Here is a 72,089-nt window from a genome sequence, read left to right as displayed (position 1 = left end):
ATGCTTCCTCAGCCGCTTCGCCCTTCTTCCTAGCCGGCGCGAGCGCTTTTTTAGTCTTGCCAGTTAGGGCAAATATATTCACATAGCGCCCTTTCCGACTCCTATCCTTCACTCGCGGGCGCAGTCCCCGAAGAACAGCCGTGTTAGCACAACGGACCTCGTCCGATTGCGCCGATTCCACCGAAATGCTGTACGTGGACGATCGCCTGCGCCTCTTCCGGCCCCTATCTCTTAAGAGTGCCTTTTGTGATCCGTAGACGAGCTACTATCGCTGAGCCTGTCCGCAGCATTCTCCTGCTGCCTATGGCGCCTGTCATGTCTGCACGCCCTAGCATTGGCCAGAGGAGTCCCGTCACCTGCTTATTCCCTTTGCCTGACTTTGACCAATGCCGCGTTGCTGGGGGTCCCCGCGTGCGAACCCTGCGCCTGAATGGCCCCCAATTAGTGCCTCCGCCCCACCCCTTAAGAGTCTCCTGCCGGCCTGCACTGGAAGTGCAGCCCCTGGAGAAGCCCTAATCCGCTGACCCCCGGCTCCCCGGGGGCCAGGCCCGCTACCTACAGCTGTTGCTACCTCCAGCGCTGTCCCCCTTGGTGCAGGTGGTGCACGGCGCTGCCCTCCGGCTCCCCGGAGGCCAGGGCCGCGCTCATTATTTGGGGAGACCTGAATCACCCCACTGGCCGCCTCCCCCCGTTGACGCGCTGCGCGGCGCCGCCCCCGGCTTCCCGGACGCCAGCGCCGCGCTCAGTGGTTGGGGAGACTTGAATACCCCCAGCGGCCACCCCCCCCTGCTGACGTGCCGTGCAGCGCCGCCCCCCAGCTTCCCGGAGGCCAGCGCCGCCGCGCTCCACAGCCGCCGCACGCGCCAAACTGCCAGCGCGGCGGGACACAGCGGGGGTCAATGCGGCCGGAAGGGGGGCCCCAGCCGGCGAGCCGGAGCTGCCATGGATCGCCTCCTGGGGACGGCCCCTGCCCCTAACGGCCGTCGCTGCCACCGTCTCCGGAAGTCCAGTTGCGGGAGCCCGCATCCGCGAGCGCCCACCGCAGGCCGCATGTCCACCCCGCCGGGCGCCGGAGCACCAGTCCGGAGCCCACGAGGTAGCGAGCAGGGAGGGCGACTACCCTGCGCGGCCTACCTGCACGGGTCCCCGCACTCTCCATTAAGTCAGGCAAAGGGAATAAGCAGGTGAAAAAAGGGGGAAGAACAGAGAGGAATAAGAAGTAGGAAAAGAGAAGGAGGAGAAAATAGAAGGAGGATTACAAGAAAGAATAAAAGGATAAAGCAGAAAAGATAATGTGAGAAAAACAAGTAGATTAAATAAGGACAGTAATATAAACTGTACTTCTCTGGGTAACGTCCACGTCCAGCAACGAAGAGGTTAAGTTGCCAGAAGATTCCTTACTTATCTCCCTAAACTACCTCCCACATCTACCTAAACCAATCACGGGCCTATCAACCCATTTTTAACCCCTCCCAGCAGTGCCGTAACTAGACATTTTAGCGCTGTGTGCAAGATAGGGCATCGGCGCCCCCCCCCCCTCTATGTAAAAAAGGGGCAGTGTGCGCTGTAGGTGCATGCCAAAAATATAGGGGCGTGGCTTCATGGGGAAGGGGTGTGGCAACAAAATAATACCAATTCACATTACATATTATAGTAGTCTCCATTATTCAAATTACGCCGCACAGTAGCGCCACTACACCAGGTACAGCCCCTCTTACACATTACGGCGGACAGATTCCCCTTTTTACACATTACAGCAGATAGTCCCCCTTTTTACACATTACGGCAGACAGCGTCTCCTTTTTACACATTACGGCAGACAGCGTCCCCCTTTTTACTCATTACGGCAGACAGCGTCCCCCTTTTTACACATTACAGCAGGCAGCGTCCCCCTTTTTACACATTAAGGCAGACAGCGTCCCCCTTTTTACACATTATGGCAGACAGCATCCCCTTTTTACACATTACAGCAGACAGGGTCCCCTTTTTACTCATTACGGCAGACAGCATCCCCCTTTTTACACATTACAGCAGGCAGCGTCCCCCTTTTTACACATTACGGCAGACAACGTCCTCTTTTTACACATTACGTGGGACTGCGTCCCCTTTTTTTACACATTATAGCAGACAGAGTCCCCCTTTTACACATTAGGTAGACAGACCGATAGATAGAATAGATGATACTTACCATCTCTCAGGCAGACAGGCTCCTCGGTGCTGGCAGCTCCGGGTGGCAGGGGAGAAGGAGGGGGAGGAGGGAGCCGCAGCAGCGCACTGTAATTACCAGTGGCGCCGCATGCAGCTGTACCTCTCCTTCAGCATTGGCTGTCCGCCGCTGCTGTGAATGCCGGGATGAGGGAAGCGCATCCCAGCATTCACAGCAGTGCCGGGCCACCCAATGAGGAAGGACTGCTGCAGCGGCGCTGCTACCAATTACATAGCGCTGCTGCGGCTCCCTCCTCCCCATCCCTTCTGCTCCCTCTCCTCTGGCACAGGCGGATTGTAATGAGTCAAATTGACTCATTACAAGCCGCTGACTGTTGCTCCCTCAGTGCGACTGCGCTGTGTGCCAGGCACACCTGGCACACACGTAGTTACGGCACTGCCTCCCAGCAAAAAAGCTAACCCTTCGTGTGCCTGCCAGAGCATGAGATCACTGGGCCAGGAGGTTTATGACACTCCTGTCATATATGAATGCCCTCCGTGTTCTTTCTGCAACATGCCAACCCTGCCTGGTGACTTTTGCCTCACATGTACCTGTGCTGCATGCCATGTTTCTCTCACATGACCCTTGCTGCGTGACAGTTTTTTTCCTTACATGCCCATACCTCCTAACTTTTGAATCCTATAAGGAGGGACACACGCGCGGCTTCGCCACGTGCTCCCGAAGAAGGGGCGTGGCCTAATAAAAGGGGGCGTGGCTTCACGGGAGGACCCGCGATCGCGAGCCACGTCCCCATTTCCGTCACTGAGGGGGCATGCCCAGCACTCTGTGAGCCGCTGGCATGCCCCCTCTCCCTCTGGCTGCAGTGAATAGACGCTGTGCGCATGTGCACAGCGTCTATTCACCGCTGCTCCCAACTGCCCCCCCACCCCCACCGCAGGACACTGCGGCCCACGGGTGGGACAACGGGACAGTCCCCAAAAAACGGGACTGTCCCGCGAAAATCGGGACAGTTGGGAGGTACGCATGCCCCTTTGGTTTGGCTGTCAACTTTTTTTCTCAATAACCCCTTTGCCACCTAATTCTTTCCTTACATCCTGCTGCCATCTTTTCTCTTGTATGCTAATCTCAAACAAGGTTTCCCGCACATGCTCCATTAACTCTTGGGGCATGATTTTAATATGGTGTGAAACAACAGACAATGGCATACCCTCCAAGGTTTTCACATAAAAATCGGTACAAATTAGGAAAGGGGGTGTAGCCATGGGGTCACGCCCCTTTCCCTATACTTTCAATGGAAGTTTGGAGAGCCAAAAATCGGTACAGACCATAAAAAAAAGGTACTGTACCTGCCAAAAAGGTGCAGCTGGAGGGTATGCAATGGGGGTGATTCAGATCTGATAGCTGGGCTGCTAATTTTGCTGTCCTGCGTTCAGATAGTCGCCGCTTCCAGGGGGAGTGTAAATTCGTCAAGCAAGTGTGCAATCCTATGTGTATGCCGAGCTGCGAAAATCTACTTTGTGCAGTCTGTGCGCAGCCCAGGACTTACTCCTACAGTGCGATGAGAACAGGCTGATTGGGGCCGAAATTGACGTCACACACCCTCCCTGAAAACGCTTGGGAACGCCTGTGTTTTCCCTGACACTCCCAGTAAACGGTCAGTTGCCACCCACGAACGGCCTCTTCCTGTCAGTCAGCTTGCGAATGACCGTGCGATCAGATTTCTCGCACCATTCCGTCGCTGACCGGCGATGCCCGTTGTTGTCTTATGCACGCGCGTTGCGGTGTATACACATGCGCAGTTAGGACCTGATCGCTCGCTGTGTGAAAACGCACAGCAGCCATCAGATCTGAATTACTCCCAACGGTAGCACCGGGGGTGGCCTTGGAATATGTTGTAAACCACACTAACGTAATGAAAATACATTTAGATTCTAAACATGCTGTACAGTATTAACATGCAAGAATGTCACTCGGAACACTTGTAAGCAAAAATTAATAGAAAGTTACTGGCATTTACACTTTTTATATGAAAATTATAATTTAATATGCAAAATAATCTTTAAAAATGAATTAAGTCTTGTGAGAGTGGCCTGCTAATCTACATTAATTTCTTCACATTGATATTAGCAGAACTGACAATAAGGAAAACTGTTCCTTAAATGAACTGATTTTACCCATGTCACATGACACAGTAGTCACGTTACTCAAAAACCTCCCTGCTTTCCCAATGAGAATATTGGGACAACATAAGCCATGCCCCTGTTCCAGCCTGTTCATACCCAATTCTAGCAAAGTGCTGTCCTATTACAGATAGAACACACCCCTTCTGGCTGCCTGCCATGCAGGGAGCAGGGCGGGCCCGGAGATGAAGGGGCGTGGCCTAATAATAGAGGCTTAGCCACACACCTTCTGACATTTTTTTTTTTAAAGGAGCAGATCAAGGGTGGAGCTATCATTGCAATTGCTGGTACCAGCCCACAGCAGAATATGCTGTACTGGGGAGAAAGGCTGCTGTCACTGACATGTAAGAAGGGAGGGTAGACCCAGGTCCCCAGCGGGCCCCTCAAACAAGCCTATGCCCATGTAATTAGTACCTGCTCCCACTTCCCTCACAGCGGCCCTGTTTATAAGTTAAGGCACTATATTTGTGGAGTTTGTATGTTCTCTTGATGCTTGCATGGGTTTCTTCCAGGTGCTCCAAAAATGTACTGGTAGGTTCTTCATTGGCGTATCTATAAAGGGTGAAGTGTGTGTGGGGCACACGGGCCGGAGTCCAGGGGGGCCCACCCCGCACACACTGCACCCATTTATTTAATACTTACCTCTCTGAGGTACCCCGTCGTAGCCATCCCTTCTCTGCAGCGCAATAGAGTCTGAACGCTAGGGGTTACAAACTCTATCGCGCCTGCTAAAAACTGCGGAAACGTGGCACGACGGCCATTTTTCCGGAGTTTCACACATGCGCATTAGGAAAATCTTCAGGAAAATGGCCACTGCGCCGTGTTCCTGGAGGTCTGCGCATGCGCAATAGAGTCTCCTCAGACTCTATTGCCGCTGCGGAGAAGGATGTCACCGCCGGGGTACTCCAGAGAGGTAATTATTAAAACCTTGTGCCTCGGTCAGAGAGGAGGGGGCTTCTGATGCAGAAGAATGCACACGGGCCTCCTCCTCTCTTAAAACGACCCTGGGTAAGCTAATTGGCTACTAGCAAAAAAAAAAAAAAAAAAACTCTGTGCCCATGTGATAAGAATCATAAATTGTTTGCTCCATTGGGGCAGGGACTGTGGAGTTCAGGGAGAAGGTTTCCTTTGGTGCCCCCCTCTTAACATTCAAAATGGGAACAGTGCATGCTGAAAGGGCATGGCAAAATATAGGGGTGTGGCTTCATGGGGAATGGGCGTGGCCACAGATTAGTACCAGTTCACATTACACTGCACAGTAGAACCCCTTATACATGTTACAGCACAGTACAGCCGCTTATACATGTGACAGCCCCCAGCAGACAGGGGTACAGTGAGCAGTAACAGTATTATCCCAAGCACCTCGCTGATACAGGGCAGAGTTCAATGACAGGACAACAGGGAACACTCACATACCCCTTCCCTTACATAGGAGCCAGCTCTGTAGCTGCTGCATCACCTGAATCATTGTAGAAAGTGGTATCTCGCTCAGCACAGCAGCAGGTGCACAGACCGCACTGTAAAGGGAACACCCCGGTGACAGGGAACAGAGCTGCAGGGGCTTAGCATTCACCACACGGCGAGGACCCATCCCACCCCAGCCTCCTCCTCAGCTGTGAGTGTGACACCACCAGGCTTTTCTTCCCCTCCCCATGGTAGCTTCTTTTATTCTCATCCATCTTTTCCGCTCCCACCCTCAGAGCAGGTGCTAGATGTGTCGGTGTAGATCGATCATGCCCCGGAGCTCTGGGACGAAGGAAAGTAGGAGAGAGTCCTGCAGGTCGGCCGGGTGAGTGCACCCTGGATGGCAGCGAGACAGTCAGCGTCACAGCAATCAGGGACTGAAGGCAGGCTGCAGCGCAAGAGTGTATGAGAGTGCTGGATGCTCCGTACTCTCCCGTGGTTGCTCCCAGATACCATGCGCCACACTTGCGCAGCGAAGTAACACCCACCACCACCGGCATTCTGGGACACTGGGGGAGAGAACAGCAGCACAGCACTTGATGAATATACAATATTGTGCTGGTGGCAGTCAAGAACGGGCGGGGTGACTGTTGGCACATTCTCAGGCTGCAGCGCCCTGGCAGTGGCTCAGCTTATCCGCCGCTATCCGGCAGAGTGCAGGGTAAAATGTGTGTGATATATAAATAACTACATTTGTTAAGGGTTTATTGTGGTGCTTTGTTGGATCTTCAGTTTCCTAGATCTCAGGGCCCATTTATCAATGAGTTTTAGCTATTTAAAACTCGTACTCATGTCCATTACTAAGGGACTTAAAGCAAATGCTGTAACAAAATAAATAAATTATATATATATATATATATATATATATATATATATATATATATAACTATGATCTGGTGTATACTCTCTGTAGGGTATTGATATGTACACTTGTTAAAAGATAAAGCGTCACTCTGGGATTTTAGAAAGCTGTAAAAATGTATGCGCAAAATGTCACATACAGAACCGGCGCTTCGGGGCTCGTAGCCCCTTTGTCATATATACACAGTAAATACTTACCTTTCCCTACAAGTAATTACAACCAGATACATGTAGGAGGTATCCGGACTCTGGGTTGACACCACTTAGGGTGACACCCATTGGTCGACAGTGAATAGGTCGACACTAGAAATAGGTCGACATGAACAAGGTCCACATGCAAAAAGATCGACATGAGTTTTTCAAATTTTTTTCTTTTTTTGAACTATTTCGACGATTGGGAGCGGTAACCTATGCCGGACGCAGCGGTAGCAGAGCGAGGCACCTTGCATGTGAGGGGACACGGTGCACTAATTGGGGTTCCCGGTCACTTTACGTAGAAAACGACAACAAAAAAACATGAAAAACTTATGTCAACCGTTTTTCGTGTCGACCTTGTTCATGTAGACCTAATGGCCATGTCAACCTATTTCTAGTGTCGACCTAGCCACTGTCAACCAATATGTGTTGACCTAATGGGTGTCGACCAAGTCACTGTCGACCATGAGTCCCATACCCGGTGTAGGAAAGGCTGGGCTGTAATGGAAGACGTGACCCTGAATCTGTAATGTCTTTTCATATTAAAACAGTTTGTATTTAAGTTTCGTTAATCCTCATTTAGATACTACTGCAAATCTAGTCCAACCTCTACACTTTCTCTTCACTGCTACTGCACAAGGTAATCCTGTACTGCAATGATACCGACCTGGCAGCGAGGGGATCCTTCTCCTGTGCGAGACTCAGCCGCTCTCCCACCTGCACGGAATAAGAGGAATCTGATTTCTACTCCATCATCGTCTCCTCATATTTTCATTTATCCATAATATTCCAGCTGACAAGCCGCATCTTGTTTAACGTGATCAATTCTATTTCTGGCTGAATGTGTAAATTGTGTTCCAGCGATAAACTTATTAAAGCCCTGACCTTCAATCACTCTATGTATAAAAACATGTAGCAACAAATGAAAGAAAAAACCCTACAATTTATACAACTATAGATTATATTCTTTGCAAGTAATAAACGTATTAGTGATGCCTAATGGTGCCGCTTGAGGAATTGCTGCAGGTACAATGGAAGGTGTGATACTGTAGATACAGGACATGTGATAAACACACAATAGAACACATTGTAAACAAATAAGGATGAAGTACAGTAGGATGAAGTGGGTTTACAAAGATATACATCGCATTATAGTAACTCAATGACACATTACTGTCACTGATAGAAATGTTGATTGTATCATAAACCTCCCTAGACATGAGAGTTAGAGACAGTCCTCATTTGTAACTTGTATCCCATATACATTAAGGGGTAGATTCAATGAACTGCCAGGTTCTCCTGGTTTTAGAGGCACCCTCTGCACTGTCTCTATTACCAAAGCACCTTAGCTGTCCGGAAACTAGGACCCAGCGGCTCTCCACGGAGGTGCGACCTCCAACATGCAGCTTCTGCATATACACCATCCACTACGCCGTGCTTCTTGCTCTCCGGCGTCCTTAATATAGTGACATGACCCAGAGTGTCCCCATGTGTGGGTGCCCTGCTAAGAAACCAAACTCCCCTGTGCCTTCACTGCAGCATATAATATAAACCCTGCTAGCACCACTGTGCTCAAGCCAGAACACAGTGTGCACATTCACTGGTGCACCACAATGCCTAGCACACCCTGGCCGCAACTGGGACAACTCTGCACCCTGCACCTGCAGCATTACTGTTAACCTTCTACCTGTTTTTACCTGGTTAATAAACCAATTTCTGTTGGCAGAGTGTTCTGGGCTATCTGATGCCGTGACGTCAGTCCACACACTTTGTGACTTAAACAGTAATGCAGGTTTATTTAGTGTACGCGGTGACTCAGATGTAACATTGATAGCGGTAGTCAAGAGCCTATATATCACACAAGGTAACAGCATTAGGTAGTGGTACTTATCAGGAGATGTCTGTGGTGGTAAAGCATGGAGGACTGCACAGCCATTCAGTCTGACTCCCTCTGTAAAGAAGATGCTGCTGCATGAACTGGAACAATGTGAATCTCTGTAGCTGTGATCTGCTCCCAGTCTCAGCTCTGCACACTTGTTCACCAGGACTCTGTCCCTCAGTCTCTCTGTGTGTTATGCTAGCCATACATCAGGAAGATATCGTTCCAACCAGCCAACTAGTTGGCTGGTTGGAACGATAATCTGGCAGTGTGTGGGAGCAAACGATGATCAGCCGTTTGCTCCCACACCCTAGAAAACGGCCAGAAACGGTCTGTCCAACTAGTTGGGAAAATCAAACTTGCTTGATTTTCCCAACTAATCGTTCAGGTGTAGGGAGAACTGAACGATAAGTAGGCGGACACTGGCCAGCAGTGTCCACCTACTTCTGTCACCATCACTGCCTGCTGGGCAGCACTGTGGACCATGAGCCGGGCGGAGGTTCAGGGGCAGCTGCGGCAGTACATCGCTGCTGCCGGGCTAACCCTGTCACAACGGGACCCTCAGCAGCGGCGGCGGAGCGGGAGGAGGACCAGGGGCAGCTACGGCAGTACATCGCTGCTGCCGGGCTGCCCCTGTCACAACGGGACCCTCAGCAGCGGCGGCGGAGCGGGAGGAGGACCAGGGGCAGCTACGGCAGTACATCGCTGCTGCCGGGCTGCCCCTGTCACAACGGGACCCTCAGCAGCGGCGGCGGAGCGGGAGGAGGACCAGGGGCAGCTACGGCAGTACATCGCTGCTGCCGGGCTGACCCTGTCACAACGGGACCCTCAGCAGCGGCGGCGGAGCGGGAGGAGGACCAGGGGCAGCTACGGCAGTACTTCGCTGCTGCCGGGCTGCCCCTGTCACAACGGGACCCTCAGCAGCGGCGGCGGAGCGGGAGGAGGACCAGGGGCAGCTACAGCAGTACATCACTGCTGCCGGGCTGCCCCTGTCACAACAGACCACAGGCAGTGGTAGCGGAGAACACCCAGCAGTGGCACCCTTCCCGCGATACCCCATGATCGTGGCGCCCCCCGCACCCCACCCATGATTGCTGCACCCCCGCACGCCACCCCCGATCACTGGCACCCCCACCTGCGGTTGCGGCACCCCCGCACCCCACCCGTGATCGCGGCACCCCCCGCACCCCACCCGCGATCGCGTCACCCCCCGCAGTTTACCCGCAGTCGCGGCACCCCCCGCAGCTTAACCGCGATCGCGGCACCCCCCGCAGCTTACCCGCGATCGCGGCACCCCCCGCAGCTTACCCGCAGTCGCGGCACCCCCCGCAGCTTAACCGCAATCGCGGCACCCCCCGCAGCTTACCCGCGATCGCGACCCCCCCCACAGTTTAACCGCAATCGCGGCACCCCCCGCAGCTTACCCGCAATCGCGTCACCCCCCGCAGCTTACCCGCAGTCGCGGCACCCCCCGCAGCTTAACCGCAATCGCGGCACCCCCCGCAGCTTACCCGCAATCGCGTCACCCCCCGCAGCTTAACTGCAGTCGCGGCACCCCCCGCATATCACCCGCAATCGCGGCACCCCCCGCAGCTTACCCGCGATCGCGGCACCCCCCGCATATCACCCGCAATCGTGGCACCCCCCGCATATCACCCGCAATCGCGTCACCCCCCGCAGCTTACCCGCGATCGCGGCACCCCCCGCATATCACCCGCAATCGTGGCACCCCCGGACCTCTGCTCCCCTCCTGCAGTCACTGCCCCCCAAGATCGCAGCACCCCTTCCCGCTCACCACCACCAGGGCCAGCTCCAGCCCGCACCGGTAATTCAGCCCCCCCCCGCCCGCCCCCCAGGGTGTCTCTGCATTCGTGGAAAGGGATCCCATGTGTAAACATGGGACCCCTTTCAGTCCGTTTGGTCCGGGTGTTCGGTTTGTTGTTTTGCCAAGTACGTGGATTATAATCTGGACCCTGGATCAGGTGAGTATAATTATCTTTTATTTTCAGGTACCCGTGGATTCTACTTGGAGAAGAGGACCGACTGCTTCGTGTCAACATAGGTAAGTATGTGTGTGTCGACATGTGTGAAATAAATTTTTACTGTCACGGTGTGTGTCTCCTGTTTTTATTTGGGTATTTTTTTTCCATTAGAACTACAGGTACCAGCGGGCCCGTTTTTCTCCCGCATGCTGGTACTTGTGGTTCTCCAAGTACCAGCTTGCGGGGGAGGCTTGCTGGGACTTGTAGTATTACTGGAAAAAACAATATTCTTTCAATTTTCTCAAGGCTATCAGCCCCCCATCCGCAGCCTTTGGATGGGGGGGGACAGCCTCGGGCTTCACCCCTGGCCCTTGGGTGGCTGGGGGGGGGGACCCCTTGATTGAAGGGGTCCCCACTCCCCCAGGGTACCCCGGCCAGGGGTGACTAGTTGGATATTTAATGCCACGGCCGCAGGGCACTGTATAAAAGTGACCCCCGGCTGTGGCATTATCTGTCCAGCTAGTGGAGCCCGATGCTGGTGTAAAAAATACGGGGGACCCCTACTCTTTTTGTCCCCCGTATTTTTTGCACCAGCACCAGGCGCAGAGCCCGGTGCTGGTTTTAAAAATACGGGGGATCCCCTGTCCGTTTTTCCCACGTATTTTTAGAACCAGGACCAGCTCGAAGAGCCCGAGGCTGGTAATGCTTTGGAGGGGGGACCCCACGCAATTTTTTTCCGGGTTTTTCCCATTCCATTTAAAAAAATAATAATAATAATAATAATCTTTTTCAAAATATACAAATAATACTTGTGCCTCCAAAAAAGACAAACCAAGTACCTAATCCCTTCTAATATAAATAGATATGCTATTACCCCCCAAAAAAACACCAAAAAAACATGTTTTTTTTTTAATTTTTATTAGATTCCGCCAGCAAAGTGTGGCGGATTGAAAATGACCGAAACTGAAACGTTAAGCTGTCAGAACAGGGTCACGTATGTTCTTGATTTTTGAAAAGTCCTAGAGTGCCGCCTATCATTTGTGATATGTTTGCTCTTTGAAGCTCAGGAGGGCACCAGGCAAGCTGTACATTTTACTACATTGGGAGTGCCGAATATCTACATCTGGTATATATATATATATATATATAATTTGCCTTGGCAGCCCAACCATGCTGGTATCCATAGTTCAGTATAAAAATAAGTAAATCTAATAAATGTATGGTGGTGAAAGAAAAGCCCAGTTTCACTGAAAAAAAGACAATTCTGCATGTTTTGAAATGAAAAAAACAAAACAAAACTGAAGAACTGTAGGAAGGCACTGTCCGCCTACTTCGGTGACATCACAAGTTGGACAGAAGTTGGAAGGTTGGTTGGTCTGATGAAAAGTTGGTTAGATGTGTGGAGCACTGGTAAAAAGTTGGTGAGATGTATGGGGCACTGTTTTAGTTGAACAGACAAGTTGGATGGTTGGAAGTTTGGAGTGTTGGAGAAAAGTTGGTCTGATGTATGGCTAGCTTTTCACTCTCCTCACTCTCTCAGAGATGGAGGAACAGGAACTGCAACATATAACTCCACCTCCGAGTGACTCCTGGCACTAGAGCTCTAATACTTGGGGATGCACCTATAGACTGGTACACAGACGGAGACAGGTACAGAGCATACCTAACACTCCCCCTTGCTCAAGACTGTCTTCGGTCACAAGTTTAAAGAACATGACATTTTCTCAAACAAATCAATAACGTCACTCCTGTAACCAAAAACGTAACGTGAAGCAAAACAGTAAGAATAAATCAACATTAACCATAATCTAGCCCACATCCCATCAGGAATGCAAGTAGCAAGTGTGATGACAGTCCTTTTGTCAACATGTCGGCAATATTTTCTTCACTTGCAACATATTTCACATTGACGGACTTGTTTTCCACCAACTTATGAATGAAGTGATGTCTTACAGCAATGTGCTTAGACTGTCCATGATGCTTTGTGCTACAAGAAAGATCAATTGCTCCCTTGTGATCACACTTTATCTTGATGATATCACTGTGTCAAAGAAGACTTAATTTGCATAAGGAGGCTGATTCAGACCTCAGCGGTGCTGTACATTTTCGCACAGCAGCGATCAGGTCTGAACTGTGCCAGTGCATGCCAGACAGCCGACGGCTGTCGTAGCCCTGCAATTAACTCTGCCTGATTGACAGGCAGAGGTGGTCGTTGGCCGGGAGGGGGCGGTCTGGTGGCATTTGGCCGCCACTTAGGGGGCGCAGTCCGGGCAACGCAGGCATGCCCAGACCGTTGGGGGGGCAGGCCACAGCAACTGCGTGACATCACACACAGCCCCTGTGAACCAGGAAGCAACGAGTAGCTCCCTGACAGCGTGCTGGAGCTGCGATGGCTGGGAGCTACTACTGAAGTACAAAAGCATCACCGCGGTGCAATGCTTTTATACTTGTGCGACGAGGCAGGCACTGACATGCTGGGCAGGCTAGCTCTGTGCTGGGCGCCCCCCCGCATGTCAGTGTGACTGATCGTAGATGTGCTAAATTTAGCACATCTACGATCAGGTCTGAATTAGCCCCAAAGTCTCTCTTATCCAAAGCACTACTTTTGAAGTTTCTGTGAGCGCCATGTACTCTGCCTCTGTTGTAGAAAGAGCAACTGTGGGTTGTTTCCTACTTGCCCAGCTTACGGCTGCCCCTGCCAGTGCAAACAGATATCCAGTATAAGAACGTCTATCATCCTCATCTGATCCCCACTCGGCCTCTCAGAATACTTTTAAGCTGTTATCTGATGATCTTGTAAATTTCAGCTTTAGTGAACTTGTACCTTTGAGGTACTGTACCTTAGTATTCTCTTTACTGCAATCAAGTGTTGTCTCCCAGGATTATTTGCGAACTGGCTTGCCTGACTCACTGCATGTGTGATGTCAGGTCGTGTCCCAATGCTTGCATACATCAAACTAGCAATGGCATTTTGATAAGGGATTTCTTGCATTTCCTCTATCTCCCTTTTGCTGCTTGGCGACATGGCCTTGACCATCTTTGTACTTTTATCAATGGGAGTACTTACTGGTTTTGCATCTGTCATTCCGTACTTGGAAATTATTGCCTCAATGTATGTTTGTTGGTCAACTGTAATAGTTCCCGCTTTCAGGTTTTGTACAATTTTCATACCTCATAGATGATTTGCAGGGCCTAGATCTTTCAACTTGAATCTTTAAGATGGTGCTTGACATCAGTGATGTGATCTTCTTGACCTGCCAAAAGTAAATCATCCACATAGCTATGATAAACAACTTTTCTTTGATGTTTTTGTGGTATAGGCAGTGATCAGTCTCTGACCTAACAAAGTTAATTTCTAGTAACGCTGCATCCAACTTTACATACCAGCAATGGCCACTTAGCTTAGCGACTTCTTTAAGAGATGAACTGCAATATAATAATGTTCAGGTGGTTCCATATAAATTTACTCAATTATTTCTCCATTAAGGAATGCTGAATCAAAGTCTAGCTCTGGCAATTCTGTATTAATTGCTGACTTCCACTCTGTCCAATCACTGCTTGACTTTGCTTCTTGTATGTTTTGAGGTTCACAGTAAGCTATGTTTGCATACTCCTCACTGTATTTCTTGGCTGGAATACCATTGATGCTCCTCATGGAACTTCTGTTCTCTGACTTGTTGTCTGCTTTGACACTCTCAGATTCAGACACGCTTTCTGCTGCCTGTACATCCAATAATACATTTTGTTGTTGCTCCACTGCTCCATTTAGTGGTGCTGTCTCATAGAATACCACATATCTGGCTTTAAGAAGACATTTACTTGTAACATCCCAAAGTCTGTATCCTTTGCTTTCTTCGCAGTATCCGAGCATTATACATTCTATGGATTTTGGATCTTGCTTTCTCCTTTCTCCTTTGGTATATGTGCAAATGCTTTGCTCCCGAAGACACGAACATGACAGACACTTGGCTTTTTCCTGGACCACGCCTCCAGTGGCGTTTTACCTTTGATGGCCACTGTAGGTGCACGATTCTATAGGTATACTGCAGTAGATAATGCTTCTGCCCAAAACTTATTTTCCAGGCCAGCATCACTTAACATAGTCCGTGCTCTCTCAACAATTGTGTGGTTTGTCCGCTCACTCACGCCATTCTTGTTAGGCGCCGAGGGTCCGCTCGTCAGTGCGGCCGGCGCCTAGCAACGGGGACGCCACTGTCGGATCGTGTTCCCCGTTGCTGGGTCTAACTTTATATCATCACTGGTTTCCTGGCTGTGTAGCATGCAGCTGCACGGCATGTTGTAATTATCACTCATCTGTTTTCCTGGCCATGCAGCTTGTCAGCTGCATGGCATTTAATCCAATCAGCCTCCAAACAGCTGATTGGAAGACTCTCTGTTAAAAGCACTCCCAGGACTCCTCACAGACGCCGGTGATAGCTTCCTGTTTGCCTGATTCTGCTGCAGAGAGAGTTCCCAGTCCCGGTCTGTTCGTTTGTTCCTGTTCTCAGTGATCCAGTACTCGGAAGTTACCATCTGTTCCTGGAGTCTGACCGAGCACCTTTAACATCTGGTGGTGTTCGTGAGTCGCGGCGCAGCCGTGTGTTGCGGCTTGTCCGCTACTATTTATTATTGTGTTTATTTTGAGTTCTGGAGCTTTGCGGAGGATTCCGCTTCCACAAGATCCACTCTGGTGTCCAGCGGTGCCGGATAGGAGTGTCGGATCTGTGGATCCTTGGTTGTCCTTTTCCCTGGCGGCTAGTCCGCACATACCTTTTGATTTAGTTAAGTTAGCTTGTAACCCCTGGCTTGGTTGCTTAGTCAGAGGGCCCCTTGTTATCTCCCTGTCTCGGACTTCCCCTTGTCTCCCATTAAGACCTGCGGGGGCATCGGGGTTGGGCAGACATAATCCGCCCTTCGAACGCGGCTGCCATGGGCTCAAGCAACCATAGTCTCGCAGGGGATTTCTGATAACACGGGCGAGACAACGGAGTTAGGGCGCCAGGGGTTACTAGGCTCTCCAGCTCCCACAACCTGTATTTCATTCCTGTACTCAGATCTCTGCCATAAGATCTTCTCCAGTCTGGAGTACAGGAATCGTAACATTATCACCGGCCAGACAAAAGAAAAAATTTCAACAGGAGTTAATTTTTTCACTTATCCAGTAGGGAGAATTTTGTCGGCCTCATGAATCCCACCGGTGTTGGGCCAAATCCTGGCCAGTTTTTGGTTAGTCAGATTCAGGAACTTACCCAGATGGTTCAGGATCTGTCCCTCCGGGTGAGCTCACAGGAAGATCTGTTACGGACTTCCCCGAGGGTCATCCCTGAACCAAAAATGCATCTGCCTGACCGTTTTTCTGGGGATAGAAAACAGTTTTTTAATTTTAAAGAGTCTTGTAAACTGTATTTTCGTTTAAGACCAGTTTCCTCAGGTACGGAGGCTCAGCGGGTTGGAATTATAATTTCTCTGCTTCAGGGGGATCCTCAGACCTGGGCTTTTGGTTTAAAGACAGACGATCCGGCCTTATCGTCTGTAGACGCTTTTTTGAAATCTTTAGGGCTATTGTATGACGACCCTGATAGAGAGGCATCCGCAGAAAGTCAGTTGCGTGTTCTAAGACAGGGTAGGAATCCTGCAGAGAATTATTGTACGGAGTTTCGCCGTTGGTCGAACGACTGTGGCTGGAATGATCCTGCCCTGCGCAGTCAGTTTCGCCTCGGCTTATCTGAATCTATAAAAGACAGCCTCCTTCAGTATCCCGCTCCTGAGAACCTTGATAAACTCATGGAGCTCTCTATTAAAATAGATCGTCGGCTCAGAGAGCGGAGGACTGAGAAAGGGGCATCTGTAGTTTCTTTTCCCTGTGTTTCTTCCGTTCCGATAGACATGGAGGAGCCTATGCAGATTGGTCTCTCCAAATTGTCTCCGGAAGAAAGAACCAGGAGGCAAAATTCTGGTCTGTGTTTGTACTGCGGAGGTAAGGGACATTTTGCCCGTAGTTGCCCAAACAAGTCGGGAAACTTCCTGACCAAGTGAATAGTGAGGGGGTTCACTTTGGTCTACAGCTCATCTCCTCAAATAATTCACTATTGGTTCCTGCTAAAGTTTCTTATGACAGCCTCTGTTCCTCGGTCTCTGCTTTTGTGGACAGTGGAGCTGCAGGAAACTTTATGGACTTAACATGGGCCAAGGCCTTAGGTATTCCTCAGTTAACCTTAAGTAGGTGTATCACCATGCATGGTTTAGATGGGAGTCCCTTATCCAATGGGGTTATTTCTCTATGTACACCTCCTGTTTTGCTCTCGGTGGGAGCTCTACATTCTGAAAAGATTGAGTTTTTTCTTACCCATTGTCCAGCAGTTCCTGTGGTTCTGGGTCACCCTTGGCTGGCCTTTCATAATCCCATCATAGATTGGCAGTCTGGGGAGATTCTACAATGGAGTACCATCTGTGATAAAGAATGTATTACACTTCCTATCCGAGTAGCTGCTGCCAGGCCCGCACATATTCCTGGAGAGTACCAAGATTTTTTGGATGTGTTTTCCAAGGGCAATGCGGATATTTTGCCTCCCCATAGGCCTTATGATTGTACCATTGAGTTAATTCCTGGTGCCACGTTGCCTAAAGGAAGGTTATATGCATTGTCTGGTCCTGAAACTGTGGCCATGAATGAGTATGTGAAAGAAAGTCTTGAGAAAGGGTTTATCAGGCCATCTAAATCCCCATTAAGTGCAGGTTTTTTCTTCGTAGAGAAGAAGGATGGTTCCCTCAGACCCTGCATTGACTTTCGAGCCCTGAATAAAATCTCAGTAAAGAATACTTACCCTCTGCCTCTGATCTCTGTCCTCTTTGATCAGCTACGTTCGGCTGTTATTTTTTCCAAGATTGACCTGAGAGGAGCATATAATCTCATTAGAATCAGATCGGGGGATGAGTGGAAAACGGCATTCAGTACTCAATCAGGTCACTATGAGTATCTGGTCATGCCTTTCGGCCTATCTAACGCTCCGGCAGTCTTTCAGGATCTCATTAATGATGTGCTCCGTGAGTTTCTGGGAAGATTCGTTGTGGTCTATTTAGACGACATTTTGATTTATTCTGACTCTATAGAACAACATGTTACCCAGGTGCGTCAGGTACTTAAGAAATTACGTGAAAATCACTTGTATGCCAAACCGGAGAAGTGTGAATTTCACGTCACGGAGGTATCCTTTTTAGGGTACATTATTTCCCCTCGGGGATACCGAATGGAACCTAAGAAGCTCCAAGCCATCCTGAGTTGGGCGCAACCCACCAACTTAAAAGCAATTCAGCGCTTTTTAGGGTTTGCGAACTACTACAGAAGGTTTATTCACTCTTTCTCTGACATAGTTGCTCCCATTGTGGCACTCACTAAGAAGGGAGCAGATCCTACCAATTGGTCATGTGAAGCTAAAGTATCTTTTCAGGCCTTGAAACAAGCCTTTGTCTCAGCCCCTGTCCTTAGACATCCCAACCCAGAATTGCCTTTCATCGTTGAGGTAGATGCCTCGGAGGTTGGTGTAGGGGCTATCCTTTCTCAGAAGGATCCAGATTCCCTTGAGTTACATCCTTGTGCCTTTATGTCCAGGAAATTCTCATCTGCTGAATCCAACTACGATGTTGGTAATCGGGAGTTGCTGGCTATTAAATGGGCTTTTGAGGAGTGGAGACATTGGCTTGAAGGAGCGACCCATACCATTTCTGTTTTGACAGATCACAAAAATCTTCAATACATTGAATCAGCTAAGCGACTGAATGCCCGACAGGCTCGTTGGGCTTTATTTTTCACTCGTTTCAAATTCATTATCACCTTCAGACCTGGTTCCAAGAATACCAAGGCAGATGCCCTCTCACGCAGTTTTCTTCCCGCTCAAGACAACAGTCCTGTTACTCTCATACTTCCGCCTTCAGTCATTCAGGCAGGTCTCACACAGGATGTTTTTTCTCAATTGAAGCTGCTTCAACATCAAGCTCCGGGAAATACTCCTGCTGGTCGTCTTTTTGTTCCTGAGTTTTTGAGAGCAACTGTTTTGGAGGAATTTCATGATAGCAAAGTTGCAGGGCATCTGGGAGTCGCTAAAACTTTTGAATTGGTATCCCGCTCAGTGTGGTGGCCTGGTCTTTCTAAAGACATTAAAGAGTTTGTTTTTTCGTGTCAGGTCTGTGCACAGCATAAAGTTCCCCGTTCTTTGCCTATTGGTCAACTTATGCCATTGAATGTTCCTCTTAGACCATGGTCGCATATCTCCATGGATTTTGTGGTGGATCTCCCTCTGTCAGCTGGATGCACAGTCATATGGGTGGTAGTGGACCGTTTTAGTAAGATGGCTCATTTTATTGGTCTTCCCCGATTGCCATCTGCCCAGGGATTGGCAGTCTTGTTCCTCCGTCATGTTTTCAGACTCCATGGGTTACCCACTGATATTGTTTCTGACAGGGGTCCACAATTCATTGCACAGTTTTGGAAGTCTTTTTGTGCTTCGTTAAAAATGAAATTATCATTAACCTCCGGTTATCATCCACAATCAAATGGACAGACTGAGCGAGTGAACCAATCCTTAAAACAATATTTGCGTTTGTACTCGGACAAACTCCAAAATGACTGGTCTGAGTTTCTTCCATTGGCAGAGTTTGCTTATAATAATGCCTGTCATTCCTCCACCAATGTGTCTCCATTTTTTGCAGTTTTTGGTTTCCACCCCAGAGCTAATTCATTTTTCCAACATTCCTCTGTCTCCTCTCTGGCCCTGACCTCTCATCTTAAACTTATTTGGAAAAAAGTGCACATAGCTCTCAGAAAAGCAGCTTTCAAGGAAAAAGATTTTTCGGACAGGTTCCGGCGGCCGTGCACTTTTAGAGTAGGAGACAGGGTGTGGCTGTCGACTCGCAATATCAAACTTCGACAAACCTCAGCCAGATTGGGTCCTAGATTTATTGGACCATTTCTCATTATCAAAAAAGTCAATCCAGTTGCTTTCCGGTTACAGCTACCAAAAACGTTACGAATCGGAAATACCTTCCATTGCTCTTTGCTCAAACCATATGTTTCATCTAGCAGATTTCCTCGTAAAAAACCTCAGGGGAGATCACCAGTTAATGTACAGGGTCAGCAGGAGTTCGTGGTTGAGAAGGTTCTCGATTCCAAGCTGTCCCGGGGTCGGCTTTATTTTTTGGTGCATTGGAAAGGTTATGGTCCTGAGGAAAGGTCGTGGGTCCTAGATGAGGACCTTCATGCCCCAAGGCTCAAAAGGGCATTTTTTCAAGAATTTCCTCAGAAACCCGGATTTAGGGGTTCCTTGACCCCTCCTCAAGGGGGGGGTACTGTTAGGCGCCGAGGGTCCGCTCGTCAGTGCGGCCGGCGCCTAGCAACGGGGACGCCACTGTCGGATCGTGTTCCCCGTTGCTGGGTCTAACTTTATATCATCACTGGTTTCCTGGCTGTGTAGCATGCAGCTGCACGGCATGTTGTAATTATCACTCATCTGTTTTCCTGGCCATGCAGCTTGTCAGCTGCATGGCATTTAATCCAATCAGCCTCCAAACAGCTGATTGGAAGACTCTCTGTTAAAAGCACTCCCAGGACTCCTCACAGACGCCGGTGATAGCTTCCTGTTTGCCTGATTCTGCTGCAGAGAGAGTTCCCAGTCCCGGTCTGTTCGTTTGTTCCTGTTCTCAGTGATCCAGTACTCGGAAGTTACCATCTGTTCCTGGAGTCTGACCGAGCACCTTTAACATCTGGTGGTGTTCGTGAGTCGCGGCGCAGCCGTGTGTTGCGGCTTGTCCGCTACTATTTATTATTGTGTTTATTTTGAGTTCTGGAGCTTTGCGGAGGATTCCGCTTCCACAAGATCCACTCTGGTGTCCAGCGGTGCCGGATAGGAGTGTCGGATCTGTGGATCCTTGGTTGTCCTTTTCCCTGGCGGCTAGTCCGCACATACCTTTTGATTTAGTTAAGTTAGCTTGTAACCCCTGGCTTGGTTGCTTAGTCAGAGGGCCCCTTGTTATCTCCCTGTCTCGGACTTCCCCTTGTCTCCCATTAAGACCTGCGGGGGCATCGGGGTTGGGCAGACATAATCCGCCCTTCGAACGCGGCTGCCATGGGCTCAAGCAACCATAGTCTCGCAGGGGATTTCTGATAACACGGGCGAGACAACGGAGTTAGGGCGCCAGGGGTTACTAGGCTCTCCAGCTCCCACAACCTGTATTTCATTCCTGTACTCAGATCTCTGCCATAAGATCTTCTCCAGTCTGGAGTACAGGAATCGTAACAATTCTGTTCCGGTGTGTAGGCAATTGTTAGCTGATTTACTCTAGAATGTGGCTAAGACTTTGTTATCATGCTCTCCACCGTTGTCTGATCTCAGGATCTTTAGTTTCAAACCTGTCTGATTCTCCACCAGATTTTTGTACTCCACAATTTTGTTGACAACTTCACTCTTCTCCTTAACAAAGTACACGTGTGTCATTCTTGTGGCGTCATCAATGAGAGTCATGAAATACCTGTAGCCACTGATTGATTCTTCCTCCGTTGGACCACACACACGTCTGTGTGCACCAGAGCTAACGGTGTATCTGCTCTATTAACTGACTTTGGAAATGGGTTGCGAGTTTGCTTGCCTTTTATGTAACTCTCACACATGGGTCTTTCAGCGTTGCTCATGGTGATCCATGTTACCATTCCATCTAGCAGCTTATGGACGTTGGCCCTCATTCCGAGTTGTTCGCTCGCAAGCTGCTTTTAGCAGCTTTGCACGCGCTAAGCCGCCACCTACTGGGAGTGAATCTTAGCTTATCAAAATTGCGAACGAAAGATTAGCAAAATTGCGAATAGACACTTCTTAGCAGTTTCTGAGTAGCTCCACACTTACTCGGCAACTGCGATCAGTTCAGTCAGTTTCGTTACTGGTTTGACGTCACAAACACACCCAGCGTTCGGCCAGACACTCCTCCGTTTCTCCAGCCACTCCCGCGTTTTTCCCAGAAACGGTAGCGTTTTTTCGCACACACCCATAAAACGGCCAGTTTCCGCCCAGAAACACCCACTTCCTGTCAATCACATTACGATCACCAGAACGAAGAAAAAACCTCGTAATGCCGTGAGTAAAATACCTAACTGCATAGCAAATTTACTTGGCGCAGTCGCACTGCGGACATTGCGCATGCGCATTAGCGACTAATCGCTCCGTTGCGACAAAAAAATAACGAGCGAACAACTCGGAATGACCACCGTTGTCATAACCCAGATGACCCAAGCGTTTGTGCCACAGCTCCATTGACTATTTTTCCTCAGTAGCCATCATTGCAGTACACTCCTCAGTGTCCAGGACATAGTTGGTTGCACCGGGTTGCTGAAGCAATAACAGTCCCTCTTTTAATATGCACCATACACTTGCCCTTCTGAAATTGGACTTTGTAGCCTTTTTGCTTTAGGACGCTGATAGCAACGAGATTAATTCCTAAATCAGGCACGTACAACACATCTTGGATATCTGTAACAACTGTCTCAACTCCAATTCTTAAATGCACTGTGATCGCCCAGCTTGTAATGCAGTAAGAGCCTTATTTCCAATCCCTGTAACTGTAGTGGGAAAACACAGTGTTAAAGACTTGAACCAGCACTATTGCAACTGAAATGTGTAGTGGCCCCCGAGTCCATGTACCAGCAATACTTCCTGTGACTGTCTGCTACATTCAGTGCTGACTCGTTTGGCTTGTCATGCTGCTTCTGCGCACCACTGGAATGTCTCATCTTGCAATCTGAAGCTTTTTGTCCTATCTTGTGACATACAAAACACTTGAACTTGTGCTTTTTGGACTTCGTGCCCTTTGTGATCAAGGCAGAACCCTCAGCTATGGTCTCGACAGGAATACGTTCTTGGAACTGCAGCAGCTTGGCTCTTACAATCTCCGTTGTCAGTTTAGTGTCGTTTGACACCAAAAACCACGAAAAAAAATCAAATTCTGGCATCAGATTCTGTAACATAGCCATTGCGACTTCTTCCTCATCCACCTGTGCCCCCACAGATGCCAGCTGCTAAGCTATTGACAATAACTTCTCAATGTAATCGTTCATGTCCTTGCAGGCACTCAGTTTTGTTCCATATAGCATGCGTCTCAAACTTATCCTTCTCATTAGACCTTTATCTACATATGCATTTTGCAGGGCTGTCCACATTCCTTAACTGACACTTTCCCCACTGACAATTGAATAGACAAGCTGCTCCACAGATAAACCTATCGTCCTGATGGCTCTGTCTATGTCATCTGGGTTTTGACCTGCTCCCGGGTCCATAGTAACCTTCCACAACTTTTCCCGCTTAAGCTGCATCTCCATGGCAAACTTCTATGTAGCATAGGGGGTCATTCCGAGTTGTTTGCTCATTGCCGATTTTCGCAATGGAGCGATTAAGGCAAAAATGCGCATGCGCATGGTACGCAGCGCGCATGCGCTAAGTATTTTAGCACAAAACTTAGTAGATTTACTCACGTCCGAGCAAAGAATTTCCATCGTTGAAGTGATTGGAGTGTGATTGACAGGAAGTGTGTGTTTCTGGGCGGAAACTAACCGTTTTCTGGGAGTGTGCGGAAAAACGCAGGCGTGCCAGGATAAAACGCGGGAGTGTCTGGAGAAACGGGGGAGTGGCTGGCCGAACGCAGGGCGTGTTTGTGACGTCAAACCAGGAACGAAACGGGCTGAGCTGATCGCAGTGTAGGAGTAAGTCTGGAGCTACTCAGAAACTACTAAGAATTATTTAATCGCAATTCTGCTAATCTTTCGTTCGCAATTCTGCTAAGCTAAGATACACTCCCAGAGGGCGGCGGCCTAGCGTGTGCAATGCTGCTAAAAGCAGCTAGCGAGCGAACAACTCGGAATGACCCCCATAGTTCTCTGAACATTTCAGCTTAGCAAAGTTCATGCTGTGTCCTGTATTATACATCCTTTCTGCACTTGTACGAAATGTCACTTTAAACTGTGTCACTGTGATTATTCAACAGCACTCAGGGGGGTTTATCTTCAAGTATACACGGGTCTGGGCATGGGACTGGGCCCATAACCTGTTGGCAGAGTGTTTTTGGCTATCTGGTGCAGTGACGTAAGTCCACACACTTTGTGACTTAAACAGTAATGAAGGTTTATTTAGTGTACACAGGTGACTCAGATGTAACACTGATAGTGGTAATCAGGAGCCCATATATCACACAAGGTAACAGCATTTGGTAGTGGTACTTATCAGGAGATGTCTGTGGTGGTGAAGCATGGAGGACTGCACAGCCGTGCAGTCTGACTCTCACTGTAGAGAATATGATGCATGCATTGGAACATTGTGAGTCTCTGTAGCTGAGATCTGCTCCCAGTCTCAGCTCTGCACACTTGTACACCATGGGGTATATTTACAAAGATTCGTGTTTTTGCCGTTTTGAAGGGTGTTTGATCTCAAATGGTATCGGGTGCATTTTACTGCAACTTTTTTAATCCTGATACGGTCATTCACTAAGCTGCCGACTTTTCCAAATTCGTATTTTCCGATGTCGATGTGATTCGTAATGTTAGGCAGTGTTTTACGGGAGTGATGAGTAAAACACTGCCTGACAAAACACAAGGAATCCCGGCCAGATCTGTGAGATCCATGCAGGGCTTCATTGTGTACCTTAAAAAGGTGTTTAAAGTCTTTAAAATTCTGAAAAAAATTGCGTGGGGTCCCCCCTCCTAAGCACAACCAGCCTCGGGCTCTTTGAGCCGGTCCTGGTTGACAAAATATGGGGGGGAAAATGACAGGGGTTCCCCCATATTTCATCAACCAGCACCGGGCCCTGCGCCTGGTCCTGGTTCCAAAAATACGGGGGACAAAAAGCGTAGGGGTCCCCCGTATTTTTAAAACCAGCACCGGGCTCCACTAGCCAGGTACATAATGCCACAGCCGGGGGACACTTTTATAGTGGTCCCGGCGGCCCTGGCATTACATACCCAACTAGTCACCCCTGGCCGGGGTACCCTGGAGGAGTGGGAATCCCTTAAATCAAGGGGTCCCCCCCTCCAGCCACCCAAGGGCCAGGGGTGAAGCCTGAGGCTGTCCCCCCCATCCAAGGGCAGCGGATGGGGGGCTGATAGCCAAGTGTAAAAAATGTGAATATTGTTTTTAGTAGCAGTACTACAAGTCCCAGCAAGCCTCCCCCGCAAGCTGGTACTTGGAGAACCACAAGTACCAGCATGCGGTGGAAAACCTGGGCCGCTGGTACCTGTAGTACTACTGCTGAAAAAATATCCCCAAAAAAACAGGACACACACACCGTGAAATTATACGTTTATTACATACATGCACACCTCCATACATACATACATACATACATACATACATACATACTTACCTATGTTCCCACAAGGCTCGGTCCTCTTCTCCATGTAGAATCCTTGGGGGACCTGTAAAAAAATTATACTCACATAATCCAGTGTAGATTCTGTCCTTTGTATAATCCACGTACTTGGCAAAACAAAAAAAACGGAAACCCGACCACGCACTGAAAGGGGTCTCATGTTTACACATGGGACCCCTTTCCCCGACTGCCAGGACCCCCCCTGACTCCTGTCAAAGAGGGTCCCTTCAGCCAATCAGGGAGCGCCACGTCGTGGCACTCTCCTGATTGGCTGTGTGCTCCTGTAGTGTCTGTGAGGCAGCACACGGCAGAGATACAATGTAGCGCCTATGCGCTCCATTGTATCCAATGGTGGGAACTTTGCGGTCAGCGGTGAGGTTACTTTCGGTCAACCGCTGACCGCAAAGATCCCACCATCTCCAAGTACCAGCTTGCGGGGGAGGCTTGCTGGGACTTGTAGTACTGCTACTAAAAACAATATTCACATTTTTTACACTTGGCTATCAGCCCCCCATCCGCCGCCCTTGGATGGGGGGACAGCCTCGGGCTTCACCCCTGGCCCTTGGGTGGCTGGAGAGGGGGGACCCCTTGATTTAAGGGGTTCCCACTCCTCCAGGGTACCCCGGCCAGGGGTGACTAGTTGGGTATGTAATGCCAGGGCCGCAGGAACCACTATAAAAGTGTCCCCCGGTCTATTTTTTTTCTGCTTTTTTTAACGAATCGAAAAAAATAGACCCGCACTTGAGCACTCAGAGACTAACACCCAAATACGAATGAATAGTGAATACCCGTATTGTATGAAATAACAGCTGCGTTTCATCGATGGTCTATTCATTCGTATTTCAGAACTTTGCCAATCAAACCATTACGAATAGCCCCAACTCTGCCGAGATTTGTGGTTAGTGAATTCCCGGATTGGGACTTAGAAAAAAAAACACAAATCGGCAAAACTCGGGTTTTTTAGTAAATACTGGCCCAGGACTCTGTCTCTCAGTCTCTCTGTGTGTCACACTCTTCTCACTCTCTCAGAGATGGAGGAACAGGAACTGCATCAAATAACCGCCTCTAAGTGACTCCTGGCACTAGAGGTCTAACACTAGGGGATGCACCCATAGAGTGCACCATATCCTAACAATTTCCTGGTTAAGTCATCTGCTTTGTAGACTGACCACAGGGTTCAGGTACTGGGGGGTGGGTGTTCAATAAAAAGGAGCATGGCTACATCTCCTTATTATATAAATTACTATGGTGTGGCATGATTGCAGCATTACAGGTGGGAGAGTGATTATACATCCCCAAAACATCTGGGTCACTACAGAGGCTTGTGCAAGGGTAAACTATATCTGAACTACCCCCTCTTGGTGCCCTTGACTGTAGAAAAAATAAAGACACTAGGGGGCTGATGGAGAATTGAATGAAAGTTGGCAGTAATTGCACCTGCAATGTGTATACAGGAACATATGCTGAATTGCATGCACATATCCAAACTGTATGCCTGGTTTCATAGACATCTTTGTAAAGTGGTCTGTGTGCAAATCACTCCAGAACTCTGGAGAGCTGCAGAAGTGTGTCTTTACTACCTGCAAGTCAAACTGAGCAATGGCTGCAGCAGTCTTTACAGTATACCAAAACTTCCTGTGTAACAAACACTTCCTGTATGACAAGTATATCAATGATTCAATCAACATACTGTATAACATGCATCTAAAATCATCATCATTAGTGCACCAGCCATTTCCTAAAGGCAAAAACGAGACTCATTCAGTGTTTTAGGCACCATCTAAACCCTGGCATCCAAGGCAACTGCCTAGTTTTTCCTACAGCTATCCCAACCCCTGGTAGCAGAAGAGTAGCTAAGAGATTGGATGGACATAGCAACACAGGGACACCATAAGGGGATTCTAAGGGACGGTGAAACACCAGAGAACATTTGTATGACTGACTGCATGATACAGTATGTTGGTATGGCATATTATTGTCGGGATCCGGTCTGAAAATCGACAGTGTCTAGGTCGACAATGTTTAGGTCGACAGTCACTAGGTCGACATGGATGGAAGGTCGACAGGGTTTCTAGGTCGACATGTGCTAGGTCGACAGGTCTAAAGGTCGACATGAGTTTTTCACATTTTTTTTTTTGTTGGATTTTTTCATACTTAACGATCCACGTGGACTACGATTGGAATGGTAAAGTGTGCCGAGCGAAGCGGTAGCGGAGCGAAGGCACCATGCCCGAAGCATGGCGAGTGAAGCGAGCCATGCGAGGGGACGCGGTGCACTAATTTGGGATCCCGGTCATTCTACGAAGAAAACGACACACACAAAAAACAAGAAACCCTGTCGACCTTCCATCCATGTCGACCTAGTGACTGTCGACCTATAGTGGTCGACCTAAACATTGTCGACCTAGATACTGTCGATAAAACGAACCACACCCATTATTGTCGTGTGTCATTAGTCCACCACCGTACTCTACCTTTCCTTCCCCGTTGCCTTTTTGATTTTTCTTAAATTACATAGTTTCTGAGGTAGAAAAAAATTATTTGTCCATCGAGTTCAACCTATTTGTGTTCTCCTATGCTGTATTATTTTCAGGACTAATTTTATCTGTTGCTAAAGTCAGCCATTGTGTTTATTCCTCATTTTTTTATAACTATAGTGCGTGATCTATGCACCATAACCCTATATATCCTTATCCATTAGGAATTTATCTAGCTCATTCTTAAAAGTGTTGACCAAGTCCGCCATTACTACTCTCACAGGCAGGGAATTGCAAACTCGTATTGTCCTTAGTGTGAAAAAACCTTTTACCTCTGTGTGCGGATTATCCTCTCTAACCTAAGCGGGTGTCCACATGTCCTCTATGTTGATCTTACCAAAAACAGATCCCCCAAAAGCTCCCTTATATATTTGTAAATGTTGATCGTGTCTCCTCTTAGTCTCCTCTTTTCCAGTGTAAACATGTCTATCCTTACAAGTCTTCCCTGGTATTCCAGCATCCTCATCCCCTTAATTAGTTTGGTCACCCGCCTCTGAACCTTCTCTAGTTCAAGGATATCCTTTTTGCAGTATGGTGCCCAAAATTGGGCACAGTATTCCAGATGTGGCCTCACTATGGATTTATATAGTGGGAGTATAACACTCTCATCCCTTGCATCAATTCCCCTCTTTATGCATGCTAATACCTTGTTTGCCTTTTTTGCTGCAATCCTACATTGGGCACTGCTGCTAAATTTGTTATCTATGTGAACACCTAAGTCTTTTTCCAGTACAGAATAACCTAAATTCACCCCATTTAGTATGTAGGTGTTATTTTTGTTCTTGCATTACCTTGCACTTGTCTGTATTGAAACTCATTCTCCATTTTGTTGCCCATGATTCCAGTTTAACTAAGTCGTTCTGGAGAAACTCAGCATCTCCCTCCGAATTTATAACCTTACATAGTTTGGTATCATCTGCAAAAATTGACACTATGCTCTCTAGACCTACTGCTAGATCATTAATGAAAATGTTGAACAATAGTGGTCCAAGTACAGATCCCTGTGGCACACCACTTAGTATTTCAGTCCAATTTGAAAAAGTTCCATTTACCACAATGCGCTTCTCCCTATTATCTAACCAATTACTAACCCAAGTGCATTTTGTGCTCCCTAGCCCCAGTTCTTGTAACTTATAGATAAGTCTCATGTGCGGTACTGTATCGAAAGCTTTAGCAAAGTCTAAAAAGATTACATCCACCACCTTACCCTGATCAAGGTTCGCACTAACTGTTTCATAAAAGCCTAGTAAGTTTGTTTGACATGATCTATCCTTCACAAATCCATGTTAGTTCCTAATAATAGTATTTTTGGCTTCAAGGAGCTTCTGTACACTATCCCTTAGAATACCTTCCAGTACTTTCCCCACTATAGATGTAAGATTAACTGGTCTATAATTGCTTGGTTCTGCTTTACTTCCCTTTTTGAAAATCAGCACTACTTCCACTATACGCCAGTCTTTGGGAACTATGCCTGATGTAAGCGAGTCATTGAAGATCAAATATAGCGCTCTTGCTAATTCAGAGTGTAGCTCCATGAGTGTTAGGCGCCAGGGTCCGCTCGTCGGTGCGGCCCGGCGCCTAGCAACCAGGGACGCCGTGCGCGTACAGCCGCCGGCTCCCTGGCAACGCTAGACGCCGGGCGCACGGAGCCGCTCTGACCTTAGCAACGGGGACGCCACGTTCAGCCGCGTTCCCCGTTGCTGGGTCTGTCCTGATTACCTCATGGTGTGCTGGCCGTGCAGCATGCAAGCTGCACGGCATTTCAGTTGATTACCCTGTCTGGATTTTGATTGGAGGGTTCCTGAATAAAGGCACCCTCAGGACTCCTTACAGACGCCGGTGATAGCTTCCTGTTTGCCTGTGTCTGCTACAGAGAGTTTCCAGTCCTGCTCAATCCGGTTGTTCCTGTCCTCAGAGATCCTGTACTCGGAAGTTTGTCATCTGTTCCTGGAGTCTGACCGAGCACCTTTAACATCTTGTGGTGTTCGTGAGTCACGGCTCAGCCGTGTGTTGCGGCTTGTCCGCTTACTGTTTATTATTTAGTTTACTTGTGTTCTGGAGCTTTTGCGGAGGATTCCGCTCCCACAGATCCACTCTGGTATCCAGCGGTGCTGGATAGGAGTAACGGATCAGGGGATCTTTGGTTGTCCTTTTCCCTGGCGGCTAGTCCGCACATACCTTTGGTTTAAGTTAGTTAGCTTGTAACCCCTGGCCTGGTTGCTTAGTCAGAGGGCCCCTTGTTATCACCCTGTCTCGGACTTCCCCTTGTCTCCCTTTAAGACCTGCGGGGGCATCGGGGTTGGGCAGACATAATCCGCCCTTCGAACGCGGCTGCCATGGGCTCAAGCAACCATAGTCTCGCAGGGGATTTCTGATAACACGGGCGAGACAACGGAGTTAGGGTGCCAGGGGTTACTAGGCTCTCCTGCTCCCACAACCAGCTTATTTTCCCTGTACTCAGACCTCTGCCATAAGATCTCCTCCGGTCTGGAGTACAGGAATCATAACATTATCACCGGCCAGACAAAAGAAAAAAATTTTTAACAGGAGTTAATTTTTTCACTTATTCAGTTGGGAGATTTTGTCGGCCTCATGAATCCCGCCGGTATTGGGCCAAATCCTGGCCAGCTTCTAGTTAGTCAGATTCAAGAACTTACTCAGATGGTTCAGGATCTGTCCCTCCGGGTGAGGTCACAGGAAGATCTGTTACGGACTTCCCCGAGGGTCATCCCCGAACCAAAAATGCATCTGCCTGACCGTTTTTCTGGGGATAGAAAACAGTTTTTTAATTTTAAAGAGTCTTGTAAACTTTATTTTCGTTTAAGACCAGTCTCCTCAGGTACGGAGGCTCAGCGGGTTGGAATTATTATTTCTCTGCTTCAGGGGGATCCTCAGACCTGGGCTTTTGGTTTAAAGACAGACGATCCGGCCTTATCGTCTGTAGACGCCTTTTTAAAATCTTTAGGGCTATTGTATGACGACCCTGATAGAGAGGCGTCCGCTGAGAGTCAGTTGCGTGCTCTTAGACAGGGTAGGAATCCCGCAGAGAATTATTGTACGGAGTTTCGCCGTTGGTCGAACGACTGTGGATGGAATGACCCAGCTCTGCGCAGTCAGTTTCGCCTCGGCTTATCTGAATCTATAAAAGACAGTCTCCTTCAGTATCCCGCTCCTGAGACTCTCGATAAACTCATGGAGCTCTCTATTAAGATAGATCGTCGGCTCAGAGAGCGGAGGGCTGAAAAAGGGGCATCTGTCGGGTCTACTCCTTGTGTGCTTTCCATTCCTGTAGACATGGAGGAGCCTATGCAGATAGGTCTCTCCAAACTGTCTCCTGAAGAAAGAACCAGGAGGCAAAATTCTGGTCTTTGTTTATACTGTGGAGGTAAGGGACATTTTGCCCGTAGTTGTCCGAACAAATCGGGAAACTTCCTGACCAAGTGAATTGTGAGGGGGTTCACTTTGGTCTGCAGCTCATCTCCTCAAATAACTCACTGTTAGTTCCTGCTAAAGTTTCCTTTGGCAGCCTCTGTTCCTCGGTCTCTGCTTTTGTGGACAGTGGAGCTGCAGGGAACTTTATGGATTTAACATGGGCCAAGGCCTTAGGTATTCCTCAGTTAACCTTGGGTAGGTGTGTCACCATGCATGGTTTAGATGGGAGTCCCTTGTCCAATGGGGTTATTTCTCTAGGTACACCTCCTGTTTTACTCTCGGTGGGAGCCCTGCATTCTGAAAAGATTGAGTTTTTCCTTACTCATTGTCCAGCAGTTCCTGTGGTTCTGGGTCACCCTTGGCTGGCCTTTCATAATCCCATCATTGATTGGCAGTCGGGGGAGATCTTACAATGGGGTACCATCTGTAATAAAGAATGTATTACGCTTCCTATCCGAGTAGCTGCCGCCGTTCCTGCACCCATTCCTGAGGAATATCAGGATTTTGTTGACGTGTTTTCCAAGGGCAATGCGGATATTCTGCCTCCCCATAGGCCTTACGATTGTGCCATTGAGCTAATTCCTGGTGCCACGTTGCCTAAAGGAAGGTTATATGCATTGTCTGGTCCTGAAACTGTGGCCATGAATGAGTATGTGAAAGAAAGCCTTGGGAAAGGTTTTATCAGGCCATCTAAATCCCCTTTAAGTGCAGGTTTCTTCTTCGTAGAGAAGAAGGATGGTTCACTCAGACCCTGCATTGACTTTAGAGCTTTGAATAAAATCTCAGTAAAGAATACTTACCCTCTGCCGCTGATCTCTGTCCTCTTTGATCAGCTACGTTCGGCTGTGATTTTTTCTAAGATTGACCTTAGAGGAGCATATAACCTCATCAGAATCAAGTCAGGGGATGAGTGGAAAACGGCATTCAGTACTCAATCAGGCCACTATGAGTATCTGGTTATGCCATTCGGCCTGTCAAACGCTCCGGCAGTTTTCCAGGATCTCATTAATGATGTGCTCCGTGAATTTCTTGGAAGATTCGTTGTAGTCTACTTAGACGATATTTTGATATATTCTGACTCTGTAGAACAACATGTTACCCAGGTGCGTCAGGTGCTAAAGAAATTACGTGAAAATCACCTATATGCCAAACTGGAGAAGTGTGAATTTCATGTCACGGAGGTATCCTTTTTAGGGTACATTATTTCCCCTCGGGGATTCCGTATGGAACCAAAGAAGCTCCAAGCCATCCTTAGTTGGGCGCAACCCACCAATTTAAAAGCAATTCAGCGCTTTTTAGGGTTTGCGAACTACTATAGAAGATTTATTCACTCTTTCTCTGACCTAGTTGCTCCCATTGTGGCACTTACTAAGAAGGGAGCAGATCCTACCAATTGGTCATGTGAAGCTGAGTTATCTTTTCAGGCCTTGAAACAAGCCTTTGTCTCAGCCCCTGTCCTTAGACATCCCAACCCAGAATTGCCTTTCATTGTTGAGGTTGATGCCTCGGAGGTTGGAGTTGGGGCTATCCTTTCTCAGAAGGATCCAGATTCCCTTGAATTACATCCTTGTGCCTTTATGTCCAGGAAATTCTCATCTGCAGAATCCAACTACGATGTTGGTAACCGGGAATTGCTGGCTATTAAATGGGCTTTCGAGGAGTGGAGGCATTGGCTTGAAGGAGCGACCCATACCATTTCAGTTTTGACTGATCACAAAAATCTTCAATACATTGAATCTGCTAAACGACTGAATGCCCGGCAGGCTCGTTGGGCTTTATTTTTTACTCGTTTCAAATTCATTATCACCTTCAGGCCAGGTTCCAAGAATACTAAGGCAGATGCCCTGTCACGCAGTTTTCTTCCAGTTCAAGACAATAGTCCTGTTACTCCCATACTTCCGTCTTCAGTCATTCGGGCAGGCCTCACACAGGATGTATTTACCCAGTTAAAGCTGCTTCAACATCAAGCTCCTGGAAATACTCCTGCTGGTCGTCTTTTTGTCCCTGAGTTTTTGAGAGCTACTGTTTTGGCGGAGTTTCATGATAGCAAGGTTGCTGGGCATCCGGGAATCGCTAAGACTTTGGAATTAGTCTCCCGCTCAGTATGGTGGCCTGGTCTTTCCAAAGACATTAAAGAGTTTGTTTTTTCTTGTCAGGTCTGTGCACAGCATAAAGTTCCCCGTTCTTTGCCTATAGGTCAACTTATGCCCTTGAATGTTCCCCTTAGGCCATGGTCGCATATCTCCATGGATTTTGTGGTGGACCTCCCTCTGTCAGCCGGATGCCGAGTCATATGGGTGGTAGTGGACCGTTTTAGCAAAATGGCCCATTTCATTGCTCTTCCCCGATTGCCATCTGCCCAGGGATTGGCAGTCTTGTTCCTCCGCCATGTTTTCAGACTCCATGGCTTACCCACTGATATTGTTTCTGATAGGGGTCCACAATTCATTGCACAATTTTGGAAGTCTTTTTGTGCTTCGTTAAAGATGAAATTATCTTTAACGTCCGGTTATCATCCCCAATCCAATGGGCAGACTGAGCGAGTTAACCAATCTCTAAAACAATATTTGCGTTTGTACTCGGCCAAACTCCAAAATGACTGGTCTGAGTTTCTTCCTTTGGCGGAGTTTGCTTATAATAATGCCTGTCATTCCTCCACCAATGTGTCTCCATTTTTTGCAGTTTTTGGTTTTCACCCCAGAGCTAATTCATTTTTTCAACATTCCTCTGTCTCCTCTCTGGCCCTGACCTCTCATCTTAAACTTATTTGGAAAAAAGTGCACTTGGCTCTCAGAAAAGCAGCATTCCGGGAAAAAAGATTTTCTGACAGGCTCCGGCGGCCGTGCAATTTTAAAGTAGGAGACAGGGTGTGGTTGTCGACTCGCAACATTAAACTTCGACAAACCTCAGCCAGATTGGGTCCTAGATTTATTGGACCATTTCTCATTATCAAAAAAGTCAATCCAGTTGCTTTCCGGTTACGTTTACCAAAAACTTTACGGATCGGAAATACCTTCCATTGCTCATTACTGAAACCATATGTTTCGTCCAGTAGATTTCCTCGTAAAATATCTCAGGGGAGATCACCAATAAATGTACAGGGTAAGCAGGAGTTCTTGGTGGAGAAGGTTCTCGATTCCAAGTTGTCCCGGGGTCGGCTTTATTTTTTGGTACATTGGAGAGGTTATGGGCCAGAGGAAAGGTCTTGGGTCCTGGATGAGGATCTTCATGCCCCGAGGCTCAAAAGGGCATTTTTTCGAGAATTTCCTCAGAAACCCGGCTTTAGGGGTTCCTTGACCCCTCCTCAAGGGGGGGGTACTGTTAGGCGCCAGGGTCCGCTCGTCGGTGCGGCCCGGCGCCTAGCAACCAGGGACGCCATGCGCGTACAGCCGCCGGCTCCCTGGCAACGCTAGACGCCGGGCGCACGGAGCCGCTCTGACCTTAGCAACGGGGACGCCACGTTCAGCCGCGTTCCCCGTTGCTGGGTCTGTCCTGATTACCTCATGGTGTGCTGGCCGTGCAGCATGCAAGCTGCACGGCATTTCAGTTGATTACCCTGTCTGGATTTTGATTGGAGGGTTCCTGAATAAAGGCACCCTCAGGACTCCTTACAGACGCCGGTGATAGCTTCCTGTTTGCCTGTGTCTGCTACAGAGAGTTTCCAGTCCTGCTCAATCCGGTTGTTCCTGTCCTCAGAGATCCTGTACTCGGAAGTTTGTCATCTGTTCCTGGAGTCTGACCGAGCACCTTTAACATCTTGTGGTGTTCGTGAGTCACGGCTCAGCCGTGTGTTGCGGCTTGTCCGCTTACTGTTTATTATTTAGTTTACTTGTGTTCTGGAGCTTTTGCGGAGGATTCCGCTCCCACAGATCCACTCTGGTATCCAGCGGTGCTGGATAGGAGTAACGGATCAGGGGATCTTTGGTTGTCCTTTTCCCTGGCGGCTAGTCCGCACATACCTTTGGTTTAAGTTAGTTAGCTTGTAACCCCTGGCCTGGTTGCTTAGTCAGAGGGCCCCTTGTTATCACCCTGTCTCGGACTTCCCCTTGTCTCCCTTTAAGACCTGCGGGGGCATCGGGGTTGGGCAGACATAATCCGCCCTTCGAACGCGGCTGCCATGGGCTCAAGCAACCATAGTCTCACAGGGGATTTCTGATAACACGGGCGAGACAACGGAGTTAGGGTGCCAGGGGTTACTAGGCTCTCCTGCTCCCACAACCAGCTTATTTTCCCTGTACTCAGACCTCTGCCATAAGATCTCCTCCGGTCTGGAGTACAGGAATCATAACAATGAGAACCCTTGGTTGAATACCGTCGGGACCAGGTGACTTATTAATCTTAGTTTTTTTAAATCAGTCACATACTTCCTCCTCACTTAAATAAGCACTTAGTAGTGGGGCATTATTATTATTAAAGTTGTGTGTTAATTCCTGCATCTGTTCCTCTATTGTAAATAACGATGAGAAAAACTTGTTTAATTTATCGCTAAGTCATTATTGTTTTTGATTAAGACTCCCAGTTTGTCCTTTTAAAGGGCCTATACTCTTTTGCTGTTGATATATTTAAAAAAAAAATGGGGGTTTGATTTACTTTCCTTTGCTACTAGCTTTTCAGTTGCTACTTTAGCCGCTCTTATTTCTTTTTTGCATATTTTGTTGCAATCCTTATAGTGCTGGAATGACTCCGCCTTCCTGTCTGATTTGTATTTTTTGAATGTTCGCCATTTTTTGCCCATTAGTTCCTTAATCTTTTTGTTAAGCCACATTGGTTTGGAATTTTTAGTCCTTTTTTATTACCCATGGGAATAAATTTACAAGTATTCTCATCAAGCATCGATTTTAACACCTCCCATTGCATTGTACCTAGGGGGTCATTCCAAGTTGATCGCTAGCTAGCAGTTTTTAGCAGCCGTGCAAATGCTATGCCGCCGCCCACCGGGGAATGTATTTTAGTTAAGCAGAAGTGCAAACGGTTGTATCGCAGAGCGCCTGCAAACATTTTTTGTGTAGTTTCAGAGTAGCTCAAAACCTACTCAGCGTTTGCGATCACTTCAGACTATTCAGTTCCAGATTTGACGTCACACACCCGCCCAGCCACGCCTGCGTTTTCCCTGGCACGTCTGTGTTTTTCCAAACACTCCCTGAAAATGGTCATTTGCCACCCAGAAACACCCACTTCATGTCAATCACTCTGCGGCAACCAGTGCGACTGAAATGCATAGCTAGACCCTGTGCAAAACTACATCGTTCGTTGTGCCCGTATGTCGCGCATGCGCATTGCACCGCATACACATGCGCAGAACTGCCGTTTTTTTAGCCTGATCACTGCGCTGCGAACAAATGCAGCTAGTGATCAACTCGGAATGACCACCCTAGTTGGTTCCTTGATTAGTTGAAGTAAGTAATTATCATTTAGTGCGTTTAAAAGCATATTACCCCTAGAAGTATCACATGAATCGTTTGTCCAATTTATCTCCGGGTAGTTAAAATCTCCCATCACTATTACGTCACCTACTCCTGCCGCGATTTCAATTTGCTTCAGCAACATTTCCTCATCAGACACATTAACACTAGACAGCTTGTAGCATAGCCCCAATACTATCTTTCTCTTACGTCCTAGATGATGCTGGGGACTCTGTAAGGACCATGGGGAACAGACGGGCTCCACTGGAGACATGGGCACCAAAAAGAACCTTAGATATGGGCGTTTACTGGCTCCTCCCTCTACGCCCCTCCCCCAGACCTCACTGTGATACTGTGCCCAGAGGAGACTGGGTGCATTACAGGAAGCTCTCCTGAGTTTCCGGAAAGAAATAATTTTTGTTAGGTTTTTTACTTTAAGGGAGCCTGCTGGCAACAGGCTCCCTGCATCGAGGGACTGAGGAGAGAGAAGCAGACCTACTTAAATGCTAGGCTCTGCTTCTTAGGCTACTGGACACCATTAGCTCCAGAGGGAGTCGGAACGCAGGTCTCTCCTAGCTGTTCGTCCCGGAGCCGCGCCGCCGTCCTCCTCACATAGCCGGAAGATAGAAGCCAGGTGAGTATAAGAAGATAAGAAGACTTCAGAGGCGGCAGAAGACTTCGGATCTTCCTTGAGGTAACGCGCATCGGTAACGCTGCGCACCATTGCTCCCACATAACACACACACGGCAGGCACTGTAAGGGTGCAGGGCGCAGGGGGGGCACCCTGGGCAGCAATTTAAACCTCTGGTCTGGCAAAAACAGTACATATATAGGTTCTGCACTGTATTTTAGAGATCCCCCGCCAGTTTTTAAACGAAATCAAGCAGGACCGAAGCCCGCCGCTGAGGGGGCGGAGCTTGATCCTCAGCACTCACCAGCGCCATTTTCTCCACAGCACACCGCTGAGAAGCTGGCTCCCCGGACTCTCCCCTGCTGAACACGGTGACAGAGGATTTTAAAGAAGGGAGGGGGGCACATAATTTGGTGCAGTGATATATTTCTATGAAATAAAAGCGCTATCTGGGTATTGTTTTTTTGTCCAGGGTCATTGGCGCTGGGTGTGTGCTGGCATACTCTCTCTCTGTCTCTCCAAAGGGCCTTGTGGGGGAACTGTCTCCAGTAAGAGAATTCCCTGAGTGTGTGGGGTGTCGGTACGCGTGTGTCAGCATGTCTGAAGCGGAAGGCTCTTCTAGGGAGGAGGTGGAGCAAATGAGTGTGGTGTCTCCGTCGGCAACGCCGACACCTGACTGGTTGGATATGTGGAATGTTTTAAATGCAAATGTGAATTTATTGCACAAAAGGTTGGACAAAGCTGAGTCCAGGGAATGTACAGGGAATCTAGCCCTGCCTTTCTCTATGTCGCAGGGGCCTTCGGGGTCTCAAAAGCGCCCACTGTCCCAAATAGTAGACACTGATAGCGACACGGATTCTGACTCCAGTGTCGACTACGATGATGCAAAGTTGCAGCCAAAGTTGGCTAAAAGTATTCATTATATGATTATTGCAATAAAGGAGGTGTTGCATATCACGGATGAACCCTCTGTCCCTGACACGAGGGTGCACATGTATAAGGAAAAGAAACCCGAGGTAACCTTTCCCCCATCTCATGAGCTGAACGAATTATTTGAAAAGGCTTGGGAATCTCCAGACAAAAAACTGCAGATTCCCAAAAGGATTCTTATGGCGTATCCTTTCCCGACTAAGGACAGGATACGGTGGGAATCCTCCCCAAGGGTGGACAAAGCGTTGACGCGCTTATCCAAAAAGGTAGCGCTGCCATCTCAAGATACGGCAACCCTCAAGGATCCTGCTGATCGCAGGCAGGAGACTACCTTGAAGTCTATTTACACACATACTGGTACCTTGCTCAGACCGGCGATAGCGTCGGCTTGGGTTTGTAGCGCTGTAGCAGCGTGGACAGATACCTTATCTGCTGATTTAGATACGCTGGATAAGGAAACCATTTTATTGACCCTGGGTCATATTAAAGATGCTGTCTTATATATGAGAGATGCTTAGAGAGATGTTGGCCTACTGGGTTCCAGAGCCAACGCGATGGCGATTTCTGCTAGACGAGCCCTATGGACCCAACAATGGACGGGTGATGCCGACTCGAAGAGGCATATGGAGGTTTTACCTTACAAGGGTGAGGAATTAATTAGGGAAGGTCTCACGAACCTAGTTTCCACGGCTACGGCAGGTAAATCAACTTTTTTGCCTTATGTTTCCTCACAGCCTAAGAAAACGCCACATTATCCGATGCAGTCCTTTCGGTCACATAAAACCAAGAGAGTGCGGGGATCTTCCTTTATTGCCAGAGGTAAGGGCAAGGGGAAAAAGCTGCCAACCATCCAGCTAGTTCCCAGGAGCAGAAGTCCTCCCCGGCCTCTACAAAATCCACCGCATGACGCTGGGGCTCCGCTGAGGGAGTCCACCCAGTAGGGGCATGTCTCCGACTTTTTAGCCACGTCTGGGTTCACTCACAGGTGGATCCCTGGGCAATAGAAATTGTTTCCCAGGGTTACAAGCTGGAATTCGAAGAGGTGCCTCCTCGCCGGTATTTCAAATCGGCCCTACCGGCTTCTCCCCCAGAGAAGGAGATAGTTTTAAATGCAATTCAAAAATTGTGTCTTCAACAAGTGGTGGTCAAAGTCCCCCTGCTTCAGCAGGGGATGGGGTATCACTCAACCCTGTTTGTAGTCCCGAAACCGGATGGTTCGGTCAGACCCATTTTGAATTTAAAATCCTTAAACCCATACTTAAAAAGGTTCAGGTTCAAGATGGAATCGCTCAGAGCGGTCATCGCCAGCCTGGAAGGGGGGGATTATATGGTGTCGCTGGACATAAAGGATGCGTACCTTCATGTCCACATATATCCGCCTCATCAGGCGTTCCTGAAATTTGCTGTACAGGATTGTCATTACCAATTTCAGACGTTGCCGTTTGGGCTGTCCACAGCCCCGAGGATTTTCACCAAGGTAATGGCGGAAATTATGGTGCTCCTGCGCAAGCAGGGTGTCACAATTATCCCGTACTTGGACGATCTCCTAATAAAAGCGAGATCGAGAGAACAGTTGCTGAACAGCGTATCACTCTCCCTGAGGGTGTTGGAACAGCACGGCTGGATTCTCAATATCCCTAAGTCACAGTTGGTTCCAACGGCTCGTTTGCCTTTCTTAGGCATGATTCTGGATACAGAACAGAAAAGGGTTTATCTTCCGATGGAAAAGGCCCAAGAACTCATGAATTTGGTCAGGGACCTATTGAAGCCAAAAAGGGTGTCGGTGCATCACTGCACTCGAGTTCTGGGGAAAATGGTGGCGTCTTACGAGGCCATTCCATTCGTCAGATTCCATGCAAGACTTTTCAATGGGGCCTTCTGGACAAGTGGTCCGGGTCACATCTACAGATTCATCAGATGATCATCCTGTCCCCCAGGGCCAGGGTATCTCTCCTGTGGTGGCTGCAGAGTGCTCACCTTCTGGAGGGTCGCAGGTTCGGCATTCAGGACTGGGTTCTGGTAACCACGGACGCGAGCCTACGGGGTTGGGGAGCAGTCACACAGGGAAGAAACTTCCAAGGTCTCTGGTCAAGCCAGGAGGCTTGTCTTCACATCAGCGTACTGGAGTTGAGGGCCATATACAACGCCCTTCGTCAAGCGGAGAATTTGCTTCGCGACCTACCGGTTCTGATTCAGTCGGACAACATCACCGCAGTGGCGCATGTAAACCGCCAAGGCGGAACAAAGAGCAGAGTGGCAATGGCAGAAGCCACCAGGATTCTTCGCTGGGCGGAAAATCATGTAAGCGCTCTGACAGCAATCTTCATTCCGGGAGTGGACAACTGGGAAGCAGACTTCCTCAGCAGACACGATCTACATCCAGGGGAGTGGGGACTTCATCAGGAAGTCTTCACAGAGATTACAAGTCAGTGGGGACTGCCTCAGATAGACATGATGGCATCACGCCTCAACAAGAAACTACCAAAGTATTGCGCCAGGTCAAGGGACCCTCAGGCAGTGGCGGTGGACGCCCTGGTGACACCATGGGTGTTTCAGTCGGTCTATGTGTTCCCTCCTCTTCCGTTCATCTCAAAGATATTAAGAATCATAAGACGATGAGGAGTACAGACAATTCTCATTGTTCCAGATTGGCCGCGAAGGGCCTGGTATCCGGATCTGCAGGAAATGCTCACAGAAGATCCGTGGCCTCTTCCTCTCAGAGAGGACCTGTTACAACAGGGGCCCTGTCTGTTCCAAGACTTACCACGGCTGCCTTTGACGGCATGGCGGTTGAACGCCGGATCCTAGTGGAAAAGGGCATTCCGGATGAGGTCATTACTACTCTGATAAAGGCTAGGAAGGACGTGACAGCAAAACATTATCACCGTATATGGCGGAAAGTATGTATCTTGGTGTGAGTCCAGGAATGCTCCTCCGGAAGAATTCCATCTGGGCCGTTTCCTTCACTTCCTACAGACTTGAGTGAATTTGGGCCTAATATTAGGCTCCATTAAGGTTCAGATTTCGGCCCTATCCATTTTCTTTCAGAAGGAATTGGCTTCTCTTCCAGAAGTCCAGACTTTTGTGAAGGGAGTGCTGCATATCCACCCTCCTTTTGTACCTCCAGTGGCGCCTTGGGACCTTCACGTGGTGTTGCGGTTCCTCAAGTCTCACTGGTTTGAACCACTTAAAACGGTGGAATTAAAATATCTCACTTGGAAAGTGGTCATGTTGTTGGCCTTGGCGTCGGCAAGGCGAGTGTCGGAGTTGGCAGCTTTATCTCACAAAAGCCCCTATCTGATTTTCCATGTGGATAGAGCGGAGTTGCGGACTCGTCCTCAATTTTTGCCCAAGGTGGTTTCTTCTTTTCATATGAACCAACCTATTGTGGTGCCTGTGGCTACACGGGACTTGGAGGATTCCGAGTCCCTTGATGTGGTCAGGGCATTAAAAATGTATGTGGCCAGAACGGCTCGGGTTAGGAAAACAGAGGCACTGTTTGTCCTGTATGCGGCCAACAAGGTTGGCGCTCCTGCTTCGAAACAGACTATTGCTCGCTGGATCTGTAACACGATTCAGCAGGCTCATTCTACGGCTGGATTGCCATTACCAAATTCTGTAAAGGCCCATTCCACTAGGAAGGTGGGCTCTTCTTGGGCGGCTGCCCGAGGTGTCTCGGCATTACAGCTGTGCCGAGCTGCTACTTGGTCGGGTTCAAACACCTTTGCGAAGTTCTACAAGTTTGATACCCTGGCTGATGAGGACCTCATGTTTGCTCAATCGGTGCTGCAGAGTCATCCGCACTCTCCCGCCCGTTTTGGAGCTTTGGTATAATCCCCATGGTCCTTACGGAGTCCCCAGCATCCTCTAGGACGTAAGAGAAATTAAGATTTTAAACCTACCGGTAAATCTTTTTCTCCTAGTCCATAGAGGATGCTGGGCGCCTATCCCAGTGCGGACTACATCTGCAAGACATGTGTATAGTTTTTGCTTACTTAAGGGTTACGTTGAAGTTTGATCAGTCTTGGACTGGTACTGTTTTTGTTTCATGCTGTTAACTGGTTCGTATATTGCATGTTATACGGTGTGGATGGTGTGGGCTGGTATGAATATTGCCCTTAGATTAACAAAAATCCTTTCCTCGTACTGTCCGTCTCCTCTGGGCACAGTTTCTCTAACTGAGGTCTGGGGGAGGGGTGTAGAGGGAGGAGCCAGTGCACGCCCATATCTAAAGTTCTTTGTGGTGCCCATGTCTCCTGCGGAGCCCGTCTGTTCCCCATGGTCCTTACGGAGCCCCCAGCATCCTCTACGGACTAGGAGAAAAAGATTTACCGGTAGGTTTAAAATCTTATTTTTTTCTTCCTTTCCCCCGAATGCAATTTCTACCCATAACAGTATTTACATATTTACAGTTTCCTCATGAATATCTTCACGTACATCAGGTTTTAAAAACGGCTTTACATAAAGACACACCCGTCCACCCCGTTTGTATGATCTGTCTCTCCTGAACAGTGTATAACCTTCTAGATTAACTGACCAATCATGAGATTTGTCCCATCAAGTTTTAGTAATGCCTATAATATCATACTGATTGCTTGCTGCAAGGACTTCTAGTTCCCCCTTTTTACCTGTAAGGCTTCTAGCGTTTACATACATACAATTAAGATAAGTATTTCCCCTTGCGCTAGGGACATAATTTTCTGGATGCAGTAGCGATGACCCATAATCGTCATTAGTCAGTGTTTTGGTAATACCCTTATTAGTACCCATGTTAAGGCCCTTGCAGGCTGCTCTTTCCCTCTCCCCTTCTCCACCCCCATTTAGTTCACTACCACCATCCTTACTATTCTCACTGCATGACCCGTAGTTTCCAGCTAAACCCTCCCCACAGGCACTTAGTTTAAAAACTCCTCCAACCTTCTAACCATCCTTCCCCCCAGCACTGCTGCCCCCTCCTCATTCGGGTGCAATCCATCGCGACAACAAAGATGGCGCCTGACTGAGAAGTCTGCCCAGTGTTCTAGGAACGCAAGCCTCTCTTTCCTACACCAAGCCTCACATTTACCTCCCTAATCTCCCTCTGCCTCCCTGGGCTAGCACGCGGCATGGGTAATATTTTGGAGAATATTACTTTAGATGTCCTTGCCTTAAGTTTCTTGACTAAGCCCCTATAATCTTTCTTAAGGACATCCCACCTTCCACTAACTTTGTCATTGATTTCAACATGCACCAAGACCGCTGGGTCATTCCCAGCCCCTCCCAACAATCTATCTACCCGGTCCACGATGTGCCGTACCCGAGCACCTGGGGGACAACAGACTGTACGGCGATCATGGTCCCGGTAACAGATTTTCCTGTCTTTCTTCTTGATAATAGAATCTCCTACCACCACAATCTGACTAGGTACCTCGCTATCTGATCCAGAGGGACCGCTCCTCCAGTTGCTAGAGTGAACAGTCTCCTCTAGCTCCGTCATTTCCTCACTACCTTCCACTGAATCTTCGTACAATTGGGCAAATTTGTTGGGGTTTGATAGTTCAGAGATGTCATGCCTCCCCCTCTTTTTCTTCCTTCTAACTGTGCCCCACTGGCTGCCTGGTCGGCCTCATCTACCAGTGTCAAACCCTGCATCTCCTCCACCGTTCTATCTAAGCGTTGCTCGAGATTGCGAATATCCCTCAGTCGCGTAACGGTTTGCTCTAGATCAGTAACCTGGGCGTCCAGGGCAACCATTCGCACACAGGTCGCGCAGATGTATTCACACTGGAATGGTTGCTCACATTCACATCTTGTATTGTTGTACTCACATCTTGCACGACATGCACTGAGTGAGATCCTCAATCATGGCCACATCCATTTTTTAGTAAATGCTAATTCCCTGTTACCTTCAGCAAAACAATACAAACTATGCTATACAATACAGTACTATTGCCTAGCTGTGAAGAAAAACAATATTTGCGACAGTACAATTACAGAACAGTAATTGATAATTGAAATCAAGGACAGGGTGAGAGAGAAAAGAAGGAATACAGTTACTTATGCAATATACAATAATACAATAATTCAAAAAAGTAATACAATAAAGTTCGTAAGCTAATACTAATCTGTGGGAGCCCTCTCCTGCGGCACCGCTGTACCTTCTCCTCTTTTCGATGGGTCAGCTTCAGCTGTCCTGCAGTCCCTGAGGCTCAGTGCAGCTCAGGCTCCCTGCTGCGGCTCAGGCTCCAGCTTCCAGCACCTTCCGTCCCAGCACCTCTGTCCCGTAGTTGTTGCGGCTCTGTCTCCCGGCACCCCCGTCCCCTGCAGTTGCTGCGGAGGGAGGGAGCTTTGCAGCTCAGGCTTATGCCACCTCCCATCCCTCGCATGGTCCTCCGTCCTCATACGGCCCTGCTCCCGGCACTTCTGGTTTCCGGCTTCCGGTTACGTCAGCGCCTCAGCATCTCAGTACCAATTAATTTTAAGTTTACTTTTTGCCAAATTCTCTCTCTGTCTGGTTATTTGATTAAGTTATAGAGTATTTTTTTAGCTATACATGTGGTTTTAATGATAGGGTTATTTTAGAATTTAGAGTTTGACAACAAGGTGAACGGGCAAGAGGTTCAGCTGTTAGGTCATTTATTCCTTTGTTTGTATCAATGTACCTTGATGATCAGGGCTGCCATCAGAAATTGTATGGGCCCAGAACTGACAAAATAGACCAGGCTCCTCCCTCCCCCCAAAAAAAAGATTCTGCCGCACTGCTCAGCTCCTATGTGATGTCATACATTGTGACGTTACATATAGGTGGAGAGTTGTGGACCTACAGGAATGGTTCAGAGAGAGCTGAGGCGCCGCAAAGGATTGTTTTTAATTAGTAGTCCCTGCCCATCAGCCTGCTGTTGAGTTACAGACTGGTGCTCTACAAATATCGGCGGTAAAGGCCCGGGACACAAGTCCCCACAGCCCCCCCCCCGGTGACTGCCCTGTTGATGATTCTTTTTGCATGGTGTGTTTTCCAGGGTGAGCTTTGGAGAGATCCTCTTGGAGCGTCTCAGAGTTTGTCTTGAAACATAAACTGTTATTCCACAAAAGCTCAACAAATGTTTGTGTTCTTCGGTCACATGATGTCTGAGTTCATTTCCTCCCATATCCTCCTGTAAATCTGCATACTGAGTGGAGAGACACAGAGACAGATGGTCACGAGATCACCGTGATAGACTGGAAGGTGTCACGGCTCACAAACTGAGTAATACCTGCATAAATAAACCAAACACACTCTCTCTGGTAGTGCAGCCGTCAGCGGCAGAGATACAAACTGTCAATAATCGCTTCCTCTCGTCTTCTCTAACTCTGCAATTTGCTATCGCTGTAAAGTGTGTTTTCTCCTTGAACTATTTAGTTGTAATTGCAGGCTGTCTAAGTAAAATGTATTACACGCTGTCTGTGTGTGTCTATATTATTATTAATGCCAGAGTGAGACGTGACAGGCTGGCAATGACTGGGATGACAATCCAGCAACAGTGAATACAGATTGATATGGATATAGCAACTTCATTACAACTAAATGGATTTCAATGACACTCAAAACAAGATCAATTGCATTGTCGCTTGAAGCTTGCGTCTTCTGATGGAATTTCTGTGACACCCACATGTCTCGCTGCTCCATTATGCATCCAGACTGCTCCCTGCGCAATTGCTTAGGAGGCCCACAGTAAATACCGTCGCTCCTCTTTCAATGACAATTAGGGAAAATTACAAACAGGAAGAAGAGCGCTAGCCACCTGCCATGAGACTTATTAGTGAGTCTTGCACAGAGTGATTGGTAGATCCAGGACATTTCTCAGTGCTGTAGACAACAGCTATGATTTCATACAGTGCGATTTTATTTTATGAATAGCAGACATTTGTATGAACGGCTAGGGATAGAGTGTGTGCGTGACCTGGACTTTTCAAGCTTACTAGCAGCGGTCCTAGAAAGGTGGTGGAACTCACCGCCCAAACCCCCCCCCCCCCCACCCAACCCCACTACCGGCGCCTGTGTCATAAAGGGATTACATGCGTCACAGGCGCGCACCACAAAGAAAGGGGCGTGGTCTCACAAAGGAAGCTGCGTGGTCACCCAACAGTGTCCCCAATTCAAATTATGCCGCACAGTAGCACAATCTTATTAATATTACACCACATAGTAGTGTCCCTTATTCATGTTATGACACACATACACAAAGCCCACAGCAGTAACACTCCAAATACACATAATGCCCTCAGCAGTTGTACCCCTTATACAATGCCCACAGTAGCAGTGCCCCTTATACAATGCCCACAGTAGTAGTCAGTGCCGTAACTAGACATTTTGGCGCTGTGTGCAAGAAACGGCATCAGTGCCCCACCTTTATGCAAAATAGGGGCAGTGTGTACCGCAGGCGCATGTGAAAAATATAGAGGCGAGGCTTCATGGAGAAGGGGTGTGGCAGACAGCGACCTCTTTTTTACACATAACGGCAGACAGCGTCCTCTTTTTTACACATTACGGCAGACAGCGTCCCTTTTTTTACTCATTACAGCAGACAGCATCCCCTTTTTACACGTTACGGCAGACAGCGTCTGACCCAGCGCTCCCTCTGTACACTGCACTGCAGGCCAAGAGAGGAGGCGGGCCTCGGGAGCGCAGCACAGGGGGACCAAGAGAGGGGGCAGGACGCGGGAGCACAGCTGAGCACACGGGGGCGAAGAGAGGTGGCGGGCCGCTGAAGCAATGTACACGGGGGCCAATGGAGGAGGGGCCGTATGAGCACAGTACACAGGGCCCAAGAGAGGGGGCGGGCCGTGGGAGCGCAGTAGACAGGGATGGGCAGTGGGAGCGCAGGGGGAATATGCGCTTTAACTAGGTGTACGCTGTGGGCAATGCCCCTTCTGCACACACCTAGTTACGGCGCTGGTAGTAGTGCCCCTTATGCAATGCCCACTGTAGTGGTAATGCCCCCAGTAGTAGTGCCCCTTATGTCTCCAGAAGTGATGCCCCATATGAAGTGCCCCCAATAGAATGCCCCCATGTAGTATTTTTCCCAGTAGTTATGCCCCCTGTAGTTATGCGCCCATTAGATATGCTTCCTGTAGTTATGCCCCTAGTAGTTATGCCCCCATTAGATACAGTATGCTTCCTATAGTTATGCCTCCAGTAGATATCCCCCCTGTAGTTATACCTCCAGTAGTTATGCCCCCAGTAGTTATGCCCCCTCTAGTAGCGCCGCTTACACACACAAAAAATAAATATACACAATATACTCACCTTAAGCCCCACTACTGCGTCCGACTACTGCCGTCCTTCCTTGCCACCTGCTCCTCGGAACTATGGTCCCATAGTGCACAGCGCACTGCCAGAGCCGGAAGTCAGAGCTCAGGAGTGAGCTCCTGCCTCCGGCTACCAATGTGGTGAGGGCGCCCACTGGTAAACAAAATCTCAGCGGGCATCGGCATTCCTGCGCACTGGCTGACATCCTGGGCTAGGTGAGCCGGAGGAGGCGGAAACTGATGGAACGCAGTTCCGCCCCGTTCCAAATCACTTTAACCTCTGCATACTAGTTCAGAGATGGCTGAAAGACGGAAGCTCCGGTGACACAAATTTTCACGTTCCCTTTTGCTTTGTCATTATGAGGAATAGCAGCCTCCGGAATTGTATTTGTAAATTCACAGAGATACTATATCTGGGTCAATGAGAGTAATTTCTTCTACTTTGTTATGTGTATGGAGTAGGAGTGACAACATTAAAAAAGCAAGTTCTGCCTGTGAAACGCACTGCATAGTGAGTGTCCCAAATAACCCGGGTGATTGACTGGTTGATCCTCAGTGTAAAATGGTTTCTGGGGTAAAACACAGGTCGACTTACGTGGCAATCCAACCCGGGTAGCGAGCAGGATTAGACCCGTGTAAAGGGGCACTGTATAGGTCACAACGTCTCTCCCATAGTGCACATTGCCAGACCCAGAAGCCGGAGATCATGAGTGGGCTCCTGTCTTCGGCTGTCGGGAAGGAGCCCGACACCCATTGGTAACAAAATCTCAGTGGACGCTCCCTGGCATTTCCCTGTGGCTCCAGCCTGACTTCTTGGGTTAGTTGGGCCAGAGGAGGTGGAACTTGTTCTGTCTCCAAATGGAACTGGCTGTGTTCCGCCCTGTTCCGGCTAGAGATAAGCGGGTTCGGTTCCTCGGAAACCGAACCCCCCCGAACTTTACCCATTTTACACGGGTCCGAGGCATACTCGGATTCTCCCGTTTGGCTCGGTTAACCCGAGCGCGCCCGAACATCATCATCCCGCTGTCGGATTCTCGCGAGATTCGGATTCTATATAAGGAGCCGCGCGTCGCCGCCATTTTTCACTCGTGCATTGGAAATGATAGTGAGAGGACGTGGCTGGCGTCCTCTCACTTTGTTTCAGGGGGCTGCATATCTTTATTCTGGGGACCAGCAGTATTATAGGAGGAGTACAGTGCAGAGTTTTGCTGACCAGTGACCACCAGTATTATACGTTGTCTGCCTGAAAAACGCTCCATATCTGTGCTCAGTGTGCTGCATATATCTGTGCTCACACTGCTTTATTGTGGGGACTGGGGACCAGCAGTATTATATAGGAGAAGTACAGTGCAGAGTTTTGCTGACCAGTGACCACCAGTATTATACGTTCTCTGCCTGAAAAACGCTCCATATCTGTGCTGCTTTGTAGTATATAGTAGGAGTACAGTGCATAATTTTGCTGACCACCAGTATATAATATATAGGAGTACGATACAGAAGGCCACTGCTCTACCTACCTCTGTGTCGTCAAGTATACTATCCATCCATACCTGTGGTGCATTTCAGTTTTGCACAGTTTGCTGATCACCAGTATATAATATATAGCAGTACGGTACAGTAGGCCACTGCTCTACCTACCTCTGTGTCGTCAAGTATACTATCCATCCATGCCTGTGGTGCATTTCAGTTTTGCACAGTTTGCTGACCACCAGTATATAATATATAGCAGTACGGTACAGTAGGCCACTGCTCTACCTACCTCTGTGTCGTCAAGTATACTATCGATCCATACCTGTGGTGCATTTAAGTTTTGCAGTTTGCTGACCACCAGTATATAATATATAGCATTACGGTACAGTAGGCCACTGCTCTACCTACCTCTGTGTCGTCAAGTATACTATCCATCCATACCTGTGGTGCATTTCAGTTTTGCACAGTTTGCTGACCACCAGTATATAATATATAGCAGTACGGTGCAGTAGGCCACTGCTCTACCTACCTCTGTGTCGTCAAGTATACTATCCATCCATACCTGTGGTGCATTTCAGTTGTGCGCAGTATATATAGTAGTAGGCCATTGCTATTGATACTGGCATATAATTCCACACATTAAAAAATGGAGAACAAAAATGTGGAGGGTAAAATAGGGAAAGATCAAGAGCCACTTCCACCTCGTGCTGAAGCTGCTGCCACTAGTCATGGCCGAGACGATGAAATGCCATCAACGTCGTCTGCCAAGGCCAATGCCCAATGTCATAGTAGAGAGCATGTAAAATCCAAAACACAAAAGTTCAGTAAAATGACCCAAAAATCAAAATTAAAAGCGTCTGAGGAGAAGCGTAAACTTGCCAATATGCCATTTACGACACGGAGTGGCAAGGAACGGCTGAGGCCCTGGCCTATGTTCATGGCTAGTGGTTCAGCTTCACATGAGGATGGAAGCACTCATCCTCTCGCTAGAAAAATGAAAAGACTTAAGCTGGCAAAAGCACAGCAAAGAACTGTGCGTTCTTCTAAATCACAAATCCCTAAGGAGAGTCCAAATGTGTCGGCTGCGATGCCTGACCTTCCCAACACTGGACGGGAAGAGGTGGCGCCTTCCACCATTTGCACACCCCCTGCAAGTGCTGGAAGGAGCACCCGCAGTCCAGTTCCTGATAGTCAAATTAAAGATGTCACTGTTGAAGTACACCAGGATGAGGATATGGGTGTTGCTGGCGCTGAGGAGGAAATTGACAAGGAGGATTCTGATGGTGAGGTAGTTTGTTTAAGTCAGGCACCCAGGGAGACACCTGTTGTCCGTGGGACGAATATAGCCATTGACATGCCTGGTCAAATTACAAAAAAAATCACCTCTTCGGTGTGGAATTATTTTAACACAAATGCGGACAACAGGTGTCAAGCCGTGTGTTGCCTTTGTCAAGCTGTAATAAGTAGGGGTAAGGACGTTAACCACCTCGGAACATCCTCCCTTATACATCACCTGCAGCGCATTCATCATAAGTCAGTGACAAGTTCAAAAACTTTGGATGACAGAGGAAGCAGTCCACTGACCACTAAATCCCTTCCTCTTGTAACCAAGCTCCTGCAAACAACACCACCAACTCCCTCAGTGTCAATTTCCTCCTTACACAGGAAAGCCAATAGTCCTGCAGGCCATGTCACTGGCAAGTCTGACGAGTCCTCTCCTGCCTGGGATTCCTCCGATGCATCCTTGAGTGTAACGCCTACTGCTGCTGGCGCTGCTGTTGTTGATGCTGGGAGTCGATCGTCATCCCAGAGGGGAAGTCGGAAGACCACTTGTACTACTTCCAGTAAGCAATTGACTGTCCAACAGTCATTTGCGAGGAAGATGAAATATCACAGCAGTCATCCTGCTGCAAAGCGGATAACTCAGGCCTTGGCAGCCTGGGCGGTGAGAAATGTTTCCGGTATCCACCGTTAATTCACAGGCAACTACAGACTTGATTGAGATACTGTGTCCCCGGTACCAAATACCATCTAGGTTCCATTTCTCTAGGCAGGCGATACCGAAAATGTACACAGACCTCAGAAAAAGAGTCACCAGTGTCCTAAAAAATGCAGTTGTACCCAATGTCCACTTAACCACGGACATGTGGACAAGTGGAGCAGGGCAGACTCAGGACTATATGACTGTGACAGCCCACTGGGTAGATGTATTGCCTCCCGCAGCAAGAATAGCAGCGGCGGCACCAGTAGCAGCATCTCGCAAACGCCAACTCGTTCCTAGGCAGGCTACGCTTTGTATCACCGCTTTCCAGAAGAGGCACACAGCTGACAACCTCTTACGGAAACTGAGGAGCATCATCGCAGAATGGCTTACCCCAAATGGACTCTCCTGGGGATTTGTGACATCGGACAACGCCGCAATATTGTGCGTGCATTACATCTGGGCAAATTCCAGCACGTCCCATGTTTTGCACATACATTGAATTTGGTGGTGTAGAATTATTTAAAAAACGACAGGGGCGTGCAAGAGATGCTGTCGGTGGCCCGAAGAATTGCGGGCCACTTTCGGCATTCAGCCACCACGTGCCGAAGACAGCAAACATTCCTGAACCTGCCCTGCCATCATCTGAAGCAAGAAGTGGTAACGAGGTGGAATTCAACCCTCTATATGCTTCAGAGGATGGAGGAGCAGCAAAAGGCCATTCAAGCCTATACATCTGCCTATGATATAGGCAAAGGAGGGGGAATGCACCTGACTCAAGCGCAGTGGAGAATGATTTCAATGTTGTGCAAGGTTATGCAACCCTTTGAACTTGCCACATGTGAAGTCAGTTCAGACACTGCCAGCCTGAGTCAGGTCATTCCCCTCATCAGGCTTTTGCAGAAGAAGCTGGAGACATTGAAGGAGGAGCTAAAACAGAGCGATTCCGCTAGGCATGTGGGACTTGTGGATGGAGCCCTTAATTCGGTTAACCAGGATTCACGGGTGGTCAATCTGTTGAAATCAGAGCACTACATTTTGGCCACCGTGCTCGATCCTAGATTTAAAACCTACGTTGTATCTCTCTTTCCGGCAGACACAAGTCTGCAGAGGTTCAAAGACCTGCTGGTGAGAAAATTGTCAAGTCAAGCGGAACGTGACCCGTCAACAGCTCCTCCTTCACATTCTCCCGCAACTGGGGGTGCGAGGAAAAGGCTAAGAATTCTGAACCCACTCGCTGGCGGTGATGCAGGGCAGTCTGGAGCGAGTGCTGACATCTGGTCCGGACTGAAGGACCTGCCAACGATTACTGACATGTCGTCTACTGTCACTGCATATGATTCTGTCACCATTGAAAGAATGGTGGAGGATTATATGAGTGACCGCATCCAAGTAGGCACGTCAGACAGTCCGTACGTATACTGGCAGGAAAAAGAGGCAATTTGGAGGCCCTTGCAGAAACTGGCTTTATTTTACCTAAGTTGCCCACCCTCCAGTGTGTACTCCGAAAGAGTGTTTAGTGCAGCCGCTCACCTTGTCAGCAATTGGCGTACGAGGTTACTTCCAGAAAATGTGGAGAAGATGATGTTCATCAAAATTAATTATAATCAATTCCTCCGTGGAGACATTCACCAGCAATTGCCTCCAGAAAGTACACAGGGACCTGAGATGGTGGATTCCAGTGGGGACGAATTAATAATCTGTGAGGAGGGGGATGTACACAGTGAAAGGGGTGAGGAATCGGACGATGAGGAGGAGGTGGACATCTTGCCTCTGTAGAGCCAGTTTGTGCAAGGAGAGATTGATTGCTTCTTTTTTGGTGGGGGCCCAAACCAACCAGTCATTTCAGTCACAGTTGTGTGGCAGACCCTGTCGCTGAAATGATGGGTTTGTTAAAGTGTGCATGTCCTGTTTATACAACATAAGGGTGGGTGGGAGGGCCCAAGGACAATTCCATCTTGCACCTCTTTTTTCTTTCATTTTTCTTTGTATCATGTGCTGTTTGGGGACTATTTTTTTGAAGTGTCATCCTGCCTGACACTGCAGTGCCACTCCTAGATGGGCCAGGTGTTTGTGTCGGCCACTTGGGTCGCTTAGTTTAGTCATCCAGCGACCTCGGTGCAAAGTTTAGGATTAAAAATAATATTGTGAGGTGTGAGGTGTTCAGAATAGACTGAAAATGAGTGGAAATGATGGTTATTGAGGTTAATAATACTATGGGATCAAAATGACCTCCAAATTCTATGATTTAAGCTGTTTTTGAGGGGTTTTTGTAAAAAACACCCGAATCCAAAACACACCCGAATCCGACAAAAAATTTTCAGGGAGGTTTTGCCAAAACGCGTCCGAATCCAAAACACGGCCGCGGAACCGAATCCAAAACCAAAACACAAAACCAAAAAAATGTCCGGTGCACATCACTAGTTCCGGCACACTTTGACCCATGATCACTATGTTTTTGGAGAGTTCAAGTAAACTAGAGCCCTTTGTTGAAACCTACGCACACATGGGGAGGACATACAGACTTCCCAGATATAGGATACGTGCAGAGGCTTTTTAAGAGAGGAGGGGACCCGCATGCAGCCTCCGTCAGGAGCCCCCTCCTGTCTGGCAACAGTAGACTCTGGCATAATGCCAGAGTCTACTGCGCATACCCAGGTCTCCGGGAACATGGTGCCCGCGCCTTGTTCTCGGGGACACCTCCAGTGCGCATGAGCAAATAACTCGGAAATGGCCACGGCGACCATTTTGATGAGTGATCTGTGCCCGCACAGCAGGAACTCCGTCGCGGGACTCCAGAGGGGTAAGTATATTCTATGGGTGCCATGTGTGCGGTATCCATTTGGATGGTCGACCATGTTATGTTCGAGTCATTAGGTCGACCACTATTGGTTGACATTGACATTGTCGACATGGACACATGGTCGACACATGAAAATGGTCGACACATGAAAAGATTGACATGAGTTTTTCACTTTTTTTTCTTTTGGGGAACTTTTCCATACTTTACGATCCACGTGGACTACGATTGGGAATGGTAATCTGCCCGAAGCATGGCGAGCGAAGCGAGCCATGCGAGGGGACGCGGTGCACTAATTGGGGTTCCCTGTCACTTTACGCAGAAAACGACACCAAAAAAGTAAAAAAACTAATGTCGACCTTTTCACGTGTTGACAATTTTCATGTGTCGACCATTTGTCCACGTCGACCATGCCAATGGTCGACCATTCATACCGAAACCCGTGTGCGGTGTGGGCCCCCCTGGACCCAGGGGCGCGTGCACACCGCACACACTGCACCCATTATAGAAACGCCAATGTATACGTGTCAGATCCAAACCCAGGACTGTACTGTGAGACAGGAATGACAACCACTGTGCCACTGCCCAATACAATATTTTTTACTGTTGCAATTAAAAAAAAAAACCAAAAAACCACCACCAAAAACCAGAATCAAGAAACTCCATGACTCCTCAAACACCCATCTATAAGGGGGAGAGTTATCAAAGCTTGGAGAGAGATAAAGTGGAGAAGATAAAACACCAACCACCACTTTATCTCTCTACACTTTATCTCTCTCCAAAATTTGACAAATCTCCCCATAAGTTACCAGGACTCCCCTTCACGGCTTAGCCAATCACAATCTGCCAGCAGGAGAAACCAGAGGTGTAACTAGGGGTTTTGGAGCCAGGGCAAGATCAAAAATGGCGCCCCCCCAAAAAAAACCAAAATAATACAAAGGAAAGTATGTGCGCACGCTAATGGCGATGTGCCAACATGACACGCCAGCTGTTTCATGTCATACTGGGAACATTCTTTTCAATTCCACATGCACCTTACCCCCTTAATTAACAAGGCTTGCGGGGCACTATGGTGAGGGGAGCCTACCCCCTTAATTAACTAATCCTGCGGGGCATTGTGGTGAGGGGAGCCTACCCCATTAATCAACTAATTGCAGAGTTTAGCAGCGGAAGGGTTGCAGCGGTTTCTCACCCCAAGCTGCGGCGCTTCTGCCACCTCCGACGCTCCACATCTTCGGCGCCACCCGGAATGCAGAGCACTGCACCGGGGATGCACCCTTTTCAGTGTGGTCTGCTGCGCCCCGAAGGGGAATCTTCTCTCCTGCTGCAGGATCCCGATCTGCGCCGTCCTCCCCGCTGTTCCGTGCCATCTTCTTTAAGCCAGCCAGGGTCTTCTGCCGGTGCTCTCATAGCTGGTCAGTCTCCTCCCTTGCTGCAGTGTCCCGGTCCACCGAAGGTTGGATGTCCTTCCCCGGTACTGCGTCTGGCTGGTCTCCTCTTCTGCGGCATCTTCTCAACTCAGCACTGACGGCTCTGGTCGCTCCGGTGACAGGTGCAGGTGTGAATCCTCCAAGGCCTCCTTCCTACGTGCTGCTGCTGTCTGCTAATTAAAAAATAAGTTAGTTAGTTACGCCTCTGGTCGTCTCTCACTCAGCACACCATCACCTCCCCCTGCGTTGTCACTCAGCACACCATCACCTCCCCCTGCGTCGTCACTCAGCAAACCATCACCTCCCCCTGCGTCGTCACTCAGCACACCATCACCTACCCCACTGTGTCTTCTCTCAGCACACCATCACTGAGACTTGTAGTTCGACAGGATAGCTCTGGCAGGTAGTCAGACAGCATGGTAAGGGGAGAGGGCGGTACTTTTCTGCTCAGGGCCTCAGGCACTTTCCACCACAGACTGCACCACAGTCAGACACGCGGGCTGCGGATATTCAAGCAGGCTGGCGGGAGATCGCTAGTGGGTGGGCTGTCATTCAGGCAAGTCCACGGCTCCACCTCAGTGCCTCAGAGCTGTGGCGGCCGAGCGGATGAGGGCGGGGGGGCGTGCCTGGGAGCTGCAGCATGTGGAACGTCCTCCCGGTCAGCAAATGCATTACTGACCGGGAGGTGCGTGTCTGTCAGAGAGGAGGAGGGGAGGGAAGGGGAGTGGGCTCCCTCCTGCTCCTCCGGCCGGACCACCTCCTCCTGTTCGTAATGGCCCGCGGCGGTGCGCAGCAATATAAAATTCAGTGTAGAGCAATAGCGGGGGCGAGTGGGCATGATGCCCCGGCCGCCTGCGGCGCCCCCCTCTGCTGGGCCTGCCAAGGTGCCCTGCTCGACCCCCCTTAGTTACGCCTCTGGTGTGTGTGTGTGTGTGTGTGTGTGTGTGTGTGTGTGTGTGTGACAGTGATTGTGTGTCAATTTTTGCAGTCCAGTGTGTGTGTGGGGGAGGGGGAAGTAAGAGAATGTGTGTGTAGTCTGAGTGGGTGTGTGTGGGGTTTGGGGGTGGGCAGTCTGTGTGTGTGTAATCTACAGATTACACACACACACAGACTGGCCACCCCCCAAACCCCACACACACCCACTCAGACTTCACACACATTCTCATACTTCCCCCTCCCCCACACACACAGGACTACAAATATTCACTTACACTCACACTGTCCCACACACACACACAATTAACTCACACGCACACTCACACTGTACCGCACCCCCCCCCCTCCCGACAGTAAACTGCTGCTGCTGCCGCCGCCTGCCTGCTCACCTGCCACCTCCGAGGCCGCACACGCGCTCACGCGCACCTCCGAGGCCGCGCACTCGCGCACCTCCGCAATATAGAGACACTGCTTGGGGGGGGGGGGGGGGGGGGGGAGTAGGGGGAGGCTCTGTCCTAGCTGCTGCTGCCTGTACAGTGTGACAGGCACAGCAGCCGTGGCTGGGGAGCCAGGGAGAGCCCGCCGGCGGAAACCCTGTTGCGTGGGTCAAGCGGGCCGTGCAGGTCATACTTGCCTACCTGACCCTCTCCATGAGGGAGATAATGCTCTGTTCCTGGACTTTCCTGGTAATGTATGATTGCCATCACCTGTGGTGAGCTAGTTAATTGATAAGAAAGGTGTTTCACCACAGGTGATGGCAGTCATACATTACCAGGAAAGTTCAGGAACAGAGCATTTTCTCCCTCATGGAGAGGGTCAGGTAGGCAAGTATGGTGCAGGTGCCGGTGGCGCCCCCCTCTGCTGGGGCTGCCACGGCGCCCAGGGTACGTGCTCTGCTCGCCCCATGCTAGTTACGCCTCTGGGAGAAACCCCTTATGATTGTCTGGTTGCTAATTGAGGAGTCCCAATAAGTAAGGGCTTTGCACACTCAAGCTGTTTGACCTGCTGTTACTGCCAACTATAAAAGAATAACTAAAGCACTTGGTGGCATTGGCACCCACAATGCATAAACACCCAGGCAGTTGGCAGTGTATCCTGCCCAGCTATTAGTGACCACTCCAGTGTCTCCCATTAGAGGGCATTAGAGCAAGGCTGCTGAAAAAAGCTAAAGAATCTACACATACAGATGAGTCCTCATACATTGTGAGTCCATTTGTGTCATGTTGCCCCTCTCTGCGTGCTAGATCCTGTGCTACAGTGATACAAATGGAGAAGTGAGCCAGTGTAGAACTTGCCCATGGCAACCAATCAGCATTGACGTAACATTTATAATTTGCATACTATAAAAGTATACAGAGCAGCTGATTGGTTGCCATGGGCAACTTCTCCACTAGCTCACTCCTCCACTTTTATCAGTGCTTAGTACATCTCCCCGTGTAAAAGGTTTCTGATATTGGCAGCAACGACTTCTCCTAATGCCATATGTTACTGGACATTATCTGTGAGTTTGAACGAGTGCTGTACCAATGCCTGTGCGATTAAAGGGGGTCATTCTGAGTTGACCGCTCGCTAGCAGTTTTTAGCAGCCATGCAAACGCATTGTCGCCGCCCACCGAGGAGTGTATTTTCGCTCTGCAGAAGTGCGAACGCTTGTGCAGCAGAGCGCCTGAAAAATCTTTTTGTGCAAAACAAGACCCGCCCTGGACTTATTCTTCGTGTGCGTTGATTCTAACGACGGAGGGACAGCTTTTGACGTCACACACCCGCCCAGAGAACGCCCAGCCACGCCTGCATTTTTTCTGCCACGCCTGCGTTTTTCTAAGCACTCCCTGAAAACGGTCAGTTGACACCCAGAAACGCCCACTTCATGTCAATCTTCCTGCGTTAGGCCGTGTGACAGGAATGTTCGTTAGACTCTGTGCAAACCCACAATGCTCATTGTACCTGTACGACACGCCTGCGCATTGCAGTGCATACGTGCATGCGCAGAAATGCAGATTTTTAGCCTGATCGCTGCGCTGCGAACAAAGGCAGCTAGCGATCAACTCGGAATGACCCCCAAAGTCACATCCGTCTCAGTGACGTGCGGTCATAGTAGGCAGTACACTCCAGAGTTTTGAATAATCATTTTTATAGTCATAACTCCCCACCAAATCATGAATATGTGTGTGTAGATACTAGCCAGTTCCTCCCCAGCCATTGACCTCACCACATGTGACTAATTCTAGTCTCTATTGCTTTAACTAATACCCCTTTTGACAATCTCGACAATTGTGGGAGTGCCGGCAGTGTCCTCAGTGAAGTGGTGCCAGCAGTGCCCTATGGGCAGAGCATGACACGCCTCCTCAATAGTGTACCATGCTACGCAAAGTGCATTATACTACCTACTATGATCTCCCTCAAACTAGTTTTCCAAAGTAGGCAAGTAATATGCAAAATAGTGATATGCACCGGAAATTTTTCGGGTTTTGTGTTTTGGTTTTGGATTCGGTTCCGCGGCCGTGTTTTGGATTCAGATGCGTTTTGGCAAAACCTCCCTGAAAATTTTTTGTCGGATTCGGGTGTGTTTTGGATTTGGGTGTTTTTTTTTTTTTAAAAACCCTCAAAAACAGCTTAAATCATAGAATTTGGGGGTAATTTTGATCTTATAGTATTATTAACCTCAATAACCACAATTTCACTCATTTCCAGTCTATTCTGAACACCTCACAATACTATTTTTAGTCCTAAAATTTGCACCGAGGTCGCTGGATGACTAAGCAAAGCGACCCAAGAGGGCGGCACAAACACCTGGCCCATCTAGGAGTGGCACTGCAGTGTCAGACAGGATGGCACTTAAAAAAATTGGCCCCAAACAGCACATGATGCAAAGAAAAGAGAAAAAGAGGTGCACTGTGGTCGCTGGACGGCTAAGCTAAGCGACACAAACACCTCAATATCACAAGAATTATTCGTTCTAATCAATGGTATTATTGGTCCAAATCACTGAAAGAAAATGACAAAATCACTGGAATTATTCATTCTAATCAATGGTATTATTGGTCCAAATCACTGGAAGAAAATGACAAAATCACTGGAATTATTCGTTCTAATCAATGGTATTATTGGTCCAAATCACTGGAAGAAAATGACAAAATCACTGGAATTATTCATTCTAATCAATGGTATTATTGGTCCAAATCACTGGAAGAAAATGACAAAATCACTGGAATTATTCGTAAACATTTGTAGAAAGTCGCTGCTTTCTGATTACAGAAATGCTCAGATATTCCTGCGAATCCACAATACCTTCCTAGAGGAAAAAGAAATTGAGAAACCGTTGTTTGAGAACGTTTGTTCTCTTTCCCTTACAAAGGAACAAACCACTTTCCAAGAAGACTGACGTTTTTGGGATTAGGGAGACATAATGTTTTTGAATATAAATCCTAAAGCAGGTGGTGTATTAGAGCAAAAGAGTGCAAGAGACCAGCCATGCAGTTTCTGAAATATTATGACAAAATGTTACTGTATTTCATAAGCACTCATTCCTAACTCTGCTAAGTACTGTTTGGTATACTGTATCTGGCTTCCATGAGGTAGTTGTCCATTATTTCAGCTTCCATTGACCTTTTTGAAAGCGGTAGAAGTTATCAATTCTTTTTTTCTTCCCTATTTTTAATTTTCTCCTGCATAGCCCAGTAAAATGTTGCAATGTTAAGTATTGACTTGTGCCTTCTGGGGGTCCACTTCTTCACCAAACCCAGCCAAATCTCATCCTAACCCTCTGTTCCACGTTCTCTGTGTACCCCAGCTGTTTCACCCATGTCTGTCTACCCCTCCCATTTAGATTGTAAGCTCTCACGAGCAGGATCCTCTTCCCTCATGTGCTTATCCTTTGTCTTACTTTAATAATCTTCAACTGTACCACATCCAGCAGTCTTCTGCTACCTGATACTTATTCCAGTGTCACCTACTGATGTAACTATGTGTATTTACCCAGTATTTGTCCTATACTGTCATCAACTGTAAGTTGCCATTTTCCTGTTTGATTATTTATGTACCCTGTAATTGGGCGCTGCAGAACCCTTGTGGCGCCATATAAATAAAGGATAATAATAATAATAATAATAATAATAATATAGGGTGTATAATCCCCAGGTGTATCTCACACATCACACAGTACAGTATATAGGGTGTATAATCCCCAGGTGTATCTCACACATCGCTCAGTACAGATTACAGGATGTATAATCACCAGGTGTATAACACATGTTGCACAGTACAGTATACATACTGGTCACAACAATGCAGCAGATATTGAGCACTGATCAGGATACTAGAAGTGACACAGAGCTGCAAGATACTACAGCAATGGCCTAATGTACTGTACAACTATATACTGTTGGTCACCAAAATGCTGCACTGTCCTACTATATACTAGAGATGAGCGGGTTCGGTTTCTCTGAAACCGAACCCGCACGAACTTCATGTTTTTTTCACGGGTCCGAGCAGACTCGGATCCTCCCGCCTTGCTCGGTTAACCCGAGCGCGCCCGAACGTCATCATGACGCTGTCGGATTCTCGCGAGACTCGGATTCTATATAAGGAGCCGCGCGTCGCCGCCATTTTCACACGTGCATTGAGATTGATAGGGAGAGGACGTGGCTGGCGTCCTCTCCATTAGAAATTAGATTAGAAGAGAGAGAGAGATTGTGCAGAGTCAGACAGAGTTTACCACAGTGACCAGTGCAGTTGTTGTTAGTTAACTTTTATTTATTTTAATATAATATATCCGTTCTCTGCTATATCCGTTCTCTGCCTGAAAAAAAACGATACACAGCAGCAGCCAGTCACACAGTGTGACTCAGTCTGTGTGCACTCAGCTCAGCCCAGTGTGCTGCACATCAATGTATAAAAGGCAAAGCTTATAATAATTGTGGGGGAGACTGGGGAGCACTGCAGGTTGTTATAGCAGGAGCCCCCAGGAGTACATAATATTATATTAATTTAAAATTAAACAGTGCACACTTTTGCTGCAGGAGTGCCACTGCCAGTGTGACTAGTGGTGACCAGTGCCTGACCACCAGTATAGTAGTATATTGTTGTATGTATTGTATACTATCTCTTTATCAACCAGTCTATATTAGCAGCAGACACAGTACAGTGCGGTAGTTCACGGCTGTGGCTACCTCTGTGTCGGCAGTCGGAACTCGGCAGGCAGTCCGTCCATCCATAATTGTATTACAATATATACCACCTAACCGTGGTATTTTTTTTTCTTTCTTTATACCGTCGTCATAGTGTCATACTAGTTGTTACGAGTATACTACTATCTCTTTATCAACCAGTGTACAGTGCGGTAGTTCACGGCTGTGGCTACCTCTGTGTCGGCAGTCGGCAGGCAGTCCGTCCATCCATAATTGTATTATTATTATAATATATACCACCTAACCGTGGTTTTTTTTTCATTCTTTATACCGTCATAGTGTCATACTAGTTGTTACGAGTATACTACTATCTCTTTATCAACCAGTGTACAGTGCGGTAGTTCACGGCTGTGGCTACCTCTGTGTCGGCAGTCGGCAGGCAGTCCGTCCATCCATAATTGTATTATTATTATAATATATACCACCTAACCGTGGTTTTTTTTTCATTCTTTATACCGTCGTCATAGTGTCATACTAGTTGTTACGAGTATACTACTATCTCTTTATCAACCAGTGTACAGTGCGGTAGTTCACGGCTGTGGCTACCTCTGTGTCGGCAGTCGGCAGGCAGTCCGTCCATCCATAATTGTATTATTATTATAATATATACCACCTAACCGTGGTATTTTTTTTTCTTTCTTTATACCGTCGTCATAGTGTCATACTAGTTGTTACGAGTATACTACTATCTCTTTATCAACCAGTGTACAGTGCGGTAGTTCACGGCTGTGGCTACCTCTGTGTCGGCAGTCGGCAGGCAGTCCGTCCATCCATAATTGTATTATTATTATAATATATACCACCTAACCGTGGTTTTTTTTTCATTCTTTATACCGTCGTCATAGTGTCATACTAGTTGTTACGAGTATACTACTATCTCTTTATCAACCAGTGTACAGTGCGGTAGTTCACGGCTGTGGCTACCTCTGTGTCGGCAGTCGGCAGGCAGTCCGTCCATCCATAATTGTATTATTATTATAATATATACCACCTAACCGTGGTATTTTTTTTTCTTTCTTTATACCGTCGTCATAGTGTCATACTAGTTGTTACGAGTATACTACTATCTCTTTATCAACCAGTGTACAGTGCGGTAGTTCACGGCTGTGGCTACCTCTGTGTCGGCAGTCGGCAGGCAGTCCGTCCATCCATAATTGTATTATTATTATAATATATACCACCTAACCGTGGTTTTTTTTTCATTCTTTATACCGTCGTCATAGTGTCATACTAGTTGTTACGAGTATACTACTATCTCTTTATCAACCAGTGTACAGTGCGGTAGTTCACGGCTGTGGCTACCTCTGTGTCGGCAGTCGGCAGGCAGTCCGTCCATCCATAATTGTATTATTATTATAATATATACCACCTAACTGTGGTATTTTTTTTTCTTTCTTTATACCGTCGTCATAGTGTCATACTAGTTGTTACGAGTATACTACTATCTCTTTATCAACCAGTGTACAGTGCGGTAGTTCACGGCTGTGGCTACCTCTGTGTCGGCAGTCGGCAGGCAGTCCGTCCATCCATAATTGTATTATTATTATAATATATACCACCTAACCGTGGTTTTTTTTTCATTCTTTATACCGTCGTCATAGTGTCATACTAGTTGTTACGAGTATACTACTATCTCTTTATCAACCAGTGTACAGTGCGGTAGTTCACGGCTGTGGCTACCTCTGTGTCGGCAGTCGGCAGGCAGTCCGTCCATCCATAATTGTATTATTATTATAATATATACCACCTAACCGTGGTTTTTTTATACCACCTAACCGTGGCAGTCCGTCCATAATTGTATACTAGTATCCAATCCATCCATCTCCATTGTTTACCTGAGGTGCCTTTTAGTTCTGCCTATAAAATATGGAGAACAAAAAAGTTGAGGTTCCAAAATTAGGGAAAGATCAAGATCCACTTCCACCTCGTGCTGAAGCTGCTGCCACTAGTCATGGCCGAGACGATGAAATGCCAGCAACGTCGTCTGCCAAGGCCGATGCCCAATGTCATAGTACAGAGCATGTCAAATCCAAAACACCAAATATCAGAAAAAAAAGGACTCCAAAACCTAAAATAAAATTGTCGGAGGAGAAGCGTAAACTTGCCAATATGCCATTTACCACACGGAGTGGCAAGGAACGGCTGAGGCCCTGGCCTATGTTCATGGCTAGTGGTTCAGCTTCACATGAGGATGGAAGCACTCAGCCTCTCGCTAGAAAACTGAAAAGACTCAAGCTGGCAAAAGCACCGCAAAGAACTGTGCGTTCTTTGAAATCCCAAATCCACAAGGAGAGTCCAATTGTGTCGTTTGCGATGCCTGACCTTCCCAACACTGGACGTGAAGAGCATGCGCCTTCCACTATTTGCATGCCCCCTGCAAGTGCTGGAAGGAGCACCCGCAGTCCAGTTCCTGATAGTCAGATTGAAGATGTCAGTGTTGAAGTACACCAGGATGAGGAGGATATGGGTGTTGCTGGCGCTGGGGAGGAAATTGACCAGGAGGATTCTGATGGTGAGGTGGTTTGTTTAAGTCAGGCACCCGGGGAGACACCTGTTGTCCGTGGGAGGAATATGGCCGTTGACATGCCAGGTGAAAATACCAAAAAAATCAGCTCTTCGGTGTGGAGGTATTTCACCAGAAATGCGGACAACAGGTGTCAAGCCGTGTGTTCCCTTTGTCAAGCTGTAATAAGTAGGGGTAAGGACGTTAACCACCTCGGAACATCCTCCCTTATACGTCACCTGCAGCGCATTCATAATAAGTCAGTGACAAGTTCAAAAACTTTGGGTGACAGTGGAAGCAGTCCACTGACCAGTAAATCCCTTCCTCTTGTAACCAAGCTCACGCAAACCACCCCACCAACTCCCTCAGTGTCAATTTCCTCCTTCCCCAGGAATGCCAATAGTCCTGCAGGCCATGTCACTGGCAAGTCTGACGAGTCCTCTCCTGCCTGGGATTCCTCCGATGCATCCTTGCGTGTAACGCCTACTGCTGCTGGCGCTGCTGTTGTTGCCGCTGGGAGTCGATGGTCATCCCAGAGGGGAAGTCGTAAGCCCACTTGTACTACTTCCAGTAAGCAATTGACTGTTCAACAGTCCTTTGCGAGGAAGATGAAATATCACAGCAGTCATCCTACTGCAAAGCGGATAACTGAGGCCTTGGCATCCTGGGTGGTGAGAAACGTGGTTCCGGTATCCATCATTACTGCAGAGCCAACTAGAGACTTGTTGGAGGTACTGTGTCCCCAGTACCAAATACCATCTAGGTTCCATTTCTCTAGGCAGGCGATACCGAAAATGTACACAGACCTCAGAAAAAGAGTCACCAGTGTCCTAAAAAATGCAGCTGTACCCAATGTCCACTTAACCACGGACATGTGGACAAGTGGAGCAGGGCAGGGTCAGGACTATATGACTGTGACAGCCCACTGGGTAGATGTATGGACTCCCGCCGCAAGAACAGCAGCGGCGGCACCAGTAGCAGCATCTCGCAAACGCCAACTCTTTCCTAGGCAGGCTACGCTTTGTATCACCGCTTTCCAGAATACGCACACAGCTGAAAACCTCTTACGGCAACTGAGGAAGATCATCGCGGAATGGCTTACCCCAATTGGACTCTCCTGTGGATTTGTGGCATCGGACAACGCCAGCAATATTGTGTGTGCATTAAATCTGGGCCAATTCCAGCACGTCCCATGTTTTGCACATACCTTGAATTTGGTGGTGCAGAATTTTTTAAAAAACGACAGGGGCGTGCAAGAGATGCTGTCGGTGGCCAGAAGAATTGCGGGACACTTTCGGCGTACAGGCACCACGTACAGAAAACTGGAGCACCACCAAAAACTACTGAACCTGCCCTGCCATCATCTGAAGCAAGAAGTGGTAACGAGGTGGAATTCAACCCTCTATATGCTTCAGAGGTTGGAGGAGCAGCAAAAGGCCATTCAAGCCTATACAATTGAGCACGATATAGTAGGTGGAATGCACCTGTCTCAAGTGCAGTGGAGAATGATTTCAACGTTGTGCAAGGTTCTGATGCCCTTTGAACTTGCCACACGTGAAGTCAGTTCAGACACTGCCAGCCTGAGTCAGGTCATTCCCCTCATCAGGCTTTTGCAGAAGAAGCTGGAGGCATTGAAGGAGGAGCTAACACGGAGCGATTCCGCTAGGCATGTGGGACTTGTGGATGCAGCCCTTAATTCGCTTAACAAGGATTCACGGGTGGTCAATCTGTTGAAATCAGAGCACTACATTTTGGCCACCGTGCTCGATCCTAGATTTAAAGACTACCTTGGATCTCTCTTTCCGGCAGACACAGGTCTGCTGGGGTTGAAAGACCTGCTGGTGACAAAATTGTCAAGTCAAGCGGAACGCGACCTGTCAACATCTCCTCCTTCACATTCTCCCGCAACTGGGGGTGCGAGGAAAAGGCTCAGAATTCCGAGCCCACCCGCTGGCGGTGATGCAGGGCAGTCTGGAGCGACTGCTGATGCTGACATCTGGTCCGGACTGAAGGACCTGACAACGATTACGGACATGTCGTCTACTGTCACTGCATATGATTCTCTCAACATTGATAGAATGGTGGAGGATTATATGAGTGACCGCATCCAAGTAGGCACGTCACACAGTCCGTACTTATACTGGCAGGAAAAAGAGGCAATTTGGAGGCCCTTGCACAAACTGGCTTTATTCTACCTAAGTTGCCCTCCCACAAGTGTGTACTCCGAAAGAGTGTTTAGTGCCGCCGCTCACCTTGTCAGCAATCGGCGTACGAGGTTACATCCAGAAAATGTGGAGAAGATGATGTTCATTAAAATGAATTATAATCAATTCCTCCGCGGAGACATTGACCAGCAGCAATTGCCTCCACAAAGTACACAGGGAGCTGAGATGGTGGATTCCAGTGGGGACGAATTGATAATCTGTGAGGAGGGGGATGTACACGGTGATATATCGGAGGGTGAAGATGAGGTGGACATCTTGTCTCTGTAGAGCCAGTTTGTGCAAGGAGAGATTAATTGCTTCTTTTTTGGGGGGGGTCCAAACCAACCCGTCATATCAGTCACAGTCGTGTGGCAGACCCTGTCACTGAAATGATGGGTTGGTTAAAGTGTGCATGTCCTGTTTTGTTTATACAACATAAGGGTGGGTGGGAGGGCCCAAGGATAATTCCATCTTGCACCTCTTTTTTCTTTTCTTTTTCTTTGCATCATGTGCTGATTGGGGTGGGTTTTTTGGAAGGGACATCCTGCGTGACACTGCAGTGCCACTCCTAGATGGGCCCGGTGTTTGTGTCGGCCACTAGGGTCGCTAATCTTACTCACACAGCTACCTCATTGCGCCTCTTTTTTTCTTTGCGTCATGTGCTGTTTGGGGAGGGTTTTTTGGAAGGGACATCCTGCGTGACACTGCAGTGCCACTCCTAGATGTGCCCGGTGTTTGTGTCGGCCACTAGGGTCGCTAATCTTACTCACACAGTCAGCTACCTCATTGCGCCTCTTTTTTTCTTTGCGTCATGTGCTGTTTGGGGAGGGTTTTTTGGAAGGGCCATCCTGCGTGACACTGCAGTGCCACTCCTAGATGGGCCCGGTGTTTGTGTCGGCCACTAGGGTCGCTAATCTTACTCACACAGCTACCTCATTGCGCCTCTTTTTTTCTTTGCGTCATGTGCTGTTTGGGGAGGGTTTTTTGGAAGGGACATCCTGCGTGACACTGCAGTGCCACTCCTAGATGGGCCCGGTGTTTGTGTCGGCCACTAGGGTCGCTTATCTTACTCACACAGCGACCTCGGTGCAAATTTTAGGACTAAAAATAATATTGTGAGGTGTGAGGTATTCAGAATAGACTGAAAATGAGTGTAAATTATGGTTTTTGAGGTTAATAATACTTTGGGATCAAAATGACCCCCAAATTCTATGATTTAAGCTGTTTTTTAGTGTTTTTTGAAAAAAACACCCGAATCCAAAACACACCCGAATCCGACAAAAAAAAATTCGGTGAGGTTTTGCCAAAACGCGTTCGAACCCAAAACACGGCCGCGGAACCGAACCCAAAACCAAAACACAAAACCCGAAAAATTTCAGGCGCTCATCTCTACTATATACTGCTCTCAATAATGCAGCACAGATATGGAATGGATACTTGCAGTGACACAGAGCTGCAAGATACAGCAATGGCCTACTGTACTGTACAACTATATACTGTTGGTCACCAAAATGCGGCACTGTAATACTATATATACTGCTCACAAAAATGCAGCACAGATATGGAATGGATACTTGCAGTGACACAGAGCTGCAAGATACAGCAATGGCCTACTGTACTGTACTACTATTATACTAGTGGTCCCCAGTCCCCACAATAAAGCACACTGAGCACAGATATTTGCAGCACACTGAGCACAGATATGGAGCATTTTCAGGCAGAGAACGTAGATATTTTCAGCACACTGAGCACAGATATTTGCAGCACACTGAGCACAGATTACGGAGCTTTTCAGGGAGAGAACGCAGCCACGTCCTCTCCGTTCAATCTCCAATGCACGAGTGAAAATGGCGGCGACGCGCGGCTCTTTATATAGAATACGAATCTCGCAAGAATTCGACAGTGGGATGATGACGTTAGGGCGCGTTCGGGTTAACCGAGCAAGGCGGGAAGATCCGAGGTTGCCTCGGAACCGTGTAAAATAGGTGAAGTTCGGGGGGGTTCGGAACTCTGAGAACCGAACCCGCTCATCTCTAATGCAAACACTTGCTTTTTGCGTCCACGCACAGAGATCCATCCGATTTAGGACGAGCGCTAGTGAGATTTGCCTGTATTTTGTAATGGGGTCATTCCATCTGAAATTTGGAGCCAACATCATTCAGGAAATATTAACCGACAAGTGAAATATATACAAAGTTATTTCCTTATCTCTGAATGGAAATAGAGACCCTTTAATGCAGATATGTATTTCTGCCTAAGACACTGGAGATAAAAGAACACACTCAATATACTTCATGTACAAACCCTTGTATCTCAGTCATTTATACGCTTCACTTCCCATCTTCACAGAACACTCTTCAGAAAGAAAGAATAAAAGTCCTTTTGCCCTTTGTCAAGTTTGTAAACCAGGCTGATAGAATTCAGTCACTGCCGCGAGAGCTGCATGTTCAAATGAGAGAGACGTTGATTAACACCTTAACCTCAGACTCTCATCACATATAGACAGTGTCAGCACTGGTGTCACCACTGGCTCTGTGTGCCCCGTCGCATGACCCCGCTTTCTTCTATCAGTGGCGATTCATGACACGTTATTCTCTGTGTTTAACTCATTCACCACCATGGAATCATGCCACGTTTCTGATGAAGCATTTTGCTTAAGTGTACTGTAAGGGGGGGTGGAATATACTGTATGAGCATATGTGACAAATCAGATGATGTCATTTATATACAGAGATATGTTTCTCGGTTCTCCACAAGGAGGTCTGAGCCTGCATCACATACTCTGATTATCGAGCGCAACTGAATATTAATGGCTCATTTAACTGCTGCTCTTATCTCTGAAGGCATATATACAGCGATCAGGTTGTGTCAAAATGTAAATCTGATCCACCCATTAGAGACATAGCAGACTGGGAACTTGAAGTGGCTCTAGAAAAATTGTAAGTGTCTTCAGCTAGAGAGGACCAAATCAGCTGGGCCATCACACAAGAAGGCATGTTGGTACTAGAGATGAGCGGGTTCGGTTCCTCGGAATCCGAACCCGCCCGAACTTCAGCTTTTTTTACACGGATCCGAGCGACTCGGATCTTCCCGCCTTGCTCGGTTAACCCGAGCGCGCCCGAACGTCATCATGACGCTGTCGGATTCTCGCGAGGCTCGGATTCTATCGCGAGACTCGGATTCTATATAAGGAGCCGCGCGTCGCCGCCATTTTCACACGTGCATTGAGATTGATAGGGAGAGGACGTGGCTGGCGTCCTCTCCATTTAGATTAGAAGAGAGAGAGTGAGATTGAGACAGAGACACTTGATTTACTGGAGCTTAGGAGTACTAGAGAGTGCAGAGTTTACTAGTGACTGACCACTGACCAGTGACCACCAGTGCAGTTTTATTTAATATAATCCGTTCTCTGCCTGAAAAAAACGATACACAGTGACTCAGTCACATACCATATCTGTGCTCAGCCCAGTGTGCTGCATCATCTATGTATAATATCTGACTGTGCTCACACAGCTTAATTGTGGGGGAGACTGGGGAGCAGTTATAGGTTATAGCAGGAGCCAGGAGTACATACATATTATTAAAATTAAACAGTGCACACTTTTGCTGCAGGAGTGCCACTGCCAGTGTGACTGACCAGTGACCTGACCACACTGACCACCAGTATAGTATACTATATTGTGATTGCCTGAAAAAGTTAAACACTCGTCGTGTGACTTGTGTGGTGTTTTTTTATTCTATAAAAAACTCATTCTGCTGACAGACAGTGTCCAGCAGGTCCGTCATTATATAATATATACCTGTCCGGCTGCAGTAGTGATATATATATATTTTTTATATCATTATTTATCATCCAGTCGCAGCAGACACAGTACGGTAGTTCACGGCTGTAGCTACCTCTGTGTCGGCACTCGGCAGTCCATCCATAATTGTATACCACCTACCCGTGGTTTTTTTTTTCTTTCTTCTTTATACATACTACATCTCATTATCATCCAGTCTATATTAGCAGCAGACACAGTACAGTACGGTAGTCCACGGCTGTAGCTACCTCTGTGTCGGCACTCGGCAGTCCGTCCATAATTGTATACCACCTACCCGTGGTTTTTTTTTCTTTCTTCTTTATACATACTACATCTCATTATCAACCAGTCTATATTAGCAGCAGACACAGTACAGTACGGTAGTCCACGGCTGTAGCTACCTCTGTGTCGGCACTCGGCAGTCCGTCCATAATTGTATACCACCTACCCGTGGTTTTTTTTTTCTTTCTTCTTTATACATACTACATCTCATTATCATCCAGTCTATATTAGCAGCAGACACAGTACAGTACGGTAGTCCACGGCTGTAGCTACCTCTGTGTCGGCACTCCATCCATAATTGTATACCACCTACCCGTGGTTTTTTTTTCTTTCTTCTTTATACATACTACATCTCATTATCATCCAGTCTATATTAGCAGCAGACACAGTACAGTACGGTAGTCCACGGCTGTAGCTACCTCTGTGTCGGCACTCGGCAGTCCATCCATAATTGTATACCACCTACCCGTGGTTTTTTTTTTCTTTCTTCTTTATACATACTACATCTCATTATCATCCAGTCTATATTAGCAGCAGACACAGTACAGTACGGTAGTCCACGGCTGTAGCTACCTCTGTGTCGGCACTCGGCAGTCCGTCCATAATTGTATACCACCTACCCGTGGTTTTTTTTTTCTTTCTTCTTTATACATACTACATCTCATTATCATCCAGTCTATATTAGCAGCAGACACAGTACAGTACGGTAGTCCACGGCTGTAGCTACCTCTGTGTCGGCACTCGGCAGTCCATCCATAATTGTATACTAGTATCCATCCATCTCCATTGTTTACCCGAGGTGCCTTTTAGTTGTGCCTATTAAAATATGGAGAACAAAAATGTTGAGGTTCCAAAATTAGGGAAAGATCAAGATCCACTTCCACCTCGTGCTGAAGCTGCTGCCACTAGTCATGGCCGAGACGATGAAATGCCAGCAACGTCGTCTGCCAAGGCCGATGCCCAATGTCATAGTACAGAGCATGTCAAATCCAAAACACCAAATATCAGTAAAAAAAGGACTCCAAAACCTAAAATAAAATTGTCGGAGGAGAAGCGTAAACTTGCCAATATGCCATTTACCACACGGAGTGGCAAGGAACGGCTGAGGCCCTGGCCTATGTTCATGGCTAGTGGTTCAGCTTCACATGAGGATGGAAGCACTCAGCCTCTCGCTAGAAAACTGAAAAGACTCAAGCTGGCAAAAGCACCGCAAAGAACTGTGCGTTCTTCGAAATCCCAAATCCACAAGGAGAGTCCAATTGTGTCGGTTGCGATGCCTGACCTTCCCAACACTGGACGTGAAGAGCATGCGCCTTCCACCATTTGCACGCCCCCTGCAAGTGCTGGAAGGAGCACCCGCAGTCCAGTTCCTGATAGTCAGATTGAAGATGTCAGTGTTGAAGTACACCAGGATGAGGAGGATATGGGTGTTGCTGGCGCTGGGGAGGAAATTGACAAGGAGGATTCGGATGGTGAGGTGGTTTGTTTAAGTCAGGCACCCGGGGAGACACCTGTTGTCCGTGGGAGGAATATGGCCGTTGACATGCCTGGTGAAAATACCAAAAAAATCAGCTCTTCGGTGTGGAAGTATTTCACCAGAAATGCGGACAACATTTGTCAAGCCGTGTGTTCCCTTTGTCAAGCTGTAATAAGTAGGGGTAAGGACGTTAACCACCTCGGAACATCCTCCCTTATACGTCACCTGCAGCGCATTCATAATAAGTCAGTGACAAGTTCAAAAACTTTGGCCGACAGCGGAAGCAGTCCACTGACCAGTAAATCCCTTCCTCTTGTAACCAAGCTCACGCAAACCACCCCACCAACTCCCTCAGTGTCAATTTCCTCCTTCCCCAGGAATGCCAATAGTCCTGCAGGCCATGTCACTGGCAATTCTGACGAGTCCTCTCCTGCCTGGGATTCCTCCAAAGCATCCTTGCGTGTAACGCCTACTGCTGCTGGCGCTGCTGTTGTTGCTGCTGGGAGTCGATGGTCATCCCAGAGGGGAAGTCGTAAGCCCACTTGTACTACTTCCAGTAAGCAATTGACTGTCCAACAGTCCTTTGCGAGGAAGATGAAATATCACAGCAGTCATCCTGCTGCAAAGCGGATAACTGAGGCCTTGACAACTATGTTGGTGTTAGACGTGCGTCCGGTATCCGCCGTTAGTTCACA

The sequence above is a fragment of the Pseudophryne corroboree genome, chromosome 4 (assembly GCF_028390025.1).
Source record: "Pseudophryne corroboree isolate aPseCor3 chromosome 4, aPseCor3.hap2, whole genome shotgun sequence".
NCBI classification, from domain to species: domain Eukaryota; kingdom Metazoa; phylum Chordata; class Amphibia; order Anura; family Myobatrachidae; genus Pseudophryne; species Pseudophryne corroboree.
Note: the sequence above shows the minus strand (reverse complement) of the source record.